This window comes from Cornus florida, unplaced genomic scaffold (genome assembly GCF_030987335.1).
Source record: "Cornus florida cultivar Cherokee Brave unplaced genomic scaffold, ASM3098733v1 CherokeeBrave_3.0.0_Hap2_Chr04, whole genome shotgun sequence".
Taxonomy (NCBI): domain Eukaryota; kingdom Viridiplantae; phylum Streptophyta; class Magnoliopsida; order Cornales; family Cornaceae; genus Cornus; species Cornus florida.
The window spans coordinates 78,542,265-78,614,353 of record NW_026775574.1 but is presented as its reverse complement, the minus strand read 5'-3'; the positions used below and the strand labels follow the sequence as shown (position 1 = coordinate 78,614,353).

At 34.5% G+C, this 72,089-nt stretch overlaps 1 protein-coding gene across 1 annotated transcript; it reads left to right on the top strand.

The window, feature by feature from the left end:
* Window positions 1-55,292: 55,292 nt before the first annotated feature.
* Window positions 55,293-55,772, top strand: LOC132302274 (monothiol glutaredoxin-S2-like). Its single transcript, XM_059799122.1, has one exon. It carries the CDS (start codon window positions 55,414-55,416, stop codon window positions 55,720-55,722), a length of 309 nt encoding a protein of 102 aa, XP_059655105.1. The 5' UTR covers window positions 55,293-55,413; the 3' UTR covers window positions 55,723-55,772.
* Window positions 55,773-72,089: the final 16,317 nt, after the last annotated feature.

Sequence of the window (72,089 nt, the reverse complement as noted above, 5' to 3'; positions counted from 1 at the left end):
CACATTTAGGCATGGTAGCATATGAGTAACGAATTTGTGAAGATTCACCATGTTGATGGTGCTTTAGGAAACACATGATAACCACTGATGGTGTGTGGCAACAGGTGATGGAGTTGTCAAGATCCGACACATTGAGGCACGTGTGAGTGCATGATGGCCACTGATGGTGCGTGGTGATGCGGTGACAGAACTGATCCAATACGTTGAGGTGCAGGATTGCAGCTGTTGCACGTGGAAGTGCATGGAAGAGTGGGATTACCATTTAAGGTGCATGGTGGCCCAGTGACGGAACTAATCTAACATGTTGAGCATCTCTGGATGAGGCATCTTATGTTGTGGTTTTGTGGAGTCTGATTAGGTGGAAGATTTTTAGGAAGATTTAATTATATGGAAACTTCAAGAGTACTGAATTTTAGGGAAAATTTAGTTTCCTAATCTGTTAGGGAAAATTCAGTTTCCTAATCTGATTTGACTTCCTTATTGGTTTAAGAAAAATTCAGTTTCCTGATCTGATTTAATTTCCTTATTGGTTTTGGATTCTACAAAAGGCAAGTTCTTGTAGGACAAGTTTGGGACTCTATAAATAGGAGAGAAAATTAGAGATAAAAGTGTGCCAAGACAAAAGAGAGCAGTTGAGAGAGATTGAGAGAGAATTCTCCTTGTAATTCTTCATCTTTTTCATAGTGAATTTGTTCAATGTGCTCCATGGATGTAGCCCTAAAATTTGGGTGAACCATATATATCTTATGTTCTTATGTGTGATTTTTTTTCTTTGTGATTGCTTGATTATTATTATTTTGCGTTTCCACCACAATAACTTGAATCACATTCGGGTTGATTGTGCAGTACAACTCTAATAACTGGTATCAGAGCCTTTGGTTGAGAACCTAGGGCACAGAAGGTGTTTGACAAAATTTCAAAAGTCTTTCGATCAGATCTATCCGTTCGAGTGGGAGTAATGGCATCAGAAGATAAGATATCCACATCCATGATTGAGAAGTTCGATGGCGCAAACTTCAATTTGTGAAGACCTCTTGTTTCAGAAAAATCTGTATCAAATTTTAAGAGAGAAGCCAAAGGGTACAAAGGATGCAGAATGGGAATTACTTGATAGGAAGGCTCTTGGCACCGTCAGATTGACGTTGTCAAAGTTAATTGCCTTCAATATGAAGAACGAGAAGATGACGAAGTCTCTCATGGCAGCCCTTTCTAGTATGTATGAACAGCTTTCTGCAACGAACAAGGTGTACTTAATTAAGAAATTATTCAACATGAAGATGGTCGAAGGTGGTAAGTTCAACGAACATATAAATGCGTTCAACAAGATAGTTGGGCAATTAGAGTCTGTTGATATCGACTTCAAAGACGAGGTTTGAGCACTGCTAATTCTAGGGCAGTTACCCGAGAGTTGGAGTGGCACAGTTACAGTGATTAGTAGCTCTGCAGGGAAGACTAAGTTGAAGTTTGATGAAGTTGTAAGCATAATTCTGACTGAAGAAATTAGAAAACAAACAACAGGGGTTTCCACCAGTGGTTCGGCATTGAATGTTGAAAGTAGAGGCAAGGGTTCAAATAAGAAGAAGGGCAACAATAATAGAAACAGAGGTAGATCCAAGTCAAGGAATGGAAGGACACAGTCTTAAAATTTCAGGAATTCTATAGATCTCAGTGACGTTGAGTGTTGGAATTATGGAAAGAAGGGACATTACCGTGTTGATTGTAGACTTCCAAAGAAGGGAACCGAAAGAAAAACTGAAGCAAACTTTGTCTCAGAAGAATCAGATGATGCATTGATATGCTCTTTGGAGAGGAAGTCAGAGTCATGAATTTTAGATTCTGGCGCATCGTTTCATGGCACCTCAAACAAAAAGCTATTTAATAGCTATGAACCGAGTAACCTTGGTAAGGTGTATCTTGGTAATGATCAGCCTTGCAGTGTCGTTGGCAAAGGTGAAGTACAAATCAAGTTGCATGCGTTAGCTTGGAAGTTGAAGGATGTGAGACACATCCCGGACTTGAGGAAGAATCTGATTTCGGTGGGACAATTGTCAGATAAAGGTTTTGTTATAACCTTCAATGGAGACTCGTGGAAAGTTTCCAGAGGCGCTATGACTATTACACGTGGTAAGAAATATGGCACTCTTTACACAACTACCAATGCTTGTGGGTCTAGAGCAGTTACAGAAAACAGAGAAGATCATAACCTTTGGCACCAGATACTAGGTCACATGAGTGAAAGGGAGCTCAAAATTATACATTCAAAGGGGAAACTACCAAGAATACGGGTAATTGATATTGACTTTTGTGAAAGTTGCGTGATGGTCAAGCAGAAGAGGGTCAGTTTCAAGAAGAGTGGCAGAGATCTTAAAAAGGAGAAACTTGAGTTAGTTCACACAGATGTTTAGAGCCAACCACTGTCTCATCCATTGGCGAAAAATCCTACTTCGTGACTTTCATTGATGATCACACGAGAAAGGTATGGGTTTATTTTTTGAAGCACAAATCTGAGGTATTTGATGTGTTCAAGAAGTGGAAGGCCATGGTGAAGAATGTGACAAGTTTGAAGATCAAGAGGTTGAGATCAGACAATAGTGGTGAGTATGAAGACACTGGGTTCAAGAAGTTTTGTTTTGATAATGGGATCTGATTAGAGAGGACTGTGCAAGGAACCCCACAGCAGAATAGGGTGGTAGAACGGATGAATTGAACATTGATAGAAAGAGCCAGAAGCATGCGTATACATAGAAGCAGTCAATACAGCATCCTACCTAATAAATCGTGGACCATCGATGCCTTTGGAGCATCAAATACCAGAAGAGGTATGGAGTGGCAAATAGGTAAATCTTTCCTGGTTGAAAGTTTTTGGTTGTATTGCATATGCGCATATTAGTGACCATGCTAGGGGAAAGCTCGATCCCATGCATCTTCGTTGGGTATGGCGAAGATGAGTTTGGTTATCGACTTTGGGATAATCAAAACAAGAAAATCATCAGAAGTAGAGATGTGATTTTCATTGAGAAGGTGATGTACAAAGATAGAGATGTAGCATAGTTAACTAGTCCTGTACAGAGTAAGCTTGAGTTTGTTGAGTTGGATGATGATCGAGAGAGCATTGATGCGGAGCAAACAGATGAGGGTTCTTGGCCGGAACTCACAGAGCATAGTTCACCACAGATTCCAACTCCTATGCCTGCACCCAAAAGGTCTACGCGACCTCATGTACTGAATAGGAAATATTTGGATTATATGTTGCTCACAGATGATGGTGAGCCTGAATGCTATGATGAAGCATGTCAAGTTGAAGATGCTAGCAAGTGGGAGCTTGCAATGGAAGATGAGATGAAGTACCTTGTCTCTAACAAAACATGGGAACTATCCAAGTTACCCATGGGGAAGAAAGCTCTTCACAACAAATGGGTGTATAGGGTGAAAGAGGAACATGATGGTTCCAAGAGATACAAGGCGAGAATAGTGGTCAAAGGCTTTCCGGAAAAGCAAGGCATTGACTACAAAGACATTTTTCCCTCGGTTGTGAAATTGAGTACCATTCCCTCAGTTCTTATCATTGTTGCAGCAGAAGGGTTGCACCTCCAGCAATTAGATGTCAAAACTGCTTTCCTCCATTGTGACCTTGAGGAGGAGATTTACATGCAACAACCGGAGGGTTTCTCAATCAAAGGGAAAGAAAAACTAGTGTGCAAGTTGAAGAAAAGCTTATATGGTTTGAAGCATGCCCCGAGGCAGTGGTACAAGAAGTTTGATGATTTTATGAAGCGACATGGCTACAACAAGTGCAATGCTGACCATTACTGTTACTTCAAGAGGTTCAAGTCAAGTTTCATTATCCTTCTACTTTATGTTGATGACATGTTAGTGGCAGGTTCTGATTTTGAAGGAATTAGCAAATTGAAGAAGCAGTTGTCTAGTGAATTCGAGATGAAGGATCTTGGTGCAGCGAAGCAGATTCTTGGGATGAGGATTAGCAAAGACAAACATAAAGGTATTTTGCAGTTGTCTCAGGTTGAGTACGTTGAACAAGTTCTGAAGAGGTTCAACATGAATAATGCTAAGGCGGTGAGTACTCCCTTAGCTAATCACTTCCGCTTTTCTCAAGATCAATGTCCGAAGACAGAAGATGAGAAAAACTCCATAGCTAAAATTCCATATGCCTCAGCCATTGGAAGTTTGATGTATGCAATAGTGTGCACAAGACCAGACATTGCATATGCAGTGGGAGCAGTAAGCAGGTTCATAAAGGATCCGGGCAAGCTACACTGGGAAGCAGTAAAGTGGATATTGAGATATCTACGGGGTACCATAGACAGATGTTTATGTTTCAGAAGGGGTGAAGTGAAGCTACATGGTTATGTAGATTCAGACTTTGCTGGTGAGGTGGACTACAGAAGAAGTACTACCGGGTATGTGTTCATGGTGGGTACAACTGCAGTTAGTTGGGTTTCGCAAATACAGAGGATTGTAGCGTTATCTACTACAGAGGCAGAGTATGTGGCGATGATAGAGGCCAGCAAAGAGATGATTTGGTTACAAGGTTTGTTAATAGAGTTGGGATTGGAACAGGTGAAGAATGTTTTGCATAGTGATAGTCAGAGTGCGATACATCTGGCAAAGAATTCAACATTTCATTCAAGGACCAAGCATATAGGACTTCGGTATCACTTTATCAGATCTTTGTTATAAGATGGGGTGTTGACACTTGAGAAAATACTTGGCACTAAGAATCCGGCTGACATGTGGACCATGATAGTGACCATGGAGAAACTGAAGTTGTGCGCAACTTCAGTTGGTCTTCTAGCTTGAAGACAGAAAGAAGTGCACCGACATGTATGGGACATGCATGAGAAGAAGATGGAATGGGTTTACAAGTGCTCTAGACTCCAAGTGGGAGATTGTTGTGGTTTTGTAAAGTCTAATTAGGTGGTAGATTTTTAGGAAGATTTAATTATATGGAAACTTTAAGAGTACTGAATTTTAGGGAAAATTCAGTTTCCTAATCTGATTTGACTTCCTTATTGGTTTAAGAAAAATTCAGTTTCCTGATCTGATTTAATTTCTTTTGTTTTGGATTCTACAAAAGAAAATTTCTTGTAGGACAAGTTTGGGACTCTATAAATAGGAGTGAAAATTAGAGATAAAAGTATGCCAATACAAGAGAGAGCAATTGAGAGAGATTGAGAGAGAATTCTCCTTGTAATTCTTTATCTTTTTCATAGTAAATTTGTTCGGTGTGCTCCATGGACGTAGCCCTAAAATTTGGATGAACCATGTATATCTTGTGTTCTTGTGTGTGATTTTTTTTCTTTGTGATTGCTTAATTATTCCTAGAACAACGTGCGTTGTTATTTTGCTTTTCTGCCATAACAACCTGAATTAAATTCGGGTTGATTGTGCAATGCAACTCTAACATCTCGTTGGGTTTCATTGAGTAAGACTTAAACAACGAGGCTTTCCTATATGGGGTATATGAAGATCTTAGCATGCGGAAGCGTGAGTTTGTCGGTTGATCGCCATTGGGGATGGGGATGATAGTTCCATCATAGGCGGTGAATATGACAAACAGATAAATTGTTTACCAGTGATCGAAAAATTCTTATACCATATTAGAAATATAAAGAAAGATAAATATTATGTATTGTGTTGAAGAATACATGAAAGTCCTATATATATAAAAGAAGATTTGGAGTAGGTGAGTGATGATAAAGTCATTTATACATGGTAATTAGGTAGGCCAGGGGTATATATGGTAACTGGGTTGGTAGGTGTAGGTGTAGATGTGTGAACCCTAATTTGTAGGTAATGAATATTATAGTAGTTTTATAATCTGACACAAATATAATAAACATGTATGCATGATCTTAAGTTGGTGAGAGTGTTACTTTGATGTGATTTGACCTTTTTACCTTTTATTAATGAAGCTAACAAATTTAACACTTTTGACGCTCAAACTTCATCACGGGTTAAATTTTCACTGAACACTCAACTTACACACCTTTCACTCACTAAGTTGAAAGTAAAATTACAGTGACTGAGTTTTTTACTACGAAATCTGCCAACAATCCTATGGAACTAACAAAATTTTTTTGTTTAGCAACTAAATTAATTTTGGACTTTGCATCTTTTAACCAAAGAAAAATTTTAATTCTGGAATATATATATTTGTTTGTTTTGAATCACTTGTAATTCAAAATGGAAACATGAATCAATAAAGAGAGAGAAAACGTCGATCGTTGCTTCATAGAGGAAATGTAAATCTCTTGATCGTCTGATATACCAAACTACCTATATATATATATCTATAGGTAGAGTTTTATTCATATGCTCTCATTATTCAATGTGAGATATAAAAATGTAATTGTCATATTTCGGTGAACAAAATGAAGTCCAAATCGAGTTGTAAATTTTCCATTTATTTGAATCTTGATTTTGGAAGCGAAAATTCAAGTGAAGCTACTCACGACAACTTCAATTCAACAATAAAAAATATATAGTCAAGGTAAATGTGTGAGGCTCACTTAGAATAGGTTTGAAGTTGGAAGAGAGCTCTAAGGATTTCTCACAAGCTGAACCAGTTGCATTTCATTTTAGAACTGGTTGCACTTTTTCTAAGAATAACTCTCAGGATTTTTCCAACCTGTTGCATTTGAAAAATGAATCGGTTTCATTTTCTGTGTGAAAACCATACTCTAGGAAAATCCAACTGGTTGCATTGTGAGGTTGAACAGATTTCATTTCCCTGAACCAAAAAGATAGTTTTGTTTTAAACAAACTTTTGTTACCTTTTTAATCTGAATAGGGAGATGTTTTACAATGAAATTTGTGGTGTTTTCTAACCCTATTAGGACTATCTAATTCTCTCTATAAACTCATATTCGCACACACTTAATCACGGCTTTTCATTGAAAGATCTTCATAACCCTAGAAATCCTTTTTGTGTGAGTTTTTGAGAGTTTATTATTTATTTATTTTATTTTTTAGAGCACTCACCTATACACAGAGTGATTTTGGGTTTAATTCACTGTTCGAATGAGATTAGTGTGATTGAAGGTTTCATATCTATCGATCATAAAACAGATTTTTGTTTCAACTTTAGAAAATCATTTTTTGAAGAAAAGAAGGAGAAGATCACACTTTGAAGGGATCAAGACACTGGTGGAGTGTTGGTTGATCTACCGGTGATCATTTTATAAAAATTTAGAGAAAGCCTGAGGTTGAGAGCTATTGAACGGGGGAGTCGCAAAGCCAAGGATTGTTAGCAATTGTTTTTTGGTATAGTGATAGAGTGTGAGCTTGAGTTAGAGTTAACTATACTTTGTTTAATAGATAGTGGATCTTTTTGCTCAGGATGACGTAAGTCCTCGAGGTTTTCCCAAAATTATTGGTCGCTTCTACTAATTAGGGTTTCCTTGCTAAAAATCCGGTGTCGCTCTAAACTCACTTTTTAATTTGGTTGCAATTTATTTTTGCTTTGTGCATGGGTGTTTAATTTAATTTTATTTAGGTTAATTTAAATTAATAAAAAATTGGATAAAAGAGCAAGTTGAACCTAAAATTTTGTGTTTTGAAAGTATTCTAAGTTTCTGAGATATTTTTGGACTACATGTGTTCTTTGAATTATTGATCATTGTTTACTCATATCTCTAGTTGTTTTTTTTCCTCAAAAATGAAAAAAACCTGAAAAATCAGGATTAATTCAAAAATATTTTGATTTTCTAGGTTTTTAGATTGTTTTAGCATAGTAGGGGTATTTTTTGTCTTTTTGGAAGTGGTTCCTAACCCATATTTGAGCTTTGGAGACATTTGAGAAATTTTTAGGTTTTTACACCCAAGGGGTGTCCTTAGCAAAAATGCAACTGGTTGTACTTGTTTGCTCCAGCACACTTAAGTCATCTTTTGCACGTGATAAAGGGTCATTTGGACACTTCTCCAACCTCGTGATAGAGCACTTCAAGACCCCATTTCACATTCCATTGCCCAAATTTGATTATTCTTCGAATATTGCAAAGTAATTTGATTTAAAACTTCATTTAGTCCTCCTTTAATCACTTTTGATCTTCAGTTCATGGGATTAAACATTGCATGAGTTACTGAAAGAGTTTGGAAACAAAATTGGGATTTTGTAGCTCGCATCCAAATTTTGTGGAGATTAGGAGCTATTGGTTTATTGTTATTGCTACATTCTTGCTATCTTTAGTGTGTGAACCTTGTTTTTTCATTTTTGGGTTTGAATCAACAAGGGGGAACTTTATTGAAATTGTTTCAAAATAGTGCATGCCAAGTGTTTATTATATTACCTCAGCGAAGTTAGGTTGAATTTGAAGCTTTTCTTTGCTTTAAATTTTTTCTTGGTTTCCAAGTGAAAGAGAACAGAGGAAAAGATGAGCAAGAAGATTCTATAAGCTTCAAATCTAGAAATGTTCTATAGTGAACAATACTACAATGCTTTCAAGAAAACTATTTGGTTTTATTTTGGGCACTATGGCTACTTGTTTGGATATCTATTTATCTTTTTAACTACATTGCTATACTTTGATATGCTTTTCTTTTCATGATATATCTATAGTCATGTGCATATGTCTTTTTATCTATTCTTCTTGATTGATTGCTTTGTCAACTTCTTACAAAAAAGGGGGAAATTGGGGGCATGATTAAGGGGGAGTAAAATATATATTGTTTTTGGCTATATTTATTAAGCTTTCACAGGTAGTGTTGTTTAAGTCTTATGCAAATTACAAGTTTGATTCTTGAAGTGATTAAAGCTACTTGTGAAGCTACTCATGAAGATTTTGGTTCCACTTTTTATTTTTGGGTAGAATTGTAATTTACTTTTCTGCTTGGGTAGATTATGATGTGTCTAAATGTTTTTTCATGAAATTTCCAAATGGGGAGATTTTGAGATATAAAAATGTAATTGACATATTTCAGTGAACAAAACGAAGTCCAAATTGAGTTGTATTTTTTCCATTTATTTGAGTCTCAATTACTGTAATGGAAAATTCATGCTACGAGTCGTACGCAGCAGAATATTTAGAAAGTTTTGTATTTTTAGAAATAGATCTGTGTCTTTCTAACTTTACTTATTTTAACAATTAAATAATTAATCTCATGCAAGATAAAATAAAGCAAAGTAAAGAGTTAGAGATGACACTAGAATTTTTAGCGAGGAAACCCCAGTTGATAAAATAAGTCAACTGTTTGCGAGGGAAAAACCTCGTGGACTGTGTAGTCTAAAGTAAACTGATGCACTATGTATGAAACCAACTAGGAAGTTTGAAACTAATTAGGACAAAGTTACCTTAAACTGTATTAGCAGTGGTGCCAGTAGCCAAATATGGAACCAATTCCCAATAAACAGAATTGTATTCTTCGAAGGACAGCTACTTGAACCAATTCCCAAAGGTGGTACCAGTTCCCACTTGACAGAATTTAATCAGAACTTGGAAAATTTTGTTTTTGGTAACTTGAAAAATATACCATGTAGGTATTGTGTCCTAAGTGGGAAACGATCTTTTAAAAGTGTTATTCTTTCCTTTTCCGATGATCTTAGTATTTCTTCTTCTGAAAAACCTTCCAATTCCGCAATCAATGTCGATATTGATATGGTAACTTGAAATTACAACTCGACTAGGACTTGTTTTGACATAGAATATTTCCAATTACAAAATTTATATCTCACACAAGTGAAGCTCCTCACAACAACTTCGGTTTGACAATGAACAACATATAATCAAGGTAAGTGAGTGAGGTTCACTGAGAATAGGTTTGAAGTTGGAAGGGTGCACTTAGGATTTCTCACAAGTTGAACGGGTTACATTTCATTTTAGAACTAGTTGCACTTTTTGCTAAGAATAGCCCTTAGGATTTTTCCAACCTGTTCCATTTGAAAAATGAATCGGTTTCATTTTCTGCGTGACAACCATACTCTGGAAAAATCCAATTGGATGCATTGTGAGGTTGAACCGGTTACATTTCCTTGAACCAGAAAGGAAAGTTTGTTTTAAACTAACTTTTGTTACCTTTTTAATCTGAATTAGAGAGATGTTTTAGCATAAAATTTGAATTGTTTTCTAACCCTATTAGGACTATCTAATTCTCTATATAAACTCATATTCACACACACACACACACACACACACACACACACACACACACACACACTTAATCATAACTTTTGCATCAAAAAAAATTCATAACCCTATAAATCCTTTTTTGTGTGAGTTTTGAGAGTTTATTATTTTTCTATTTGTGAGAGCACACACCTATACACAGAGTGATTTAGGTTGTTTGTTCATTGTTTGATTGGGATTAACGTGATTGAAGGTTTCATATCTATAGATCATAAAGCAGATTTTTGTTTCAACTTTAGAAAATTAGTTTTTGAAGAAAAGGATGAGAAGATCATACTTTGAATGGATCACCACGCTTGTGGAGTGTTGGTTGATCCACCAGCGAACCTTTTACAAAAATCAAGAGTAAGCTTGAGGTCGAGAGATGTTGGACGGGGGAGTCGCAAAGCCATAAATTGTTAAAAATTGGTTTTTGGTAGAGTGATAGGGTGTGAGCCTGAGTCAGAGTCGATTGTACTTTGCTTCATACCGAGTGGATCTTTTTCGCTCGGGCCGGTGTCAGTCCTCAAGGTTTTCCCAGAAGGATTGTTCTTTTATGCCAATCAGGGTTTCCTCGCTAAAAATACGGTGTCATTCTAAACTCACTTTTTACTTTACTTGCAACTTATATTTGCTTTGTGGGTGTTTAATTTACTTTAATTTTGGTAAATTTAGCTTAATAAAAAATCGGATAAAAGAGTATGTTGAACCTATTAACCCCCCCCCCCCCCCCCAGGTTGCTTATCCATATTATATTCCACAGCCACTCCACATTGTGCAATTCAAATTAAGCATTGATTCACCTTTAACCTACTACTCGTTTTCCAAGTTGGATTAGGAGTGGAGTCTGATAGGTTTATCCTTATCATTGACTTCAATAAGGTAGTTTAATAGCATGCTAACTCTTAACCTATTAAACTAACTGTATTAATTATTTCTAACTCCACTAAAAAGAAATAACTACACTCAAGGACACGAATAATTATAATTTAGCCCTAATAGTTACTAAATATCATAAATCAACCTCTCTACGTTAATTAGGTATTTGGATAAATATTACCATTAATCCAATATACTAATTTATCCATATTTTGGCCATCTAAGTTTAACCCCTTTGATCATGTAAATTCTTTTTAAAGAAAATAATATATTTAATAAATAAATAAATACCAAAATTATTTTTTAAATATAACTGGCCAATTTTCTGTGATCACACAAACCAAATCAAAATATTATTACCACATGGATTCTTTCTTACAAAATATGTTCCACAACATTATAATAATATTTACCCAAAATACCCCAGTATGTTCACTCGGAGGTCTTAAAGCAAATCAAAATAAATATTAATATAACTCCAATCCATATATATCTCAAGATTAAGATTCAATTTATTTTAATAATAGGTAAAGAAAATTACTCATGATAGTACAATTTGAACGCGATACATTAACAGATGAAGCTCCAAGAAATTTTGTGCCAATGTTGAAGAAAATGTGCTACAATTGTTGGGAAAAAGGGGCATATTAAGTGGTGGTGTCCAAAAGGAAATGAGAAGACATTTGTTGTTGTTGTTGTTGTGCTTGAGGCTTGGGGAAGTAATGTTAATGAAGCCTTTTCAATTATTGATAGCAAGAGAGAAGTTAAGGAGTGGATACTTGATTCTTCTTATTCCTTTCATATGTGTCCTCATAAATAGTGATTTGCTTCATATAAACTTGTAGTTCATTAGATGTTTATGGAGAACAATTCTTGTTGCGATGTTTTGGGATATGAATAGCAACAATCAAAATCTAGACAGCGAATGGATTGGTAAGGACCTTCACAAATGTACGCCATGTTCCAAGTTCAATTCAATGATGTGAGAATAGATTCCAAGTTTGATTACTTGAACTTGGAGTTTGCTAGAAATAGGTGAGTGTGATAAAACAATGACGAACGAGAAGAAGATGTTTGGTTCAAGGTGGAGGAATGTTTGTTTAAGGTGGAGCTGTGGAGGAGCGCATGAAGAATGGATTTTAGTTAAGGTGGATATTGTTGGGTTTGTATCTCAAATCTTTGAAGGATGTTGTTATGAAGAAATCCGACAGGTCGCATTATATATTTCTGACAGGTTGCACTTGTTGAAGTAGTGAAGATTGAGGTGCTTAAAATTTTGACCGGTTGCACTTGCCTAATATGTGCGGGAATAAGTTTTTTTTTTTTTTTTATTTTTTATTTTTATTTTTTTTTCTTTTTCTCAAAGTGTATAGACTTGTGGAGGAAATTGTTTCTTGGGTTGCTTTTATTTTAGAGTTGGAGTTTGTTTTAGTAACTCTTTGGTAGGTAAGTTGTGGGAATAAATATCCAACAAGGAATTTGTAATTAAAAACTCTATAAATAGATACATAGGGTATTGTTGAGAGGTATACAGACATGTAGCCCGTAAAGGTAGCCTCGTGAGAGAGTGAGTTGTGAATTGATAGGTAGAGTGTGAGTTAGGTTGGGTAGATAATTCTCTACAAATTGTAATGACGTCTCCCCATCATTATAGTGAAATCTCCTCATCCATGGACATAGCCCAAAGTTTTGGCGAATCACATATATCTTGTGTTGTTGAAGATGCAAGAAATTGCTCTCTATTTTAACAGAGTATCCTTTACACTTCAAGAATTATCCTCCCCTTCATTCCACCTTCTTCCTCTATTTATAGACTGTTACAACTGTTCTACAAGTTCCCTAACTAATTCCTTGAGCTGGGCCTGTTATCCGGGCTCCTCTAGGCATGGGCTTGATTTCTTTTAGCGGGCCTTCAGCATCATTCTTCTATCCTAGGCCTGGCTTGAGACAACTTGGTTCGGTCCAGTATCACTTACCCAGCCTATTTTTCTTTGCGTGGACTATACCCGACCCACGCCATTTCTCGCATCCTCAGTTGTGCATCCGTGTCATTGCTTGGTTTTGATCTTCATCATGGCGTTCTTGTTGGCATCGATTGCTTTTTGGCAAAAGTAGACCAATCAAACTTTTTCGGCCCGGTCCAACTTCTGTAATTTCCTGTTGGGTGCTCGATCTTGTTGTTTCGCGTCGCTTATTCCACTTTCGCTGCGCCCTAACAAGTAGAGCACAGCCTCATATCGCCTACACATTTAATTACCCAAAAATAATTTCATTTTCTCTGAGGAGTTTAATTCATTTCTTCTCTAAAATAATATTATTAGTTTTTAATGATTTTTTTTTATTAATTTTCTTTTTTTTGGGGTGCAAAATAGACTAATTATTTTACAATTAAACTTTATAAATTGAAAAAAATTACCATTGCAAATAAAGTACTAATATTAAACTTTTTTTTGATATTCAAACAAAGGATTTACCTTTTAAAAAGAAAATAGTTTTATGATCAATGTCTCATGTCTAGTCTATTATGAGTTTATGAACAATGCCAAATGTTCCTCTTCTAGAATTATCATCTGTAGATCATAGACAATAGGATTTTCGAGAGATTAAGCCAATATCTAAAGAAGTCAAAATGCATGTAAGTGTTATATATAAAATCAGCTATATTAGGGGTGATTATAATGATACTGATTTTCACATATTCATTCACACACGCCAACACGAAGAATCACACACAGATTGCAATCAATCTTAGTAAGAATTTGGCAGATCATAATGCTATATAGCTGATGATTAAAGAACAAAATCGGAGTATTAGATATATATAGACATTTTTATATGTTCCTCAGCTAGATTTTCCACGAGTTGTCCTTTTCAAGAAGGAGAGAGAGGGACAGAGTTTTCTCATTAACCCTGTACCTCAACGCCCTCGCTTTCATCTTTATCTTAAGCCCATAAAGTTGACATTCTTTTGGGACCTTATCCTCTACACCATTTATATAATCAGCTATAAGTTTTTTTTTTTTTTCAAATTTTTCGTCCCTATCCCAGAAACCAAATGCAACATGGTTATTTTGTGTTCTTGGATAGTATTTAAAATCTGTCATCACTATTGAAAAAAGAAGAAAAAGAAAGGTCCCAAGTGGATAAATTCAACTTGTTTCCCCAACTCAGCAGATTCTCCTGACCACATCTGGAGAAAGCTGAAAGTTCTTAGTGGCGAGGCGAAAATTGGACCAGTTGATGGAGCTAAAAGACAGGTCACTTTCTCCTCCGTATGCACAGATTCGTTATCTTGAAACTTTTATTCCATGGAATTTTTTTTTTTTTTTAAAAAAAAAAAAAATCTAATGAAAAACATTCTCTTTTCCCTCAATTATGACTTTTTCCTAGTGAACAAATTATGCAAAATTCCACCACCATTGCCATCCTATAAATACCCCAATGGGGCTCAATTTTCATCGTACCAAAACCAAAGTGTTGTCTCAATCATCACAACTCACATTGGTCTGTCACTCTGTCTCATTGTTTGGCATTTGAAGTTGATACTTTCTATATATATATAAATAGCCTAATTTTTTTTCACGTTAGAGCAATTAATGGAGAGAGTAAAGAGAACCGTGTCTGAAAGGCCATTGGTTATCTTCACTAAGAGCTCTGGCTGCATATCCCACGCCATCATAACCCTTTGAAGGAACTTTGGTGGCCACCCGGCCATCTACGCGCGAGCTTGATCAACTACCAAGAGGCCAACAACATCTTCAACACCACTACGACAGCCATAACTGCCACCACCACCGGCCACCACTATCTCCCTCTCTCCTCCTTATTTTTCTTTGCCAATGCTGCCACTTCTGGCCTCATTCTCTTCCTCCACCATCACCATCTCTCTGTCGACTGAGAAAATTATTTAATCTATTCACGAATTTGATGGATTCTAAGGGGGAGAAACAAACCCAGATTTGATTGGGGTCCAAATCCTTATTTTCAACCATCAAACCACCATCCCGGCAGCTCCAAGAAGTCGAGCCCAGGGCCACAACTACCACCAACATCGACCTTTAAAATTTATCATTGGGACTCCCAAGGCTACCAGATCGACGTGAGGAAGTGTATGTTCTTGTATGTGTATGTTTATAAGTGGGTTTCGGTTTCGATTCTTTGCAGTGTTTTTATTAATTTATTAATTTTTTTGTAATTTGGGTTGAATTTGATACCAATTGATGGACAAATGTGATCCCAATCGATTGGAATATGAATTTGGTGCGGACTTATTAATGAATTTCGAAGTGTTTATACGTGTATAGGTGGTCTTCGGGATTGGATTCGTTACAGTTTCTGATTGAATTTTTGGTTGATTTTGGTTACTTTGACATCAACTCATGGCAGAATATGATTCAGTTGATTTGAAATTTGGTTCAGTATGATAATGTACTTTTATCATGTATAGTTATCATGTATATGCAAGCTTGTTTCAGTTGATTATGTGTTTTTATCATGTATATGCAAACTTCATTTCAAGTTTCAGTCCTATGCAACCTTCGGAAAAAAAAAAGTTTCAGTCCTTTTTATTGAAATATGAGTTCAAATGTTAAAATGTTTCAGTTCTGTAATTGACTTTTGAATCATTGTTCATTGTGTGATTTGGGCTTGAGAGAGGATATAGAGAGAGGAAAAAACAACATGGAGAGTTTTACGTGCTGTGCTGAGAAATGAAGTAAAAGTTAGCAAAGGTTAGTTTTGGTATTTTAGTTTTGTATCTAGCCGACTTCTAACTCGTTTGCAGGTCGGTGCTAAGTTAGTATTATTTATTTATTTTTATTATTATTATTATTTTTGTTCACATCAGCAACACAGCACCAAAGCCTCACGACACCCCAAACCAAACCATAGGGGAGGTTGACCGGAGTCTCACCTAATTCAATCTGAAAGTAATAACAGGGAAACCACAGGAGGTCATAGTAATTTAGCCTGTATATAATCTGCTTGAGTTTTTGTTATTAACAATGTTCAACATAGAATGACTAAGTTCCTTGTCTCCTTGTTCACAATGTTCATCTTACAATTATTAAGTTCCTTATTTCCTTCAAAGTTGAATCTCAAAGCTAAATGTCAGAAAAATGAGGGAAAAAATCCTCTCCAGACACTCTCCCACTGGAGGGTGTCCATTACTGATATGGAGGTCTAACACGACAGGTTGGTAAAAAAAATATTTACTTTACTTATGTATATACTACTACGTACAAGAGGTTTATATAGTTGTATACAAATACGAACTTAAATTTCCCTCCAAAAAGGCAATTGTTTTTCCCTCCAAATTTCCCTCCAAAAAGGCAATTGTTTTTCCCTCCAAAATTCTCAGATGTTAGTCCCCCCAAAAGTAAAATATTTATTCTCATATTTTGCATCATTATTTGTGTCTGAAATTCTGCCCTCTCTCCCTCTCAAATTAAAGTCATGAAGAATCCGGTGACTGACCAATAATCCGGCAACTGATCAACAATCCGGCCAAAGGTGAAGCTTTTGAAATCGTCTCTCTCCGTCGGTCTATCTATCTCGTTCGTACAGGTGTTTGTCCCTCTGAAATTGAAGTCTGAAGAATTCGGCGAAAGACGCTTTGTTCACATCTCTATTCATCTGAAATTCAACTCCATCTCTGAAATTGAAGCTTCATTCAAGTCTGTCTCCCTCTGTCTCCCCAAAAGTAAAATATTTATTCACAAATTTTGTATCATTATTTGTGTTTGAAATTTTGTATCATTATGAAGAATTCGATGACTAACGACTGAAGGTGAAGCTTTTGAAATGGTCCCCCTCCCTTAGTCTGTCTATCCGGCGAATGACCAAGCTTCGTTCAGGTGTTTCTCCCTTTGAAATTGAAGTCTGAAGAATCCGGCCAATGACTAAGCTTCGTTGACGTCTCTCTTCCTCTGAAATTCAACCCTCCCTCTGAAATTGGAGCTTCCAAGCTTCGTTCAGGTGTTTCTCCATCTGAAATTAAAGTTTGAAGAATCCGGCCAAAGACCAAGCTTCGTTCACGTCTCTCTTCCTCTGAAATTCAACTCTTCCTCAGAAATTGAAGCTTCGTTCAGGTCTGTCTCCCTCTGAAATTCAAGTCTCTCTTTGGTGATCAAGAATTCGGCTAAAGACCAAGCTTCGTACACATTGTCCGGCTTCAAAGAAGCATATACATTTGTACAAGAATATGGTTTGTTTATTTCTTTGCATTTTTTTAAATTTCAGTGAAGTCTAAATTTTACTTTGTTTGTTATTCTGCATATGTATCTTAAATTTGCAGAGTCTATAGTTTTATTTACATGTTATTTATAAGTCTATTTTACATGGTATAATCACTGAATTTGTGATATATTACTAATTTTTTTTATATTTGGTTTATGAAATATAAAACCCCTGAATTATATACGATTCAATAAATGAAGACATGAGAAAACAGTGTGAGTGTGATAATATTTTTTGCATTAGACATATGTTTTTACATATAATTTATAAGTCTATTTTACATATGATTATAGTAATTGATATTATGATATATTAGGGTAATTGTTTTATATTTGGTGTTTGAAATAATCCCTGAATTAATTTTGATTCAATAAATTAAGACACAACAAAACAGTGTGAGTGTGATAATATTTTTCGCAGTGGAGATATGTGTTTACATGTAATTTATAACCTTATTTTACTTGTGATTATAGTAATTGAATTTGTGATTATAGCATTTGTGAGTATGATAATATTTTTCCCAATGGAGATATGTGTACTATTGCATTGGAATTTATTTAGTTACAATAATATTTGGATCAGAAATTGAATTGTTGACAGTTTTTGGTAAAACATTATGTTGCTGAGTTGAAGTATGGTAGGATTTCTTTTTGAATGATATGTTCATATAAGTGGTGCCACAAGTTAGAAAAGTTTATGAACGTTTGTATATGCATAATATTACTTTATAAGTAAAATTTGTGAGAATGTTAGTAAAAAGTTGTGATGGTTTATGAACAAAGATGTTTACACTTGTTTTTGAAAAATTATGTGTTTTAGTTGAAGTATGTTTGGACATATTTTGTATGACATGTTCATATTAGTGGTGCCACATGTTAGAAAAGTGTATGAATGTGTGGACATGCATTATATTACTCTATCTATTAAAATCAGGTGAAGATGTTAGGTTAAAGATGTGATGTTTTATTTATTAAACTGTTGATACCTGTTTGTAAAAGGTTATGTTGTCCACTTCAGAACATTTGCTTCCCACCTTAAATGATTTTCCTTTATAAGATTCAGTTAAAGTATGTTAGGAATAATTTTGTATGACATCTTCACATAAGTGGTGCCACATATTGGAAAAGTGTATGAATAGATGTTAGGTAAAAGATGTGATTTTTTTTATTAAACTGTTAACACCTGTTTGTAAAAGGTTATGTTATTCAATTCTAAAATTCCTTTACTTCCCACTTTAAATGCCTCTATGAGTTTCAGTTGAAGTATGTTAGGAATAATTTTGCATGACATATTCATATAAGTGGTACCACATATTGGAAAAGTGTATGAACAGATGTTAGCTAAAAGATGTGATGGTTTATTTAGTAAACTGTTGATACGTATTTGTAAAATGTTATATTGTTTAGTAAAAAAATTCATTTGCTTCCCACTTGAAATGATTTGCCTTTATGAGGTTCAGTTGAAATATGTTAGGAATAATTTTGTATGACATGTCTATAAAAGTGGTGCCACATGTTAGAAAAGTATATAAATGTGTGCACATGTATTATATTACTCAATCTGTTAAAATTAGGTCATGATATTAAGTAAAAGTTGTGATAGTTTATTCATTACATTGTTGACACCTATTTGTAAAAGGTTATGTTGTTGAGTTCAAAAGTGCATTTGCTTCCCACTTGAAATGATTTGCCTTTATGAGGTTCAATTGAAGTATGTTAGGAATAATTTTGTATGACATGTCCATATAAGTGGTGCCACATGTTAGAAAAGTGTATAAATGTGTGCACATGTATTATATTACTCAATCTGTTAAAATCAGGTCATGATATTAGGTAAAAGTTGTGATAGTTTATTCATTACACTGTTGACATCTGTTTGTAAAAGGTTATGTTGTTGAGTTCAAAAATAAATTTGCTTCCCACTTTAAATGAATTGCCTTTATCAAGTTTAGTTGAAGTATGTTAAGAATAATTTTGTATGACATGGTCATATATGTTCTGGCACATGTTGAAAAAGTGTATGAATGTGTGGACTTATATTATATTACTCTATCTGTTAAAATCAGGTGAAGATGTTAGGTTAAACATGTGATGGTGTATTTATTAAACTGTTGACACCTAATTATAAAAGGTTATGCTATCTAGTTAAAGATGTGATAGTGTATTTGTTAAACAGTTGACGCTTATTTGTAAAAGGTTATGCTGTCCAGTTAAAGATGTGATGGTGTATTTATTAAAATGTTGACACCTGTTTGGAAAAGGTTATGTTGTCCAGTTCAAAAGTTCTTTTGGTTCCCACTTTAAATGATTTTCATTTATGAGGTTAGTTGAAGTATGTTAGGAATAATTTTTTATGACATGTTCATATAAGTGGTGCCACATGTTGGAAAAGTGTATGAATATATGTTAGGTAAAAGATGTGAAGGTTTATTAAGTAAATTGTTGACACCTGTTTGTAAAAGGTTATGTTGTTTGGTTCAAAAGTTCATTTGCTTCCTACATGTTGCAAAAGTGTATGAAAGTGTGGATATGCAATATATTACTGTATCACTTAAATTCACGTCAAGATGGTAATTAAAAGATGTGATAATTTATTTATTAAAGTGTTGATATGTTGTTCAGTTCAAAATTTCATTTGATTCCCACTTTAAATGAATTATCTTTATGAGGATCTCTTGAAGTATATTAGGTTTTTTTTGTATGATAACTTCATATAAGTATTGCCACATGTTGGAAAAGTGTATGCATATGTGGATATGCATTATATTATTCTATCAGTTTGATGTGAAGATGTTAGGTAAAATATTTGATGTTATATTTATTAAACTGTTGATACATGTTAGTGTAAGGTGGTGATAGTTGAACTATGCTAACACTTACGTCTTATGTTTACATTTGTAGGTTTTATATTTAAGTTATGGCATGGAAAATGGAACTATTAATATTGAAGAAATAGATAGCGAATCAGATTGTGAGGTACATGAAGTACAATAGAAATCATGTCTTGAAATGAAGTTTGATTCTGAAGATGCAGCGTATTATTTTTACAACAATTATTGGTGGCAAAGTCGGTTTTAGTATTCGAAAGGAGTACGGAATGAAAATTCGGAAAGATGGAAAAATAACATCTAGGTTGTTTGTATGTAGCAAGGAAGGTTTAAGAGGTAAGGACAAGAAAGACGGAAAAACAAAGAAACCAAAGGCTAAAACACACAAACTGTGGTGCATGCATGTTAGTAAGGTATGATGTGGGTTTGCAAAAGTTCGCTGTAAGACAATTTGAAGAAAGTCACAACCATCCCCTCATTATGCAGCAGTGCACCCACATGATGCCATCGCAGCGAAAAATTAGCTAAGTGCAAGGTATTGATGTGGAGTTGGCTTGTGATTCTGGAATAACAGTTCGTAAAACCTTTGAATTAAGCTCCAGGCAAGTTAGAGGTAGAGAAGCAATTGGCTACATCAATGTTGATGTACAAATTATATTAGGACAAGATTACAGAATGAGCTAGAATGTGGAGCGGTGGGTTGGCTCATGAATTATTTCCAAACACAGTCATGGGAAGATCCATCATTTTTTCATGCTGTCCAACTAGACAAAGATACAATGATAACTAATATATTTTAGGCTGATTCGAAAATGATATCAGATTATGGCCATTTTGGAGATGTGGTTACATTTGATACAACGTACAAACTTGTCCAAGGTAACAGGGCTTTGGGTGTTTTTCTCGGTTTGAACCATTATCGGCAAACATGTGTGTTTCGTGCCGCTTTCATGTATGATGAGACGGCGGATTCGTTTACTTAGTTGTTTAATACATTCATGAACACAATGTCCCGTAAAGTGCGAAAAGACAATATTGACTGACCAAGACGCAGCAATGGCAAAGGCATTAGCATAAGTAATGCCTGACACAAATCACCATCTGTGTACGTGGCACCTTATACTTAATGCACAAAAGCATATCGGCAACATGTCTGTTAGTGGGAAAGGCATAAAAAGTGTGATCTCCAAATTAATGTTTGACATTGAGGATCATGATGAGCTTTTACAGGAATGATCTTTGATGGAAAGGGAATTTCGTGTGGAGAATAATACATAGTTGGCTAACTTGTTTCATTTGAAACATGTATGGGCCAAGGTATATGTAAAAAATGTATGGTCTGCTGGTATGCGTACCACACAGCTAAGTGATAGCTTCAACAGTGGCTTGAAATAGTACTTATCTAGACAATATAAACTTCCAGATTTCTTCAAGCATTTCGACACGTTGTTATATGATAAGAGGTACAAGGAGTATGAAGCTGAATATGATTTGGTCCAGAAGATGCCTAGGATGAAAGCAAGATCTCCCATATTAGATCACGTCGAACATGCGTACACTGCTAACATATTTGAACTTTTTCAGGAACAATTATTAATAGCTTGTATGTGTATGAAGTTGCGCTGTATAATGACAAGGTGATACGGCGAGTGATATGGACACGTGACGACCATTTGTCTTGTTCTTGTGGAAATTTTGAAATGGAGGGTGTCATGTACAGCCATACTCTATAAGTCCTCAAAGATAAAATGTCTGCAAGTAAAATACCGAGCCGATATGTTTTGAAAAAGTGGACAAGAGAAAGACGGTAGGTTGGAAGAATTAATTGGCACAGATGTGCTAACGGATACTAAACTTGAGATAAGATGATGGCACAGAATACTTTGTCATCAGCTCACAGAAATATCTTCCATTACATCTCTTAGCCGACGGATTCAATAATGTTTTGATGCAGCTTAGTAGTTTGAAGTAAATTACCCAAGGACCAATACCTAATCCTAGGGCTGCCACCAAAGACATTGTGTAAAGCAGTCCAATATTTAGTCCGAAGGGGATTGCAACCAAAGATACATTGAAAGGAAGAAGTAGTAGGTTCATATCTGTGTTAGAAAAAACCGCTAGAAAGAAGAAAAAGACTGACAACCGTAATTTAGAGATATATACCCTTAGCCTTATCATGTGTGTATTTAACTTTATGTGCGTGGTTTTACTCTGTTATGTTTATCGTTTTATCTCTGTTCTCATTATATAATTTTAAACAACAAACTCCTTATTTTGTGTTATATAGAATTCCAATGGTGGCGTTGTTGCCGGAGTGGTAGGTTGCAGTGGTGGTATTACCACCCCTTCATATATTTTACACAATGTAAGTGTTCTTCTAAGTTTCACATATTCGAAACTATATGTACATCATAACACTTGAATTGATGGTTTGATTGTTTGAAGGGTGCTGAAATTCCATCACACATATTCATGTCCAAAGAATTTGATAGGGCAGGACCTTCAACACAACCCCGGAATCGGATAATAGCCCTCATACAGCTTATTTTGGTGAACCCATAACTCCATTAAGTAACCTGTTTGCAAGTGAACCAGTAATAACCCCATCAGCATATGCATTGAATCTGGTAAGTGAATATTATATGCATAATGCCCAAATTTTAAATAAATTTGCTATTGAAATTATAAACACCTTATGTATTGTTTTGTGTGAATCATGATAGTAAAAGGGAGTTAATGTAGAAGCTGTACATCAATCAAAAGTTGCGCCAATGTCCCCTGTGTCAATGGCAAACATGAATCAAATATGTCACCAACAACTATGTCAAAAATGGGCAGAACAGAACATTCTCATGGACATAAAAATTTGGTGCAGTTATTTCTTTTGTTACAAATATGTTATTAAAGAATATATATGAACTTAAATCTTTTGCTTCCTATGTGATCTTAGAAAGACTTTTGATAGTTTTTTTTTTTCTATGTAGATTGCATTTATTATTGCACATTAAATAATTCGGTTTAGTGAAGTTGTTGGTAAGAACTGTAAAAAGTCTATGGTTTGTTTGGACAATTACTTTCCACCTAAACTGGAAGTTGTTTGGACAATTCATTATGGCTTGGTAAGAACATTAAAGAGGCGAGTTATGTTTACCCATTGTTGAACTTGAAGTTTTAATATTCAGGGATTCTTCATCTCCATATCATTCGTATCATATTCACATCACATATTCTGTATAAGCAATGGGTGCACGTCGGTTTTATGTTATTTTTAAGGGCCGGAATGTGGGAATATACAGGAAGTTGGCAAACACGAAGGCATAGAAACGAGGGTATCCTGATGCGAAATATTATCCTTATACTAGTCATGCAGACACTGTTGAGGCCTTTAGCAAATGGAATGCCCACTACCATGCTGAAGTGGTAAAAAGTGAAGGTGACGTACTACAAGATATTCAACCTGATGCAGTCCGTCCACCTCCACAGGTGTCTCAAGCTGAATGGCAACCGAAACAGCTTATTAAGTATGAGGAGTTAATAAATACGAGGAATGTAATTGTTGCAGAGTGTAGACGAGCAGTTCTACCCATTCTAAGACCACATTCACTTGAAATGAAGCTGGCAGGAACATCAGATATGTATTCCATCATTGCTTAGATTAACCGTGAAATTCGTCAACTTTATGTGAGATAATATAAGGTGGAGAAAGTGAATGAAGCTAAACAAACATACGAGGATCCAGCTGAACAAATTGCCTCCATTTTGAATGACCCAAATCTAAAATTAGATTTTGATATGTCGAATTTTTTTGACCCAGGAGATGATGACTTTGTAATTCCACCTCCAGATATAATAGAAAGAAGTAATGTAAGTGGATGTAAGAAATATTATTTCTAAAGTTGTACCTTTATTGTAATAGTTTTTTTCCAATTAATTTACTGGGAATAACATCAAAACAATTTCATATGTTTTGTCGTAATTAATTTATATGTACTGTAGAAATTATTTCGTAACAGAAGTGAAAACAAATTTTACCTAGTCGCTCTATGTATTCGAAAACCATCAATTATAAATTTTATTTTATAATGTACACGTGTACACTCCTAGAACATCAATGAACTATACAAATGATTGACACGTGGAAACTTCCATCTTACCCTTGTAACCGTTGTTATATTAAAGCGTTTTAACTTTAGAACTGCCCTAGGCAACATTTAAAGGTAAATTTATACCTGTATTTATATTGCCATCTTCCATCCTCTACTCCAGATCCAGTCGCTACATGTATTCAGAAACCATAGATTTTGTTATACATACTGCTATTGAAGATGTGGTTAGATGAGTTGAGGCTATAGCTTTTACAAATAGTAAGGATAAGCATATATGGTGAGTTATGTTTCAGTTTATAGTTTACAATTTACATGCATTCTCAGGTTATGGGTTTACATTACTAAAGTGAGACATATAGGTGTTCTACGTATTGAAAATGAAGGGAAATGGCGGAACTGGGCAGTGGACCATGGAGGATGGGTCTGCAGCGATACGATGCAACAATTGAATTAGTTGCACGTAATGGGCCAAATGAAAATATCTCAGTAAGACGTATGTACATGGAACAATGTTTTCAATCTCGGGATCATGTTGCAAAGTTTATTAGGGGAGTGATATGTTTACTAAGATCATGTGTACTCTTTTACGCCTTACACTTTATTTATTTGTATGGTCTAACATGCAAAAAAATTTGCACAGGTTGATTGGATTGTTCACAATGAAAAAATAGGGTTGGCTTTCCTCTATACAAATGGTTACGCGTCCCTATATCCTATGTGTGCTGCATTATTGTTTTCCAATAAAGCGGACAAAGAGGCGGGGATTAATTTATTAACATTGTTGAGGACAAATTCAATACTCAGCACTTGTATCAAGTTTGTCCGTAGAAAGATGTTAACAATTATTGAGAGGACTTCTTCCTGCAATCGGTCATTCTTTACGCATGTTCCAAAATGTTGTCCCGAAGGCAACCATATTGATTGGCATTGTTGGATCCTTAACGAGGATGTCATCAATTGTAATCATTGTTGGTGTGATTTAAATATCATGGTTTTGCAAGGTCGTCTTTCACCACATTACATAGAAGGATTATTTGGGTAGTTCTGTATTTTGAATGGGTAACACACAGTGGACTTTTGCCACATCAGAATGGACTTTCTTTATGTATTCAAGTATATGAATTATAGAATAATTCATGATAAAAGTGATGGAGCAAAATATAATATTTGTAATTATTATATATTTTTTGTATAGAGATGTTATTGAGAAAGTGACGTCATAACATTTTAATAACAAGTGGCACAAGTATATTGTATATCATATAGGTATATATTTTAAACACATGTCACAACAATTTGTCAGACGTACATAACATAACATATGTCATAACTTTATATATGTTTTAAACTTATTGCACAACTACACAACATAAGTAAAATATTACAAGAAAACCATGAAGAACCAGAAAACACTTAGAAATTATATTTCATCCATCCACCTCTAAACTTCCAGTAGTAGATGGATCAAAAGCATATAGCTAATGGATAACCTATTTCCTATGTTTCAAAGAAAACAATCATTTTTCTATAGCCATATTTCAATTCAAACATCCTCGCCATATCTGAATCGCTGTTGAGCACCATTCTATCTAGTGTGTCAAGGATAGAAGCATATACGTTCATGACAAAAGGATGTGGAATTGCATGAATGAATGGCAGTCCACACAAATCTTCTAAAAATTTCTGGTAACCATAATTTTCTGGGTCCATATTTCTGATTTCACCAATATGCGGACCATAGTGAACAAGAATGGAAACCATGCTGCCAATGCAATCTGAAAAGTAAGTACAAAAAACTAAATACTTAAGTGCTCAAACTGAAAAGTATAATTTTTATATGCACAGTTAAGATACAAATATTATACTTAACATAGGAACACTCACCAACTTCCAGATGAAGCTGTCTTCCTATTTCTCGGGTTACAAGAAGCTGCCTTGGATTTTTATGGTTGAATAATATATATTCAGTAAACTAAATAGTAATTAGTAGTTGGGGACCATTAACTTTTCATTTATACCCAACAACTTCATTAACTAAACTTGTTTTATACAAATATCTTACTTATTAATGCAATGCAGCTGCATCTCTGTTTTGTGGAATAACTAATTGAATGTAGCATTTTCACTCTATTTTACCAAACTACTAATTAAATATAGCATTTCCATTCTGTTTTGCTGAACAACTAATTGAATGCAGCTGCATCTTTCATTTTGCCACATAAACCTCTCTGATGCTTCTCTCTCTGATGCATCTCTCAATGCATTTATGTATGGTTATATATGGTAGTTAGATTTCAACCATATAAAACCTAACTTTCCACACTTTGTATAACCACAACCAAAATGAAGATGGACAGGAAAACTAACCCATCTCCTCCACCACTAGTCCCCCCACCTCAAACAACCACAGTTGAGACTGATGATGAGTTGGATATGACCCATCCTAACTTTCCGAATACCATCATGGGTAAGCTGACCCGTGTTATCAAGAAGATGCAGATGATGGAGAAAGAACTGTGCTGGGTGGAACGTCGCTTATTAGACTTGGAAAACGAGCACGACAATGCCCTCATCAACAAGTTCTTTCCCCCATCTCCCATATCCTCTCCAAATGAATGTCAGAACCCAGATGATGCGAAGAAGGGAGCCAGTAGTTCAACTCTTTTGTTATGTGATATATAGATCCATATATTTTGCAAGCCTTTTGTAGTTCCTATAAGGAACTTACTTTCATGCATATTGCATGAAATATGAAATCGCAAATATGAAATCTCAACGTTTTGGAATATGATAGCGACGAAGTCCCCGGCGGGTCCGGCAGCACCTCCTTCTAAATATGAAGGGAAGGAAGTAAGGTGTGAATGTAAGTAAATATGAAGAAGAGAAGAGCTGATGCGAATGTAACAACTATTTTCTTGTTCCCAACTCTTTTGTACCTGTTTTGTAGTTCTGGCAGTAGTTCCTGCAGCCCCATTTAATTTCACTTTAACTAAAGCCTTCTGTTTTTTCTCCTTTTTGTTCATTGACTTCTCGAAATATAAACCCACTTTGAGAACATATATTACATTGAATACAAATATTATTTTATTGTAATTAAAACTAATTATTTAAACCACTTTGAAATTGATGACTGACCCTTCAATTTGAACCGTCATAAATGAACCATTAGAGAGCCGTTATAAACACACAGACACAGGTACATATATATAAATATATGTATGCAAAGAACCGGTAACAAAGTACCACTGGAGTACGTCGAAATACATAGCCTTAAAACCTTCCAATCATCAGTCTTATTCCACTTTTCTCTAGCAAATGAGTTGTCTAAGGTGTGTCTTTGTTTAGTGCGTACTTTTACCATCTTCAATGGCGTCATCGAGCAGCACTGGAGTACATCGTAGAGTTGATGTTGACCATCCAATTTGTTTATGTGGATAAAGGACTCGTTTGCACGTTTCAAAGACCAAAGAGAATCCTAGGAGGCAATTCTTCAATTATGCAGAAAGGCGTTGTTCTTTTTTTGTGTGGATCGATCCACCATCCACGGCGGTTGAAAACGTTGTTGCTTGTGTAACAACAACTACTGCAGATGCCGATCTTCTAAATTTACATTTGTTAATCGCAAAAGCTTTGTTTATTTTTTTCCTTGCAGGCTTGATTTTTTTTGGATTGTCAATGATTTTACTCATGCAGGTGTTGTTGCGTAAATGAACTATTCGGATTAATGTTAAGAAGAATTCATATGTTATGCCCAATTATTTTGTAACACATATTAGTAAAAAAGTGTAATGGGTAATTAACAGTTACCTTCAACTTCGTAATTAAAAGTTGTGATGTGTGTTAACAAAGAATTCATATATGATATAAAATAATATTGTAACATATATTAGTAAAAAATTATGATGTGTATTTCACATTTACCTTCAACTTCATAATTAAAAGTTGTGATGCATGTTAACAAAGAATTCATATATAATATACAATAACATTGTAACACGTATTAGTAAAAAATTATGACGTGTATTTACTGATTCCTTCTACACTCCCTTCAACTTCCTTTGCTCTACATTGCTCGTAAAACCTGTGATATATGTTAAGATAAATGTTATATTATATACAAATATGTTATAACACATAGTACTCAAACATTCTGATGTCTAATAAATGAAATTTGTATAATAGTCCTATAACATTTCAGAATATTTGCCAGCCATCAATTTTAGCACATTAACACAAATTAACTGTACGAAATTAACAAAAATTAATTGTTCATTTGGGATGTAATGTCCCAGTCATTTTCCTTCCTTTTCTTTTTCTCAAATTTTCACGGATATATTTTTTTCCGTTGATCTTTTCTTTTCTGAATTCGGTTTCTCGTCACCTAGTGTTGTCTCGAGTGCTCAGGAATGGTTTCCGAGACTCTTTCCTTTAGATTAACAACTTTCTTTAAGGATCGCGTCATTTCCACTTTTTCACTTTTTGAACACTATTAACTTTTTGTCTTTTTCCCCGTTTGTCACTTTTTGGCACAACCTCACTTTTTGTGTTCGAAGTTGGTTTTTAACTTTACGTACCTTCATTCTAAGTGGTTTCCAGCTTCATCCATGGCCCAAACATACATCATCATATATCAATATATCAAAACATAAATCAACATACATAAAAATATATATATATGCAAATATAATTTGGATCCATGAATGATGATTTTGATAAAAACATGATCTCTAGTAATGAATCAAACCATGCTCTGATACCACTGTTGGGAAACATGCAAGTTTTAAAAACTTTTTAAGAGATTTTCATACATAGATCTTGATTCATCACATAGAAATAAGTTTTATGCAAAAATAAAATATGATGTATCATTCAATTAATAGATTGAATATTTACATCAAGGTTTGAGTAAACTTTAGATCTCTCCTCTAAAGTAAATGTTCTCACTTATTGTAGATCCTGTTCACCTAATGATTTTATCTAAAGGTCAATCTTATGTTTTGATGATTACAAACCATTAATGATGTTTATGTACTAATATTTTCATTGAGTGAAGTATAGTTGATCAATCATTCAATCCTCAATGATGAGCTAGAAGTTCCATTTCAAGCATTCCAAACACTCAAGCAATGGATTCAAGGAAGCATCAAAGTGCAAGAAATTAAAGAAGAATTCAGACTTCAAAGATCACACAAAACATTTCAAAGAAAGAAAGAAAGTCTTCATCAAGCCTAAACGATCATGGTCAAAGAATGAAGAAAAGGGTAGATAGGATGGTGAGAGCTTAAGATTCAATGTCAAAGTCTTTATGAATTTATTTGAAGCTCATCTCTATAGGACCATGCATATCATACATCATTTATATGCTCCTACATCATTAGCATTAGATTATGAACTTCAATACATATATATTTAACATATGAAGTCTTTGCTAAGAATGAGTTAGTTCAAGCTTGCATCAGCTTTGAAAGAACTCACAACTTAAGCTAGAAATGCTAAGACCATGCACATTAATCATAACATTTATTTTGGTCTCTAAAAAGAAAAGGAAAAGGCATTGAATTAATTTTTCATCTTTAAAGCCTTTGTTGCTAAAATTTGGTAAATGACTCTAAGACACAATGCACTTGAAATTTATCACCTTCATATGTCCCTAGACTCTTAGAAATAGGCCTTGAACAAAATTGAATCATTCATCAAAGTCCTAGGTGCTAGAAAGATGGATATCTCAAAAGAAGCAATTTTTAGCCCAGAAAAATTTCAGACCAGCTTGCACTAAAACTGCTATAACTATTTGTGTAGTTGGAATTTTTACACAATTCTAGTGGCATTGGAAAGCTGACTTCGAGCCCTTGAGTTTAGAATCAAATTTCACCTAAATTGGATTTAAAATGACTGAGATATGAGCTTCACAAAATACCTGATTCTACTCTGCGAAAATTCTGACCAGGTTGCACTTAAACAGCCATAACTTTTTCTATGGTTTGAATTTTTGAGCAAGGCCAGTGGGTTTAGATATTTGACTTCAAGAAAATAAATTTAGACTCAAATTTCACCTCATTTGGAGTTTCATGGACTAAGTTATGTCCATTTGAAGTCATACACTTTTTTCTGTCCAATCTAATTTAGCAACAGCCTTCATAAAGCAAGAGCAGCCTCTATTAGAAATAGAGCCAGCTCTCTCAAGGCCGATGGAGCAGGCTCAATGAAAAATTAGCAGAGTCTCAAAGAATAGAGAAGGCTCAATAAAAAATAAGAGAAGGCTCAAATAATAGAGAAGGCTCAATGAAAAACTAGAGAAGGCTCTACAAAATTAGAGAAGGCTCAGGAAAGTAGAGAAGTCAGAATGTGTCTCATGTCTACCTTTTGATGTGCAGAAGTGTTGGCCCTGCCTAAATATTGGCCATTATATATGGTGCTTCTTCAGCTACTCGAAAGGAATACATCCACTAAGAAGTCTCAGGATAACTTTTATGGATCATTTATGATTTTAAAAAAAAAAATCACAAATAAGAGATTACCAGTGTCCCTTAAACATGAAATGTGTTATGCCCACACCAACTCTACTCAACACCAAAATGTGCCCACACCCCCACAAAAGTGCAAATGTATGATTTTATACAAAGGAAGTGACTTATGACAACTGATACAAGGGAAAAAACAAAAAAATAGTAATAATATTGACAAGCTATAAAATGTCATTGTTGTATTTATTTTATTATTAATGACTTCTAAACAGAGCAAAAATGGATAATTATCGACTAATATCCGCCTCCACTTTAAGTTGTGACCAGGAGATACAGAAGGCCCTTCAGATATTCCACTATTTCAGATCCTCCAAGCTTTGAACTTCCGTAAACTCTTTCAACAAAAGTAATTGGAACCTAAAGGCATGGCAATTTAGAGGCTCTATAAAACTAAAGAAGGCTCCACTTTTTTTTTATTGAGCCGCCTCCATTTTAGAAAAAGAGCCTGCTCCACTTTTTTAATGGAGCCGCCTCCATTTGAAATTGAGCCGCCTCCACTTTTGCAAAGAGCCGGCTCCTTTGAGGGTTTTGAATTATAACGGCAATTTTTCTGCATTTATTTCCTCTAACCACTTCTAACAGCTATATTGAGTTATGAAATTCTATAAATACAGAGGGATTGTCTGCTGAATAAGTTGACCATTTTTTAGAGACATTATATTGCATCAAATAGAGTTTTTGGCTCTACCATTATACAGAGCTTTTGTTCTGGTTATACTTACTCATAGAGCCTCTGTTCAGACATCGATCTTTATCTCATATACAAGCTTCCATAGTTAAATCAGAGTGAACTTCAGAGAGCATTTCGTGAGCCTTTGCTGAACTTTTATTCTAGTATTTCATCAGAGCTTTTGTTCTGCATTTTCCTCATCATCTCTCATACATTTCATACTTAGAGTTTGAGCTTCACTTGATTTCATATATACTCTATTGTGAGGTTTGATTTGTATCAGTTCTTAAGAGGATTTCTTGTACTACAAATTCTATCTACAAATCTGTTGTAAGCCTAAAAGGAAGAGTTTCTCTTAGCAAAGAAATTGTAAGGGCTGGTGTGGCCTATGTAAAACAAAGAGAGGTGGTCTCTTAGCAAGGATACTATAAAGGGTTGGTGTGACCCAAAAGGAAGCCTAGGAGAAGGGTGTTCTCCTAGCAAGAAAGAGAAGCAAGGTCTTGCTTCAATTGAAGGTTTGCTCTCCACCATTAAGGAGAAGCTCTAAGGAATTTGGGAAGTCTCAAGAGGTATCTTAAGCCGAGGAGTAGGAGTTTCCGAACCTCGTAAAAATCACTGTGTTATTGTTTACAATCTCTCTTCCCTTATCTCTTTTACAATTGTGTTAAATTGATTACTTTCATATCTTGTTTATTGCATAATTGGTTATACTGTTGATTAGAAATTATATTTCCATAATTTTCAAAAATTGGCCATTAACTCTATTCACCCCCCCTCTAGAATCAATTCTTGGGTAACAGATCCCTTTTACTAGATGCGTTTTCCTTGGATCTCCATCTTCTTGGTATTGGTCTAGCCTTTAGGAAACACTCATAAGCCTCCATAAATGACCTTGGAAAACTAGACTTATGGGAGCCTCCATTAGATGAGAACACTAACCCTGAATTTCTAGAGAGAGAAAATATATTCCTTTTTCTTCCAAAAGTCTTACCTAAAATATACATGGACCATGTATATATAGGCAACATAAAGATAAGAAAAAGAAATAATAAATCCTTCTCAATCTCTAATTCATATATCTCAAATCTAATAGGATTCTAATATCAAGTTGGGCTATGAGTGAGAATCCTTTGGGCTTATTATTTTCTTGGCTACAATGAATTAATAATTGGCCCGATCTATGGACCCAATTCAATTAATTCATAAATTAATTTTTACTCCACTAAAAGAAATTAATTGAACTCCAATTAAATAATAAATAACCTTTAAGTCAATGTTGCACTTTGACCCCTCTATGCATAATTAGTTATCGGATAAATAAAGCCACCAATCTGACTACTTAATTAATATATTTATTTTGATACCTTTGATTTTTTCTGACTTGATCACAATAAAACATTTGTTTGACAAAAATAATAATTTAAATAAATAAATATATAGAAAATCATTTTGTTTAAAAACACACGAAAACCTTTAAATTTATTTTGTGATCAATCATAATCAGTACAAAATAAATACAAGTAACAATGATGCAAAAATTAAAAATATAACCCTCTAACTATTAATTACATAATTACCCAAAGTGCCGATCTAAGAATTCCAAAGATTCCGCCGAACAAATTAAAATAATTACTAATTAATAAAAGAGTTTATACTTCTCTTATGTTTAAGAGTCAAATGTCATGACGGTGATAGGGAGCAATTGCATATGACGGCTCTCGCAATATATCTCAACCTAACGCGGATCCAATTCAAGTCTTAGTTAATAATGAGTCCATCCATAATTACCGACTATGAACAATTTATGATTACTATTTATATTCATGTATTGATCGCCATCACATACATATATAAATATCTCTTATAATCAAGTGGACACTATCACTTCCGTAATGAATCGAAACAAAATACATTGAATTCACCAATTATATAAATCATAAATATTTTAGATATGTCAGGAATATATGTTACTATAATCCAAATAGGAATTTGTTATGCTAGGGCATATAAATCCCAACACCATCAGTAGAGGTGACGACGAGAATTGGCTTGCTAAAGAGGTGAACCAGCACGAGGGGACCATATTGTTGAGCTAATGCTTGGAGCGAGGGATGAGGGAGAAACCCAAGTTGGTGGACATTTCCAATGATTGGGAGCTTTAATGGAGAAGGTGGATAATTTCTTCGGGTTTTTGGATTGGACAACCATTTCAAACGGAAGACTAAGGAGAAGAATAAGGGAAGGAATGTAAAATAAAGAGTTGAATAAGAACAACAGTTGTTCTTATTCCTGCAGATTCTACAGAAAACTTACCTTAATTATGTGTGAGTGGGCTAGATGGGCATCTGCTCAAGGAGCAAGGTAGCCTAATATCTTCGACTGAATGAAATGTTGAATTATATTAAATCCTATATGAAAAAAAATTTAATGAGGAAATTATTTATGAAATTGTAGCACCCATGACTCTTAGAGATCATTCTATACCATCAACATATATATCTTCATCGTGCATCGTCATACCCAATGTCGAAGCACCTCACTATAAAATCAAATCCAGCACAATTCAAATGTTTCCATCCTATCATGGATTTGATAACGAGGACCCTTATAAGCATATTGATGAGTTCTTAGAAATCTACTCTACCATCAAAATGAAGGACTTCCCTCAAATGCTCTTCATATGTGTCTCTTCCTATTCTCCCTAAAAGATAGGGCAAAATATTGGTTGAATTCTCTTGTTACAAATTCCATTACTACATAGGCCCAATTGCAACAAGAATTTCTCAAAAAGTATTATCCAGTGGGTAAAACCAATCAAATACGTCGTTCAATTTTGAGTTTTTCCCAAATCAATGGAGAACAATTCTATGAGATGTGGGAAAGACTCCAAGACCTTCTTAGGAGCTGTCCACACCACCAAATTCCAAAATGGCAATTGGTGCAAGCCTTCTACGATGGTTTAACCGAACCACATAGACAATTAATAGATTCTTCCTATGGGGCATGTTTAGATGAAGCATGGACTTTGCTTGAGAATATGAGTGACAATTCTATTCAACATAGTTCTTGTAGAGTTCCTACTTCTAACATTGAAATACCCTAAAATCCGTGTCAAGGGAAGAATCATCTCAAGTGGATGTCATAGCATACAAAGTTTTTCAGCTAGTGGCACCACATCTCTCTTCTTCTCAAAATTCTTCATCAAGTGCTATGTGTGCATCTTATACAAGTACTTTTCATCATGAAGAAGATTGCCCCACACCGGAGTAATTTTTTGGAGGTACACAAGAGCAGGCCAATGCTATGTTCTCTCATCCTGGATATAATCCATATTCTAATACATATAATTTGGGATGGAAAGATCACCCAAATTTTCCATGGAAGCAACCAGCACCACAAAATTCAGCATTCCAAGGTCATGGGCAATCAAATCAATCTAATGCTCAACCCATGAACCGGTCATTCCAAGCTTCTATAAGCTATCGTCCTCCTCTATACAATCAAAGTTCTTCAAATCAAAATTCTTTTTCACCTAAGTCATCCCAATAAGATGAGATGTTGAACACCGACAAGCAAATCATGGCTGCTTTCAATAACTTGCAATCAACTATGTAAATGGTCAATACTCATTCGCAATCAATAGTTAATATTGAAACCCAACTGGGACAATTAGCTAATACTGTTAATCAAATTCATAAAAGTGATTTAGGTAAGCTTCTAGCTCAAACAGTGGTAAACCCAAAAGGACAATTTGTGATTAATGAACTCCCTCCTCCAAATGGATTACATCATAAAAAGTCAATGTAATCACCACATTTTGGAGTGGAAGAGTTGTAGATAATAAGGTAGGCGAAGAGACTGAAGTTCTTGCTCTCAAGGATTTGAGTCCCCCCGAAGAGACTAAAATTAGTCTAGAAATTTCAAATTCGCCAATCCCAAGTATTGAGACATCATATGAGCCCAAGGCTCCTTATCCTTAACGTCTCGAAGAGTCTACTCACTTTAGGAATAAGGGCGACAAAATTTAGTATATGTTGGAAGTCTTTAGGCAATTAAAGATCAACATTCCTCTTCTTGATGCCATAAAGCAAATCCTACCTTATGCAAAATTTGTATAGGATTTGTGTACACAGAAACGCATTTTCAGAAGCAACATTCCTAAAAATGTGAGGTTAACTGAACAAGTGAGTGCCATAATTCAGCACAATACACATCCAAAATTCAAGGATCCTGGTGCCCCAAAAATTTCGTGTGTCATTGGAGACAACGAGATTGAAAAGGCCCTCCTTGACTTAGGAGTGAGTGTAAACTTGATTCCTTATTTAGTTTACTTAAAACTTGGCTTGGGCGAATTAAAACCCACTTCAGTTCTCTTGTAAATTGCGGATAGATCCATCAAGCAACCTCGTGGTATCATTGAAGATGTGATTATCAAGTGGACAAGTTCTACTTCTCGGTAGACTTTTTGGTTCTGGATATCGAACTAGTCCACAATCCCAAGAGACACATTCATGTGGTCCTTGGTCGGCCTTTCTTAGTCACTGCTAATGCTTTAATTAATTGCCGAACCGGGGTGATGGACATGTCTTTTGGGAATATGAAGGTTAATCTTAACATCTTCAATACTTCTCAACATCCTCCAGATGATAATGATTGTTTTACTTTTGACACATCGGATGAAAAGGTCGAAGAATCTCTTCCATTCATTCTAAGACAAAATGTCCTTGAAAATAAAAAAAAAGTCATAATCAATCTGAAGAGGTTGTTATCAATAACCTAAGTTAGAAAGAAAATTCAGGAACTAAGGATAATCCAACTTTGCAGTCTTGGCGGTGGGAAACACCCAAGGAATCCTTCTCTTGGGAAAATGAATCTCCTCTCATTCCTCAATTTGAATCCCTGAATCTCAAAGCTGAACCACCAGACATATGTGAACAAGTTCCAAACCTTTTCACGAATATTCAAGGATTAAATTGTGTAGGAACCTCAAGAACAACTGGACAATTTGAATTTGAAAGCAAATAATCTAAGGTTGTAGGGTGTGCTTGAATCTTTTAGGAACAAACTTGCTTATTTCAACCCCTTGCATGGCATTGATCCAAGTTTGTAACCCTACGAGGGAAATGATCCATATGTTGGAAATGTGGATACCGTCTTCTTAACTTATCCCATTTATGAAGACTAAACGAGATTCCAATTCCATCGAGCTATCGACGTAAAACTTAGCCATCTTTAGGAAGCACCGAGCTTCCTAAAATTTCTTTATCCTTTCTTCTTCTAAAAAAATATATATATCCAAAAATATGGTTTTTACCTAAGTATGACACCAAAATTTAACGCTTTTTCGAAAGTGCTCTGATTCCAATTCTTTTGGTCACACTAGGTGTCTAAGGCGTTGAATAGGCTCTGTTGAAAAATTTGGAATTTTTTGAGTTCGTCTCAGGTTCCAAAAATAAAAAAATAGATTCTGGCCAAATTTGCGTCCGGACACTCTTTCTTGCGTCCAGATGCCCAGCTACCTGGGAGCAAAATAGTTTTAAAAATCTAAAAAGTCCGAATTTTTCAAAACATTTTCGATTTCAATTCCGATCAATCCAAGGACTGTCTCAAGGTAAGTTTATGATGTCCAAAAAGTTTCGTGAATTACAGACTCCATTACGGCCTCCAAACGGACAAAATGAAAAAATAGTCTACTGTTAAAAATGCGTCCGGACGCACCTCCTTACGTCTAGATGCCAGTTGCCATTATATAGGCCATGGCTAAGTCACGGTGTGCACCTTGCGCACCTTGACATCGTATGTCCGAACGCACCTACTTGCGTCCGGACGCAATTGCCCAAAAATTGGGGCCCATTCATTCTTTATATATTTTGCCCCCACATCATTCTTTTTTTACTCCACCCTCAATATTTTAACCCCACATCTCTTTAAACCCTACTTTCACTTACTTTACCCCACCAATACATCTCCCAATCATTCCCATCTTTAATCTATATTCTAATTCAAGGAATCAAAGGTCTCAATCATTCAATCTCAAGTTTCATATCCTTCACTAAGGTAAATCTCTTCTCCTCTCTTTTTCAATTATTTCATTCTTTCATTAATCCATGAGGAGGAAGGGAATTATCATGAGTTGGATGATTAGGTTGTGTTGGGACTAGGATATCTTTGATTGTTGTTTAAAAATTGTGGGTTTTCTAACTCAATTCCATACTCTTGCTCTAGGTTATTTTCTATTGCACACCACTTGTTTGTGCAATTTCTCCAACAACCTTTCTCACTTCAAATGGCACCTAAGGTTGGCGAAAAAAGTTTTAAATACTCCAAGGCACTAAAAGTTGGGGACAAGCGGGCTAGTTCAACCAAGGAAGCTGTTAGTCCCAATTGGAGTGAATGGCCCTTCACTTTGAAACTAGATTTGCCATTACAAATACCTTCCGAAGGTACCCCGACACAGATTGGGCAGTGAAAGATTTGCATCCTTATTTCAGCCATGTCATCATATTGTTTATCCTTATTTGGTCCGTCAATTCTACCGGAATCTGTCATACAAATGTGAGAAATAAATCAAACTTTCAACCACCATTCATGACACTGTGCTTTCATTCACACTGGATGATTTTGCTAACGCATGTGGCTGCCTCATTAACTCCCCAGTTGATGCAGGGGGACAACCCCTTTTTCAGCCCAATTCCGAATGTACTTGAATGACTTAAAGGATTAAAAGAAATCAGTTATATTGATTTTCCAAACATTGAGAGTACCTCCTCCACAAGTTCTTGTGTACCTACCCAACTTTGGTTCATAGAGATTGTGCTAGCCATGAATGTTCTTCAAATAGGTAAAACAAAATAACAAAGCGGGGAATTCCTTGAAGTTCTCTTTGTAGCTGACAATGGGTTTTGGTTTTAAGTGCCCACTCTTATAATGAACCAAATCCTAATGGTTTATAACAAATTGAATGTCCGACAAACCGAGACATCATTGACTTGGTCTTTTCCATTTCTATATCTAATCACAAAAATGATTAAGGACCAAGGATTTGTTATTCCATGCAATGAAGTACATGTAACATCAAAAACAGCTTTTAGTCTCAAAAAGTGGAAGGAGTTAATTCTTAAGCGTGCAGGTCTGGGTCCTTCCTCATCCTTTATAAGGGTTGATTAAGCATCATGTTGCTCATTTACTACTTTTAGTCATGCTATTTATTTCTGTTTATTTCTATTTTGTGTGTTTTGAATATTTTATTGTTTTGGGCCATGTTTGGCATGACACTTGTGGGTGCACTTTTAGATATGAACGAATTTTGGTTTTCTTCCCAGTTTTATAATAAAGCATGAATGGTTTTTTAGATTTCAATCTATATAAATGTCTATGCTTTACGCTTGGTACCCAGTTTCTTTTGACAGATTATCAGGTATAAGTTTTGGGGGAAGAGAAACTTGGCATCTGCTACGGGATTGGATGCATGGATTGTATAATTTAGCACTCGGTAGTGTTCTTCCTTTTACACTTCCATGCATGCTTAGCTTCTATACTAGTCTTCATACATTAAAGATAATATATCGTTTAAGTTTGGGGGCGTTGGGATGTAACCATTTATATGTATATTGTTGTATATTGTTATTGTCAAGTTGTGGTTATAAAAAAATATAAAAAATTAAAAAATAAATAAATAAAAATAAAAAATTCTGAAAATATAAAAATTCTATGTTTAGGCAAATGATTTCTGATTTGTTGGAACTAAGCTTCCGGGGGGGAGGGGAGAGGATTTATGTGACTAATACAATTTGTATGCCGATATATGATATTAAGGAATGATTGAAAGTTGCTAGCATGAATGTTTAAATGAAAAAAGTTTTTTTTTTTTTTTTTTTTTTTTTTTTCATCTCTAAGTGTCTTCACAATGCACATTGAGCACACTGAAAATTGCATATCCTTCCTTGTGGTCTTATTAAAATTGGATCCCTGAATTGATAAGTCGGATGAAAGAAATTGTCCTTGGCATTAACAAATAAAAAATAAAATTCTTAAAATATAAAAATTGTATGTTTAGGCAAATGATTTCTATTTTGTTGGAACTAAGTTTTTTTTTTTTTTTTGGGGGGGGAAGAGGGGGATTTATGTGACTAATACAATTTGTATGCGTTAAGCTACTGAAATCTCCAGCCTTTAACTTGTGACTTGGCAATGGTAACCCAAGATATTTGAAAGGGAAATGTTCAGTTTGAAATTGAAGAATAGAAGCTAATCTTCTCTTGTATCTCACTGAATTTAAAAAAAATAACAGAATTCTTCTCATGATTCACTTGTAAACCAGATACATCCTTGAATTTTCTAAAAACTTCATCAATTGATTTTGCTATTGATACCTCAACCTTAACCACCAACAACAAATCATCAGCATAGGACACATGAGAAATTTGCAGCCCAGTATTAACCACTAATTTGCACAATTTGATCCTCCCACTATCAATATACTGAGTTATAATTGTACTGGAATATTCAGAAACAAAAGCAAAAAGCAATGGAGATAAAGGGCAACCCTATCGAATCCCTCTGGCAGCAGAAAAATATCCTGCAGGCACACCATTGGACAAGACAGAAAATTTTGGAGTAAAAGTACAAGCTTGAATCCAATTAATCCATTGATCACTAAAACCATGAGCCTTCAAGTAATCAATTGATCACTGATTTCTCTTGTGATTTTCTCAACTCAACATCAAGAAATTCAATTCTAGAAACAAGAGAATCTTTTAGAGTTAGCTAGACTTACCTTGCCTTCAAGAGATTTGAATTTTCCTTTGAGATCAAAGATGAATGAATTGCTTTCAACAATTCTCAATTTACTTTCTGCAACTTATTTTTTCAGTTCATCTCTCTCTCTTTTAGCTTGTTTATGTTTTTTTGCCAATTTCTTAACAGGCAATTTTACTTCCATAGCTTCGGCAAACATTTTTTCAGTTGCGCTTCATCAATCTCATCCTTTTGAACCTCTTCATCATGGATTTCATTATCTTTATTGTCTGAAATATTATAATCAGACAAGGTAACAATATGAGGACCTTTATTGAGAAAAGCAACACAAAAAGAATCATTTCAATCATAATGAGGGGATTCATTATCACTAGGAATAGTATTATCAAAAACTGAAACTTTCATAAATTTTTGTTTATTCATATATGTTAACTCTTTCTTAGGACTAGGACAAATAATTGAGGTGTGACCCTTGCCACCACAATTCTAGTAAATAAGTTCAGTTTCTTTTGATTCTTCCCATTTCTTTTCATTAATTTTAAATGTCGAACCCTTGTCAAAAATTACGAGGATTGGCCCCATTGTCATTCCTTCTCTTTTGTTTTTGTAGAAACTGATTAAACTGTCTAGTTATGAGTGCCACTTCTTCATCAGAATTATCATCAAAAATATTTTCAACCTGAGTTGACTTTAAGGCCAGATTATTTTCTTTTTAAATTTGATAAAAAAATTTATCTCCAAGTTTTCAAGAAACCCACAACCTCATCTACCTTAGCACTAAACAAATCATAGTGTTCATTGATAGTTTCTATTATAATTTGAAATCTCTTAGGTAAAGATCTCAAGATTTTCTCATAAGTTTTCTTATCACTAACTCTTTTGTGTAAGTGACAAAGTTCAGAGATGATTTCAAGAAGACTATAATAAAAATAAGAAACAATTTCATCTTCTTTCATCACTATGTTCCCAAACTTATGAGAAATCATCTAAATTTTGGATTGCTTCACTTTTGACATTCCTTCATGAGTAACCTGTAAAATATCCCAAGCTTTTTTAACAGTTTTACAATCAGAAATTCTAACATATTCAGATGGAACAACAGAATTAATAATTGCATACAAAACTTTTCCATTAGCGTCACTACGATCAGTTAAATAGTTGTGTAAGTGAAGGTATCCTTCAAAACCTGAATAGTCTTACCATCTTATAACTTATCCTCAGTCGGAGGTGTATAACCTATCTTAACAATACCAGAGACTTTACCTCCTGAATTTTGTAAATAAGCTCTCATCTTTGCTTTTCAAAAAGAGTACTTGTCAAATTCGAATAAAGGACCACGTTGATTAGATCCACCCTCTTTCAAAACATAAGACATGATGAAAGAATTTTTTAAAACATAAAAAAAAAAAAAATTCCACTCAGATTAACTCAGTGTGTAAAGGTTGGCTCTAATACCAATTATGAGTTATGCAATGGAATAGGCTGTAGAAATTCGAGTTTTAAAAACTTTTTTAGAGAGAGATTAATTACTTATTTCTTTATCTAGTTTTTACTTTACAAAAATTACCGGTTAATTAACAATCACACAGAAATAATGAGAAAGTAAAGTTAGAGTGACACTGGATTATAGTGAGGAAACCAATTCGAAAAACTCGAGGATTTTTGCACTGTCGCGAGTGTAAAACGATCCACTATGTAAGAAACAAAGTACACCAAATTTTGACTTGGGCTCACACCCTTCATTCTTCCAAGACTCAATCCGTTGAATGCCCCTAGCTTTGCAACTTCTCGTCTAACAACTCTTAACTTCAGACTTATGCCTTATGATACTCCCTAATTTCGGAGCACGGGTTGATCAAGTCCGCGCACAAAATCAGGGGATATCAAAACAATTAAAGTATTTCAAGCAAGCACAGAGTACAAAATGAAATAAAAAAATAAATAATACGCTAAAGAAAAACTAATAAATAAAATTTCCATTAATAACTCGCCAATGGTTACAACTCGGGAATCACTTAACTCAAGGACCCATTAACCAAAATTTACTATCCATAAATCCATTAATAATTACTGAAGTAATAATATCCTACTTTGAAATAAAATAGAAAGAATAGATAAGTCCTCCCGTTGTGGATCCTCAACCTTGAGACTTGAACTTCTAATAACTTGAAAAATAAATCGTGGGTTAGACCCAACGAGCAAGCTCTTTCTACCAGGCCTCTGAAAACCAATAAGCAGATCATCTCTGATCAAAACCAAACCTAAAAAAGTTTTAAGTTTAATAAAGATACACATATGTATAAATAATTATATACAATATAACCTTCACATCCATTAATAGGTTCATTAATTAATTTTCAAAACCATTAAATCATAGTTAAAACATAATCCTACCTAAACCAATCCACAATCTCCTTCTCTTTTAAAGAGAAACCTTTTAACCTTAATTCCATTTTAAATAATTATTTAATCATTTAAATAATAAACCATAATATAAGGAATAATTCCTTTAATCCAAAACCCTAGAACCACTAATGAATGATTTTATTTATTTAAATCATAAAGCAAAGATTTATTATTTGGCAATTCATTCATGCCTTCTCCAATGTTATTTTATTAATATATGTAAAATAATACACTAACTTGTAAATATTCGACTATTCTAATTTAAGAATAACAAATCATAATCCAACCTATACATACAATAACCATAATTGAAATTTTAATCATTTAACACATAGTAATTTAATTACGCTTTGGCAAATCAACCATACAATTATAAATATATTTATTTATATATTGACAACTCAACCATGCCTCTTTAAGTATTTTTATTTATACATTGGCAATTCAACTATGCATCCACAAGTATATTTATTTATACATTGGCAAATCAATCATGCCTCCACAAGTATATTTATTTATACATTTAAATTAATCACTCATTCACGTTTTCTATGTATATATTTTAGTCATACAAAGAAGACAATATTTTTTTTAAACCTTTGGCAACTCACCCGTGCCTACAATTCATCTATGTATCAATTTTAAACTCAATGATAGCTAATTCATACATAGACATCTCATACAAATTATAAGCATATCACTAATTTAATAACCAATCCATCAAGATATATCAAATAAGAATAATAACGCAAATAATCTTAATTAACATATATATATATACATATATATACATATATATTATATAATATATATGTGTATAATCCTTCCTTAATAATCTTTAATTATTTAAAATCACATATACATATATATCAATAATTATATATATATATATATATATATATATATATATATTTATTTATATATGTGTATATATAGTTTATTTAATTTATGAGTTGTATGTATAGATGTATGTGTATGTGTATATACAACTCATAAATTAAATAAACTATATATACACATATATAAATAAATATATTTATATATATATATATATATATATCATCCTTTCATAACCAATTATTAATTTATTAAATTAATAACAAATTAAATGTTACTAAATATCGTCAAAAACGGTTTCCCATAAATACTCCATCTCGGTTTAAATAATTTTCCGACACTATCTTACTAAAACGTAAATATCTCATAGTAGGATAGGAATCTGATAATGAAATTGGTACCATTGGAAAGAGGACGAAAAATCCTTAAATTTGAGCCTAAGAATGACCCAATTTCGATTTAAGATGACTGAGTTATGACCATTTCAATTTTATGTCACAAACAGGCAAAATAATAGACTGAGCTCAAATACTACTGCGAGCGCAACCGCACCAGATTAAGGATGATGACGAGGCCACTTGTATACGCCAAAATAATGTAGTAAATGTGCGGTTCAAGAAAAGCCTTTTTCGTCAAGTTTAAATTTATAAAAACCACTACCACTACTACTACTAACGTAGCAAGAATGAGTAAGGATCGTCCCAAGGGATTATACGTGTTCGAATTTAACTTCGACTTTAGCGTATCAAATGATTGCAAAGAGAGAGATTGGTTAATTAAACTAAGGTGCAATGAATTAAAATGCAATTAAAATAAACTAGTGAAAGATAGGGATTTAAGAGATATGAAGAGAGGTCTTAGGCTGTTGGAATCACCACTAAGCTCATGTAATTAACCACCTGTTTTCCATTAATGGGGAATACATTATTGTGAACAAAATGCGACTACTAATTGCAATATTAAGTATGAACCATCAAATTCATGTATGAATTGTCTACCTAACCAACAAATAAACTAAATGTAGAACAACCCATCAAATCTAAGCAAGACCCATCACACTAGTCACAATTGTAGCACACATCAATCTAGAGAATCATGGAATTTGCAATAATAAGCCATGGAATATCAAATCAAGTATAGATTGTCTACCTACCTACAAGCATGAATTAAACTGTAGAACAACCCATCAAGCATAAGAATATTCCATCAAATTAATTGACAAACCCATTTAATGAAAACCCATGCTTAGCCATCACTAAATCCTTAATTAATCACACATAGATATGCAACTAACATAGAGAATCTAGTGTAGAGATCAATTCCCCAAATAATCACATATAAGAAAACATGTAATTAAAATAGAGAATCATAAGGAAGAATTAAATCAATAATCACAAGGCTAAGCACTAATCACAACAATATATATATATAAATCTCCAAAAATAGAAATACAACGGTTTAGATTACACAAGACTTAGGGCTCATTCAAGCCCTAAGTGTAGATCTAGCTAATCATGGAGGAGGTGGATGTGGTCATGAAACCCTCAAGGGCACGCTCCAAACATGGCTCAATCTTCTTCCTCTTCTTCTTTGATGAATTCTAGAGAGAGAGTGTGTGTAGATCTTGAGATGTGTTCTTGGAGCTTCCACTCTTCTCTTTTCTTCTAACCCTAATCTCTAACTTTTTTAGAGAGAGAATATAAAATTACAATGTAAAAGTAAAAATGATAAAGCTCCCTTACAAAATGGTTCAATTCCCTTTAAATACAAAGTCCTTTTCTTAGTCACTAAGTCAGAAATATAGCCCAAAAATATCTAATCCGGCAACTATGTGGTAGGTAGAAATCAGCGCGCTTGGGAATTAGACAGCTCACTGCCAACACATTTTCGATCAGAGTTTGTTTAATTGATCCAACTTTTGATCGATCTGGGTTCGATCGATCTAACTCTGATCGATCTCACTTTTTCTGTGATCTATCTCACTTGGCAGTTTTCAGCATCAGCCTCCTTTTTGCTCCAAATCAACCTCTTTTTGCTCCAGATTCTCTCCAAGACTTAGTTTGACTCCAAAAAGGCCTTAAGAAACCATTTTTAGCACGTTTTAACATTATTGACCTAAAAAGGGAAATAACACGAAATTAGTCTAAAACGGAAAAATAAGATAGATAAAGGTCCAAGAATACTCGAGCTTAAGGGGTTTAAAAATGCACTTTTCAGCACTCATTACACCCCCAAACTTAAATATTGCTAGTCCATAGCAATGAACTACAAGGTAAAGGAATGAAATGAACAACTATACAACTATGAATCGAGAAAGCAATAAATGGATAACGCCACTTTCGTAGGGAACACGATTGCATTTTGCATATGCAACAAGCCTTTTAAACCCCTAGGTTACCCCCAGTGGACGAGTGAAGTCTCGTGAGGGTTTCTAAAAATGATACCCACAAACATTAAGCTCATTCTCATAAAAGAGTCACCAATATTGCAAATAAGTATTGGGAGAAAACTACCTCTAGTATGCAATTTTTTAACCATTTCCAAGCAATCTCCCAAAATTTCAACATTAAGAAAGCAAGTATGGTCCTCCACATATTAAGAAAATGATCATGCAAATCAAAACAACTCTAGAATCTTTTTTGAGTGGACCGACATCAAATATGTTGCTATCTTAGCCAATTAAAGAAATGATCATATCCTTACCCTTAAATTAGCACACAAATCTAGTACCGATTATCAAGACAAAGAGTGGACCTTTTATTAAAACTTTATTTATCTAGGTGCGCTTATTGTTTTCACTCATTTTTTATTTATTTATTATTATTATTTTTTTTAATCCCAAGGATCAAAGATGGAAACATAGTTCAATTTGTTGATCTATTAAGCTTTCTAGTGATCCATGAGATCGAGCATTAGGTCAATGACTTCCAAATCAGACGGCACTAGGTGTTGAAACACCCCTAAGGATTTACAAGCTCAAATCAATTAGGCTACAAATCAAAACAACACATCTAATCATTTCCCACTTCTCAGCTTTTGGGATAAGTCTTCACTTTTTTATTACTTTTATAACTTTTTCTTTTTCTTTTCTTTTCTTTTATTTCTTTCTTCTTTTTATTTATTTATTTTTTTTAATTTTTATTTTTATTTTTTAAGTTCAATTATTAACCTAGAGTTTAGGCCTTCCACCTTTCGGCGCGAGAAATTCAGTGCTTGATGAGGTTAAAATCCCGGCTACTCAATGAAAATGGTTTGTTATCCATTTTTATCAAGAATGAAAACTTTCAATGCACTACTAGCCCAATCAAGATATAACCAATTCAATAATCAACAAAGCATGTACCCCACAAATGAATGCTAGTGTGTGCCTGTGCTAGTGTAGAATCATAGAATAAATCTCTAAACAATCACAAAATCAAGATGATGTGGACCACAAGTACAAGCATGATATCAATCTTTTGAAAAATTTACTTATAAATGGCATCCACAAAGCATACAAGGAGTATTGGACTCTCAAGTCAAACAATTTTTAAATTTTAAGCAATATAGTCCTCAAAAGAAGAAAGTCATAACTAGATTAGATCTCAAACTCAATCATGCATCTAAATCTCAAATTTAAGTAGAATACGACAAAGACACCTTACCCCCAAACTTAAACCATACATTGTCCTCAATGTGCAATGAGAACAATGGAAAAGATGGAAAGAGTATACCGTGGTGGCGAAAGTATGAAACCCGGCAATGATCCAATATGAAAATAGTTTCCCTCAAACTTGGAATCAACAACCTACTTGAATAACCACACTAACAAACTCACATCAAATATCAAATAGGATAAGAATAATCAAATCATGCATTCTAAGATAATATAGCACAATATGAAAGAGAAATATGAGATCAAACCCAATATAAATCATAAAGTATGCATAACTACACAAAAGGGCACAATAGTGAATTTTTTTATATTTTTCATTTAATGAAAGCAAGTATATACAAAATGCAAGAAAAATAAAGAATAAAATACATAAACAAAATAAAAGAAAAAGAAATAAAGAATGTAAAATGCAATGAAAGAATATGTACAATGTAAGAAATGAAAAACAAAAAGTAAGAAATGATACAAGAACAAAATAATGAAAAATAAAAATAAAAATAAAAAATCTTTTTATTATTATTATTATTTTTAGACATAACAACAATGAACACACGCACAAAAATAAAACAAATAAACATGTAAGGAATGAAAATGTAAAGAAATAAGGGATACACTTTTTTTTTTTTTGAAAGTATATACAATGAAACAAAATATAAGAAATATGCACAATGATTGCTAAGTTTAATGTCTCTAGCAAGACGGAATGCCACTTTAAATTTTTTTTTTTTTCTGTTTTTTTTTTTTTTTTTTTCTAGAGAAAATAAATATTTACACAAACAAAGATAAAAGGCAAGTAAATAAAAATGCAAGAAGTAAAAATATAAGGAAATAAAGAATACAAAAAATCTTTTTTTTTTTTTTTTTTTCAAAGAGAAAAATAACTAAACAAAATAAAAGAAAGTAACAAAAGTAAAAGAAAATGAAAAAATAAAATAAAATAAAAATAGAAAGAAGAAAAAGTCAAAAAGTCAGAGTGGCAAAACTGTGATCGATTAAAGATGTGAAAACTTGCAAACAAGCTCGATCGATACACAGAGAGATGAAAAATACAGAGCTCCAAAAAATTTTCTAAGTATGGAATGAAGATTGATTTGAGGAAAATCTCAATCGATCTTGGAACACTCAGATCGATCTGAAATGAAATTCGCTTGATACACAGAAAGCTGATTTCTGCAGAGAATTGACTACAGAGAGGTTTGATCGATCAAAGGGACACTTGTGATCGATCGAACTGGCACTAAATGCCTAATTTTGAGATGAAAGTGCAGAAAATCCTATACTAAGCCCCAATGATGGTAACAAGAATATAGATTGAAAAATGAATGAAAGAATGTACACAAGAACGACAAATAAAAAGAAATGAGGGAGGAATAGAGTTTTGAAACTCTACGAATACTAGTGTTTAGTGTCTCTAGCAAGACGTTGGGTCAACTCACTAATCAAAAGAATCAAAAACCAGATATGAAACATCCTTATTGATCCTCTTTTCACTTTTCTCATTTAATGTCTCACTTACAACAATGAAATCATCCTCCAAAAGAATGACTTGAAAAGAAATGAAAGAGATAATATTGTTCCTTTCATCCACGGTTTTGAAAACAAAATCAATCATGGTTGGTCTTGCCACTTTGTTGTGTTCTTGAAACACATTCAAAGGATCATCCACTTTGATAGTTGGTGAGGCATTGTCTTTCAAAGACTCATTTGGATTAATAAGAAACACCTTCTCTTCATCCATTTTCTCTTCCTCAAAAATAACCATCTCCTCACCTTCCAAGTTAGCTAAGGAGTCCATTAAAGAATTCACTTCATTTTTGGAGCTTTCAAGGTCAAAATCATAATTTTTATACATTTCAAAAAGGCATATCTCAAGAGGGTCTTTGGAGATAATAGAATGAAGGTCCTCTTCAACAAGTTCCTCCTCCTCCTCTCTTACCTTTATAGTGGTCAACATCTCCTCACTCTCTAAAGTAGCAATAGCCGAGATAAAATCATGATTAAAACAAGGAAAGTCCTCATTAATCATATTATGCTCTATTGGACTAACCACTAACTCATTTGCCACTTCCTCCTCTATACAAGATAGAGTGCTAGGCATTAGCTCACTTGTCTCATCCTCATCTTCACTCTCATCATCCTCATCTATATAAATTGAAGTTCTTGCTATTTTTTCATTTGTCTCTTCCTCATCCTCTTGACGAGAAAGAGTACTTGCAATTTGCTTAACTTGAGCTTCAAGCTTGGCTAAAATTTGAGAATGTGAATTAATAAGTGGAGTTTGTGAAATATGCCCATCAAGTAAAGCTAATACTTTTTCTTGAAACTCGGGTGAATAAGGTGATGGAGGTGGTTCTTCATAAAATGGTGGGGGAGGGCAATAGTCACAAGGAGGATTAAAAGAGTGATCAAGTCCATGATAAAATGATGCATGTTGAAATGAATTGGACTTAAACTCATAAGGATTAAAATATGGTGGAGGGACATAAGGTGAGGGGAAGTAATTTTCCCCCAAACTTGGATCAAATAATGGGTCCATCCGCATTCAAAATCCAAATACAACAAATAATGGCCTCCACACGGGCCGATGCTTGGATAAAAATTTAAGCAATAAAATTAGCCTCAACAAGGGCTATCACAAGCATGCAAAGAAGTGAAACAATTAAAATACGAGACTTTCAAGAAATGCTCACAAAGGTCCTTAAGCAACTTCAACTCCAATCCTTGCTAAGGTCTAATGGTTGCTTTAAGATCCAATGTTTGCCTTCCTTGTAGTCAAGTACCTAATTGAACAAATAATATCAAGATTGAGAAATGAATATACAATGGAAAATAAAATAAAGATAGAAGCAATCAAATAAACACTATTGTTTAGTCTAACTCCAACAAAATCGTTAATCCCCGGCAACGGCGCCAAAATTTGGCAAGGCCGCTTGTAAACACCAAAATAATGTAGTGAATGTACAGTTCAATAAAAGCCTTTTTGGTCAAGTTTAAATTTATAAAAATCACTACCACCACTACTACTAACATAGCAAGAGTGAGTAGGGATCGTCCCAAGGGATTATACATGTTCGAATTTAACTTCGACTTTAGCGTATCAAATGATTGCAAAGAGAGAGATTGGTTAATTAAACTAAGGTGCAATGAATTAAAATGCAATTAAAATAAACTAGTGAAAGATAGGGATTTAAGAGATATGAAGAGAGGTTTTAGGGTGTTGGAATCGCCACTAAGCTCATGTAATTAACCACTTGTTTTCCATTAATGGGGAATACATTGTTGTGAACAAAATGCGACTACCAATTGCAATATTAACCATGGATCATCAAATTCATGTATGAATTGTCTACCTAACCAACAAATAAACTAAGTGTAGAACAACCCATCAAATCTAAGCATGACCCATCAAACTAGTCATAATTGTAGCACACATCAATCTAGAGAATCATGGAATTTGCAATAATAAGCCATGGAATATCAAATCAAGTATAGATTGTCTACCAACCTATAAGCATGAATTAAATTGTAGAACAACCCATCAAGCATAAGAATATTCCATCAAATTAATTGACAAACCCATTTAATGAAAACTCATGCTTAGCCATCACTAAATCATTAATTAATCACACATAGACATGCAACCAACATAGAGAATCTAGTGTAGAGATCAATTCCTAATCACACATAAGACAACATGTAATTAAAATAGAGAATCATAAGGAAGAATTAAATCAATAATCACAAGGCTAAGCACTAATCACAACAATATATATATAAATCCCCAAAAATATAAATACAAGGGTTTAGATTATACAAGACTTAGGGCTCATCCAAGCCCTAAGTGTAGATCTAGCCAATCATGGAGGAGGTGGATGTGGTCATGAAACCCTTAAGGGCAAGCTCCAAACATGGCTCCACATTCTTCCTCTTTTTCTTTGATGAATTCTAGAGAGAGAGAGTGTGTATAGATCTTGAGATGTGTTCTTGGAGCCTCCACTCTTCTCTTTTCTTCTAACCCTAATCTCTAACTTTTCTAAAGAGAGAATATAAAAGTATAATGTAAAAGTGAAAATGATAAAGCTCCCATACAAAATGGTTCAATTCCCTTTAAATACAAGGTCCTTTTCTTAGTCACTAAGTCAGAAATATAGCCCAAAAATATCTAATCCCACAACTAGGTGGTAGGTAGAAATTGGCGCGCTCTGGAATTAGACAGCTCACTACCAGCACATTTTCGATCAATCAGACTTTTCTTCAATCGATCAGAGTTTGTTTGATCGATCTAACTTTTGATCGATCTCACTTTTCTGCGATCTATCTCACTTGGCAGTTTTCAGCATCAGCATCCTTTTTGTTCCAAATCAGCCTCCTTTTGCTCCAGATTCTCTCCAAGATTCAGTTTGACTCCAAAAAGGCCTTAAGAAACCATTTTTAGCACGTTTTAACATTATTGACCTAAAAAGGGAAATAACACGAAATTATTCTAAAACGAAAAAATAAGATAGATAAGGGTCCTAGAATACTCGAGCTTAAGGGGTTTAAAAGCGCACTTTTCAGCGTTCATCAAACGACACGTGGTGCACTATGATTCACTGCTGCATCAACTCTGATGGTTCGCGCCACACTAGATTATTTCTAAGTTAACTACACCTACTCCATGGTTTAAATTCACAAGCGCACCAGATTATCATACGCCGCGATGCATTGGATCAGTCCACTTACATCAAAGCACTTTAATAGCCCAAATCAGTGTGCGCATCATTATTCCATGCACTGTACCACATTGGATTACACCCTATTGATTCTTCAATACACCAGCGTCTTCCAGTTCATACAACAACATACATATATATATAATTCTAAAATTAGAAAATTATAGAAACATCCCAGAAAATTTTAAAAAATTCCAGAAAAATATCAAAAATTTTATAAACCCTAATTAACCCTTTTGGGTCATAGATCAAGCATACCAATTGAATTTAAATATATACAACCTATATATATAATTAAAATCCAACAATTCCAAAAAAAAATAATAATAATAAAATAAAATAATAATAAATCATGTTTTTAATACTCCGATTTAATCATAATTTAATCAAATAAAATAAACTTAATGCTTTTGATTAAATCCATTATAACCATGATTTAACTAATAAATTAAATCTAAAGCGTTGATACTCAAGGTGAAATCCTTATAAGTTCTAAGAGAAAAAATGGAGAAAACTTGCCTGAAGGTTTCAAAATGAAACCAACGCTTCAAGTTTTGATTGTCTCTTCCAATTCCGACTTCCTCTTTCTCCAATCCGGCCTCCTCTTTGTTAGCCTTCTCTTCTTCTTCTATATCTGTCTCCCTTATTTTTCTAATGTGTAAATTTTTAATTATAAAACCTTATGTGTATATTTATATTCATTAAAATTCAAATCCTATTCCTACTATAATTACCAAATAAAATAATAATCTTTAAATAATATATATATATATACATATATATTGTGTTATATATATAAATACCTTCCATAAATAATCATTTGTTAAATAAATCATATATACCTATATATATCAATATATATATTGACATATATACCACTCCATAATGATTATTAATTAATTATAATTATATACATATAATTATATATATATATATATATCTATATATATATATATATATATATATAATTATGCAAATATAATTATTTAAATATCTTCATAACCATGAGCTTTTAATAATTAATCCAACAAGACTTCCTTCAAGCCCAATACCACATCCATTGGTCTTACTTCTCTTGAGCCCAATCCAATTAAAACAAAATAATTAAATTAAATCTAATAATTACAAATAATTAACAAACAATTCACACAAGTATAAATACGCACAAATCAAATAAAAATTCAATCATAGTATTCCACAAAGTAAAATATCATATCAATTCAACAAATATAATCACAAAAGATAATCTAATTAAAATAAGACAATTAACAGCACTCAATTAAATAAAACAAATCATTTAAAAATAATATAAAAGCAATTAATTCCAATTAAATCAAACAAATCATTTAAAAATAAAATAAAAGTAATTAATCCCAATTAATAAATCTTTTAAAATATCGGCGTATTACACGCCTTGAACCTTGTAGAAGGATTACTGGTAGATAAAAACACTCCACAAGTGCCTTGATCCCTTTAAAGTGTGATTGGAAAATCTTCTTCTTTAAATCTAAATTTGTTGTAGAAAGGAAAAGATCTGCTTTCTCTAATCGTTTTAGATGCAATCTTCAAAAGCTTGAACTCGATCAAGTATTTGAACAACACCCTAATTCACTCATGTGTATGTAGTGTGTAGCTCTCAGAAAAATCTCACAGACTTGGCTTTGTAAAAATATGAATTTTGATGCTAAAAGTCGTCTCAACTAAAATGAGAAAAATCTCTTTTTATAGACTTTAGAAACCCTAATTGTATTTGGAAAACAATTTAGTTTCGTGCATGAGTTTTAAGGAAAAAGTCTATGTAAAATAGAAAGTTGAAACAAAAAAGGAAACAAAGTTTCAAAATCTGTTAAAGGACTTGAACCGGTTTAGCTACCCCTTGAACCGGTTCAAGTTGGCCAGTGTGAATTTTGAATTCCAAGTTTTAATACTTAAATCTTGAACCGGTTAAAGTTGGTCAGACGTGAATGGGGTTTACACTTAGAAAAATTCAGTATGTCAAGTTTCCAAAAATATGCAAGTGTCCTAAACTTCAAACTAACCTTCATAAAGTGTTATTCTTACTTTTTTGAAATCATTAAGCTATCAAACATGAACAACTCCATCAATCCCGCTTCCGATCTCAATCTTGAGAAGTAAACAAAAAAATTATAACTCGATTGGACTTGTTTTGTTAATAAAATTTGCCAACACAAAATATACACATCAGAAAATTATTCGGGACAAAACCCCGAACATCCTAGTTATCAAAGTAAACATTAGATATACCACTAATAAGAGTGATAGCATATAATTCGGATAAAAAAAAAACGTTCATATTTCCGACTGAGTTCACACGGGATTAAGGCAATGGAAGTTTCATTGGAAAGGTATGCAAGTTTTTTCATAAAACTCGATTTGAGTTGATTTTGTTTAAATTCCCATTAGACCCTACTCCAATCGCTAAGATTGTGATCCAAAGAATGAGCAAAAATCTAAAGAATCTAATGCACATTCACGTGCTAGGCTCAGCAAGATAAGTAGGATAATGATAATGATGGCACATACATACACACGGTACCGACGCGTGGAATCAAATAAATTGCGAAATCCTTTTAACATTTTCTATCCAATTGTAAATGATATACTTTGTTCTGATTCTTCTGAATGCGACTCTGTCCATTTGTGTCATATTTATTAAAGCTGTAAAGATGAGAACTTTATATTTTCCTTAGCTTTCAATCAACTGTCCTCTTCTAAAGCACAGAGAGAGAGAGAGAGATTGTACCCTTCGGTACCTCACCTATTGTGGGATGCTAGGAACCGCTCACGCATTCATCTTTTTCTTATGCTTAAAATTCTCTCACCACCTACACTGGTGCCTTGGGACCTTATCCTCTTTGTCCCTCTTCCTCTCTGATCTATTTCATACATGCATCTTCTTTTATTTATTTATTTTTTATTTTCCTTACTACTTTATCATGCATGCATTCCAATGTACATGCATGGTTCCATATTTGTTTTTGGGTGTCTCGGGCCTTTCACCTACTAATTCACAGGAGTTGCGCAAGGTGTCTTCCCTGCAAATTGGAAAACGCTCCGATTATGTTTGAGAGTGTGGTTCCTAAAGAATTGTTTGCAAATAAGAAAAATCGATGACGAAACTTGATGCTTCATAAGACACGTCGATGAATTCATTATTTTCCAAGTAAATTGATTTTTCATGGTCCCATATTTGCACCTGCATTTCATAGAAAAATGACAAGGCATTAAATATAATTGAGAAATTAACATAGACTTATGAGAAGTATTATAATTGAAAAGTATCATAACATGCATGCAAGGTGTATGTGCATGGCTCTATATGTATATAATTTGTCACCATGCAATACGAAGACGTACCAATATCCGTACATAGGTATTCCTTATCTTGCAACTCTTATTGCGCATCGCTACCCATTGATCCATCTCTGTCAGCTAGCCATCAGCAATATCATGAAAATTCTAGAGGGAAATATTCTCTCTTACTCAATTATGCAAAATCCACCACCGTTGTCAATTTGTCATGCTATAAATAAACCTATGGGGCTACATTATCAATTCACAGCTCACATTTCTGATCTGTATCATTGTTTGACATTTAAAACCGTCAAGCTCTACTACTAGAGTCAAAAATTGAAGTCTGTATTTCAATTTACTGGAATCAATGGAGGGGGTAACAACAATGGTGTCTCAAAGGCCTCTAGTGATCTTCACTAAGAGGTCTTGCTGCATGTCCGACTCTATCATAACCTTCTTTAGGAACAACTTTGGCGCCAACCCAGCCATTCATGACCTCGATCAAATACAGAGAGGCCGAGAAATGGAGAAGGCTCTATCGAGGCTCGGTTACGATAACGTGCCGGTAGTGTTCATTGGTGGTGAACTGGTGGGAGGAGTTAATGAGGTCACTAGCCGTCATGTCGAGGGTTCCCTAGTCCCAATGCTTAGGCGGGCAGGAGCTATATTTGTTTGATGTTGTGCTTTGTATTTCCAGCTAATTAATAAACCATGTTTTTACTTTCATACTTAGGTGCCCTCATATATATATAGAGCTAGCTTAGCCTTGGTTCTAATGACAATACAACTGAATAATACATACTATGCTGTTTTTTGTAATATGAAGTAATATATATAATCTCCTTCAAATTTTGCTAGCTAGTAACAAAGTTCAGCTTACAAATTGCACCCCTTTTTAAAACCTTCCGGAAAAGAAAAAAAAAAAAGTTCAGCATACAATGATTATATATTCCCTGTTTCCATCAAAGTACAAAAAAATAGCACTTATATTTTGTAGATATATTTATAGCATGTGTGCACATATTTTGTTAGGTGTTTTTTTTTTATTTTGGGGGGGCGGGGAGCAAAATTTATTTATTATTTTTTATTTAGAACAAAAGAGTTGGCACATTGTGCAAGCCAGTAACTGAGCCTAGGTTTTGTGTTCAAATGGCGGTTATCACTTATCGAAGCAACTGCTAAAAGCTATTTCAAACGGGCAATGTTGCTATTTCAATGGACCCGGAATTGCGTTGTTAAAATAAAATAAAGGGATTGTTACATATAAATGTTGTTAATGATTTATATTTATCATTTGATTGAGTTAAAATTTCGTAATTTCGAAAAAATGAAGTTAACCAAAATGCAGTAAATATGAAAAAATATTGTTCATTTGCTAAAAGATACCACTTTTAGATATATAGGTATTATTTTTTGTGCACACAAGTACCACATTTTGTCATCAGGTACAACTTTGGTGCTGTAAAAAAAAAATAATAAAAAGTTGATACATGTGTGCAGAAAAAATGATAGCTATGTGCTCAAAATGTGGTATCTAAGTGCATAAAAGTAATACTTTTTGGTGAATGAATAGTGTTTTTTATATCCACGTTAACATTTTGGTCAACTTCATTTTTTTAAAACTATGTGACTTTGACTACATCAAATGATAAATATGGATCATTAACACTATTTACATGTAACAATCCATAAAATAAAACTAGACCGTAAATTTTGTGATTCGAAAGCATAATGCTCGTTTTTCATTTTTTACATGAGTAGGGCAGATCCGTTTTTATTCAAATTGTCTTATTTCATTAATTCTTAGGGCCCAATAGCTATGACAAAAGTTGGACATAACATGATTTTTCAAAATTGATCTCAAACCTCCTCTTAACCTTGAAATTTATTTATTTTTTCAAAATTCAAAGAATTTTATAGATTTTGTATAAACAGTACAAAGCCCAATAAAGAAATGGCTCAGCCCGCTTTGGGCCCAAAAGAATAATAACAGTAAAGGGCTTTGAAGCCAACAAAACAAACATCAGAAAATGCACCAGTCAACCGGCTATTTGTAATCAGGAGCTCACTCCATTTCTATATCCATCTACCACAATGGCACCGGTTTACCTATCCCATTATGAGAGCGACAAATGTGAAGTATAACTTTTGTAATTAGCATATTTTATTCTCTCCGATCAAGTTGCAATCTTTTGGTCACCTTTGAGTTTCGACATTGAAATCAGAACTACTATGTACGTAAGCTTAGGATCAATCAGAATATCATTTATGCAAGTATGGAAGTGAGGGTACACATTATGCGTATATATTTTGATCGGAATGAGAGAATATTGATATATATAAAGAGAGAGTGGGGAAGATCGGAAGAAGAAGAGGGTGGTTGCCAACTCTACTAGCGACACACCACCACAACCACCACTACCATGGTTGTGCCCCTTGATTTTTAATTTTTTTTAAATAAATATCAGACTCACCCTCATTTTCTTCCCCAAGCGCCCCATCTCTGCCATTCGCCCCTAATCTATGACAACCCAAACCCACCATTCAACAGCAATCGCACCACCACCCGCCGCCCACCTCTTCTTTCTTTCTTTCTCCACTCACCACCGCAACCTCGACGCCACAACCACCACCACTGTCGTAAAAAGCAAAACCACCCCATCAGCATCTGCACCAAGCAAAAATCCCTAACCCATCTCACCAAATCTAATCCAATAATCGTAAGACCCAATAGCAAAACCCCCTCGTCGCCACAAAGTGTTTGTCTGCCGCAACGCCACCCCACCACCATCACTACCACCCACTCAAACCCACAAACAATCCCAATTGAACCCACGAAGAACCCAATCGAACCCATGAAAATCTCAAATCATAGCCATCGGTCACTCTTTAAATTGAAAATCAGAAAGGAAAAAGATCTACGAGTGTTTTGTTTTGAAGGTCGTTTGGAATTTCCACCGTTGGGATGACCCGTTGATTAGCTTTTCTTAAATTTCCCCAGTGACTTCGCCGCCGTCGGTGTCCTGATGCAGTACGTTCCCGACGGTGGGTCTGTGATTTTCTTCTAGATCTTTTCTCTCTATATCTTTTATCCTATTCCCTCTGTGTATGCTGTAGTATGTGTGGATGATGCAGTAAAAACAGATGTGGTTAATAATGGCGTTGCGGCCGGTGATGGTGGTGATGGAGGAGGTTGCAGTGACAATGGTGGGATGGTTGAGATGGCAATGGTGGGGGCAAGGAAATTATGAATTTATGTTCTTCTGTAAGGGTGATTTTGTCATATATGATATTGTAGTTTAAAGATTAATATTTTATTTAAGGGCAATATCATCTTTTCTCACCTTTTAAGGGCCTGTTTGGTTCAAAATTCTAACATGGGGTTTGAGTGTTAAAAAATAAGCCAACTTTCATCTGGTTGTCAATAAGGGAGGTGTGAGTGTAATTAACCCCTAATTTTACCTAGGCTTGCAAATGAGCCGAGCCGAGCTGGGCTTTGGGTTGCTCGGGCTCGGCTCGTCAATCCCAGAGAGGTGCTCGGGCTCGGCTCGGGATCGGGCGAGCTTGGCTAAGCAAAGCTCGGGATCGGCTCGATAGATTTTCCAGAAGCTCGGGCTCGGCTCGGGCTCGATTACATGCACCTCTAATTGTTGTTTCCTAACTCTGCATAACAGGAACTAAACAACACAAGCTTTTCTTTCACGATATCAAATCTCAATCTCCAAGAATAAGAAAAAAAGAAAAAAATACAGAAGAAAAAAGGAAAAAAAACAAATAAAGAAGTTAAAATTCCAAAGTTGTAGAATTAATTCCCGATTCAAGAAAAGAACTAAACAAGCTCTCTTTCACGGGATCAGATCTCAATCTCCAAGAAGAAGAAAAAAGAAAAATTACAGTAGAAAAAAAACAAATAAAGAAGTTAAAATTTCAAAGTTGTAAAATTAATTCCCGATTCAAGAAAAGAACAAAACAAGCTCTCTTTCATGAGATCAGATCTTAAACTCCAAGAAGAAGAAAAAAGAAAAAATAAAGAAGAAAAAAAAACACAAATAAAGAGTTAAAATTAGATCTTATAAGGTTTTTGCCTTCCTCTGATGACAGCAGTGAGTGGAGTGATGAGTGACTTAGGGAGGGATGCCAGCGTAGGAGTTTATCGGAGCTCTGTTGCTTGTGAGGGATTCCGGCGCGTTTATGTGGTAAAGCTATGAAGATGGATATGTGGTGAAACTGCCTTCTTTAGGGTTTATTCTATCACTTAAAAAGTACCAAAATCAACTGCTAAGATGCAACCTTAATTGATGATGGGCCAATGGTCCTTGGGCCTTATTAATGAAAGGATGTAAATTGGGCCAAACTAATGTATTATATGGGCTAACACTTTGAATATAGAATAGGGTTTGTTTGTTAACATAAATGGGTTGGGTCTTTAAAATGAATATGGGCCATTTTTTTTTAGGCTTTGTTATTTAGATTATAGTAATGGTTTTCAAATGGGTTTATCATGTATAATTGTAATGGTCTCATAAATATGGGTTGGATCAAGAACTTATAATTGGCTAATAAACGAGCCTTATACGAGCTTTGTTCAAGAGCCTAAACGAGCCTTATACGAACCTTATTCACGAGCTCATACGAGTCGAGCCTAACGTTGTTCAGGCTCGGCTCGTTTACTAAACGAGCCTAGAAATTGGGCTCGAGCTCGGCTCATTTACTTAACGAACGAGCCGGAGCCGGAGCCCTTAGCGAGCCGAGCCCAAGCTGTTTATGAACAGCTCGGTTCATTTGCAACCCTAATTTTACCATGACTATACCCACAACCATGTTTATGATCGTGAAATGAACAGATTTCACTTTAAAAATTGTTTGATCTAATGGGACTGGTAATATTATAGTAAAAACTCATAATTTTACTCTGCCATAATCCGACCTGATATCAGCTGTACATAAATCCACGCATTCAGCGTGAACAGTGGAGTATCTTTTTGTCAATATATGACCTTCAATAATATTTTCTCCACATCAAATATTTCATAAATCTACGCCCTCAGCATGATAAGTGATATTCTTTTTAACATGTACTTATGAGTAATTATTTTTCCACATCATCTCAATCTAGTTGATTATAAATAAGGCCGAATTATATTCGTCCATAATTTCATAATTCTGTAACCATAATTGCATCCATTCATGCTGAGCTTTTTAGAAGAATCACGATACTATGTGAATTATTTTATTTTATTTTTTTTACCATAAAATAAGTGGGTCTTTCACCATGATATATTCAATTTTTAAGTTATCATAAACTGAATGCAGTCCAAAGATGTTTAATTTAATTTCAATATTCATAAAATGGATCTCATAAAAAATAATTGTGCACAGGCAACATAATCAAGCCTTTATCATGTGTGACATGTATCAAGATATAAAACATAATATTAAGAATGAAGTACCATGATCACTATGGTGTATATAACAATTTAATTAAAAGACTAGGTCTAATAAAATTCCAAAGGTAATCATACAATAATTTTGTACCTTATTTGATTACCTGTAAAAATTGTTCAAGATTTGGACTAGTGCCTAGGTAAACTCTATTTCCTTGCTGATGAGCTTGAAACTAATCTATGCGTAGTATGATTATTATAACTAATAACAAGTGACTCAGTGGTTAATAATTACATTTAAGTGCATAGTTTGATTCTTAAAGTAAACATTCTTATTAATAATCATTGTTTATGTTCCACCCATTTCAAACTGAATCATAAAGTTAAATCCACAATCAGATAGCAAAGAGAGATAAATAAAGATGAGACTGGTAACAAAAGAGATGATGGAAATATATTAGTAAAAGTGTAATCAAAGTAAAAACTGAATGATATGGCACATGTATATATTTTAGTTGCTAGTAATAGCTTCATAGACATTATAAATAATTTCACCCTTATCCCAACAATTGATTTGAATATAGATACTTAGAGATTAGGGGTGGTAAATGGGCGAGTTTGGTTGGGTTTGGGATGGGTTAAAAATGGGAGGGTCAAACATGAGGTAAGACCCATATTTAACCCATTTAGAACGGGTTGAAAATGGGTGGGTCAAAAATATATAAGATAAATCCGTTATTACCCGTAAACCTATTAATAATTATTATTTTATTTTTAATTAATTTTTTTCAAAGGTTCTAAAATTTTATTTAATAACAAATAAAAAAAACAATCTTAAACTCAGTAATATTTATCGACTCGTTTTAGAAAGAGAAATGAAGGAAAGAGAATAAATTTCTAGAGAGAGAAACTTAGAGATAGGGGATTGATGAATGATAAATTTAGAGAGATGATCGTGAGTAAGGGTGCAACTTGGGTGGGCTAATCCAGCCTAGAAATTTTGAAGTTTGGGCTAAAAATTTTGACCTGTGAAATTCGCCCGACCCTCCCAAAATATTAATGTTTTAAAAATAAAATTTTCTTAAAAATTTTAATATTTACAAACATGGAAAAGGAAAACTTAATTTGAATATTTGTATAAAAAAAAAAAAAAAAAAAAAGACCGGTGAAAACCCGTCTGACCCGCCCAAAATATTGATGTTTTAAAAATAAATTTTTCTTAAAAATTTTGATGTTTACAAACATGGAAAAGGAAAAATGTAATTTGAATATTTGAAAAAAAAAAAATTTTGACCCGTGAATCCTGACCGACGTGCTCAAAATACTGATGCTTAAAAAATAAAATTTTCTTAAAAATTTTGATGTTTACAAACTTGGAAAATGAAAATGTAATTTGTATATTTGTAAAAAAATAATAGCAATAATAAATAAATTAACTTGTGAAACCCGACTGACCCGCCCAAAATATTGATGTTTTAAAAATAAAATTTTCTTAAAAATTTTGACCCGCTCGATCCGCTCAAAATATTCGGACTGGGTTATAGACATAACTCATTTTTGAGTGAGATAATTTTAGAGAGAGAAATGAGTTACGTGCTATATAGAATAGATGTGTGTTGTGTATCTATTATGTAATGGGTGAAATATAGGTTGAATATGGATAAACATATTCAACCCATCTTGACCCTCAAATTAAGTGGTTAAAAATTATTCAACTCATTTTTGACACATCTTAAATATGTTTCACCCAAAATCATTAAAAAACAGACAAATATGAACGGGATTAATGGATTGTTACCCATTTTGCCACCCCTATTAGAGATATATAATAAGCGTGATGGACAACCAAAAACTCTGAACATGGTAATATATAAAAAAGTAAACCAATATGATACATGCCAAGTAACCAAGAGATTATCCACCGAGGACCATTACCAGTGGTCCCCAAAATCTTATTTATTCAAGACAAATTTAAATATATATGTGCGCACCATATCAAGTAAATATTGGGACCAGTGTTTTTGGTCGAAATGTTAAGTGCTATGTCTTACAACCAATCGGTTCAGTGGTCAAATTCCATCCAAATTGGGGGAATGTTGAGGGCTTCATATATTGGAATTGCGAGAAAACAAATTCACTGATAGTATACCAAAGGAATCCGGGAACCTTACATCCCTCAAAATTCTAGCTCTCTATGATTACAACTTGACAGGTAACTCCAGGACTTTATTACCTTTTATTAATTTATATTAGTAAATGTATCTCTTGCACATGATATTTCATCTAGATCAACTTTCGAAGCACCCATACTACCCATCATAAAATAAACTAGTAACTTGCAATGTCAACAAAGTCACATATTAAAAGTAACCATTGTATGTGGTTCCTGGGGTGGGGCTGACAAGGAAATTCACTTGGGGATATCTAATAATACGAAAACAGAAATTAAAATATAATAAATTTCTCTTTAAAATAGATTTCTTTATATAAACAAAATCCAAGATAAGATTATCTATAAATGAAAATTACTTGATATTTGTCATATATATGTATATACATATGCTCAATAGAAATATACTTTGGCTATTTTTTTCTTTTCTATTGTGTTTAACAAAGTAAACAAACTCAACCGTCTATCAAAATTAATGTCACAAGTAAGATATATCAGTTGAGATAGAGAGAGGGAGTGAGAGCTTTTCGTTCAAGTCTCAGTTGGTTAGAGATTTGTGTTAATAATGTATTGTGAATCTAAAAGAAAATATAGAACATAAAATTATATCTACAATATAGAGAGAAAAATATATATAGTGGAGCTAGAAAGATCTTATTCTTTTCTCTTAAATCCAAGTACATACATATAGCAATGAACAATCCGTATTTATAGTTAAACTTCGCATTAGTCAATATCCTTAATGCACCATTAACAAGTGCAGTTACCACTTACATAACGCACACACATCACATCCCAATTTACTACTTACATAATGCGCGCACATTCACATCCCAATTCATATGTCCCCCATGATAAGTATATAACACTAGTGAATTATCGAAGTTATAAATAATGATTTTTGAGCCTGAGTTTTCAAATCAAGACTTCTAGTGCCCTTTTCTGCATTCTATTCAGTCTTAGCCCATGGGACACTTTTAGCTAGTGCCCTTTTCTTCATTCTATTCCGTGTGGAAAATGTGATTCTTTGACATTGTGCACTGAACCATTGGCTCTAGTGTAGTATAATCAATACCACTTCCAGCCGTCCATTAAAATTAAAGGAATAATTTAGACCTTTCATTTTTTCTTATCCCATCTCTGTCAAAGTGCAAGACTCAGACCTTACCATTTTTTTTCAGTACAGCTAAAATTTATGACATATATATATCATTGTGCTATGTTTTGCATGCCCACCATTTTTGTATTAATCCAAATTAGTCACATACACTCATGGAGAGAACTTGCTTTGCTCTTTTGCATGTAGGTATCATTAAGGATGTTTTGATAAAGATTGACAAATTCTTCTTCCCCGTTGATTTCGTTGTCATTGACACGGAATCGATCCTCAATCCTAAGAGCCAAATTCCCGTTATCCTTGGCCGTCCTTTCTTGGCAACCGCAAATGCCAACATTAATTGTAGGACGGGGATAACGAAAATCTCTTTTGGCCACATGAAGGTGAAGTTAAATATCTTCAATCCCACACCTAACTCATTTGACAAGTATGAAGGAGAGGTTAATGTTGTAGAGAAATGTCTTGACCAACCATGTCAAGGAAGTGAGCTTTTGTGTAAGACCAAAACTTCAAAGGGATCATCTTCAACCTCGCATTCTCGAAGTGTTGTTTCAAATTCTTGCTTTGAAAGGGCATGGAAGCCCAAAGATTGTGATTGCATAGACAAGGGATTAAAAACATCTTTTGAGCTAAATCCAATAAGTTCCTTAAAGAACCATTTGTTGGGTGGAGTTCAAAACATTTATCACCCCACTGAGGAGGGGATGTACTATAATATTTGATCCAGGCTAAAAGAGTCCAACGTCTTGCTAGAGACGTTAAAAACTAGCAAGGCATTATGTAGGGTGTCAAAACCATATTCCTCCCTCATTTCTATCTTTAATTTCATTTCTTGCAAAGTCTAGATATTGGTTTTAGGTTCATATGCATTGCTAGGAACTGTGATTAGGATTGCATGAGCATTCATGTTGGATTTGAGCATTTTGCATAAGTTCGATCGATCGATCTCCAAGGAATGTTCGATCGATCGAACTACTACCTGCATCCAACACTTAGAAAAATTTTCGACTTGCATCCACCTGCATCCAAATCACCTCTCTGTCCCATCGTTCGAACTTGTTCTCAGATCAATCAGAAGACCTTCGATCGATCCAAATATCACCTTTGATCGATCTTGAGTTCCAACACTTAGACAAATTTTGAGCTTGTACCAACCTGCATATTTCAGCTCTCTGTCTCATCGATCGAAGACATTCCTAGATCGATCTTAAATTCTTCGATCGATCTAACTTCATCTTGGATAGATCTGCAATGTCCAAACACTTAGAAAATTTTTGAACCCAAAAACCTGCATACTTTTGCTCTCTGTCAGATCAATCGAACATTTGTTCGGATCGATCTCAATTCTAAAATTTGATATTTTTAACTTTGTTTTGATTTTCAATATTTTAAAAAATCCAAAAATATTTTTAATTTTTAGATTTCAATCTTTAATTTTTATTATTATAAAAAAATATATATAAAAAAAAACAATTAAACAAACAAACTTTTCAAAAAATACTTTGAGGAGAGATCGATGTCAGTTCGATCGATCTGAGGATTCAGTTCAATCGATCGAACTGGCAAAGGAAGGTTTTAAAAAAAAATGAACCGAGGGTTTCAAGATCGATTTCAAAGATCGATCCAACCCTTTCTCAAACTCTACCCCTTTCATCGCCGCTGCACCCATCCACTCTTCCATCTCCGGCAAGCATCTAGAGCGTCGCTTCTCTCTCTCTCCTCTTGGATTTCGCATCTCACCCTTTTCGATTCTCCACTTCTTCTTTCGGTTTTTAGGTGAGATCCGAATCCCCTTTTGTGATTTAAGCATCCATTTGATACATATATGCTTTAAATGTTAGATCCATGCTCTTTTAATGATGAAAATCACCATTGATGAAGCTTGAAGCTTTTTGTGTATATATGTATATATGGTTGTATATATTTTTGGTTTTGATTTGATTTTGGGAGTATGGGCCTCGTTAAGTGACTAGGATTGATGCTATGTTGTGTTGATGGGCCCACGACCATATTCGTGAGGACCCCGTGCCATCCATGTCACAAATCTATGACTGTCACGATTTCACTCAGTTCGATCGATCAAACTTTTTCTTCGATCGATCTGGTGAGATAGATCTCACTCATTTTCGATCGATCGAAGTTTCTTTTGTCAGATCAATCTCATATGTTTTTGTGATCGATCGAACTTCATAGATTTGTTGCATACACTTCATATGTCATCTATTGTGTGCCATGCTACCTTATATGTGCCAATGCCTGTGTTTTCCATATTAGATGCATCTCATACTTATCCTGCCTAGCATGTTTCACATCATCATTAGTCACTTCCATAGATTCATGTCATTTATATGCTTTGTCCATCTTATTTGACATACATGATTCTATACTGTGCTTTAAATTCTTTACTCCGGCACTGACTTCTTTTTGAATTTTATTTTTCAGGCCATGGCTAGGGTCAAAACTGTAGCCCGCAGACACTATTACGCCGGAGACAAACGCAGACCAGGCGACGAGGCAGGTCCATCTCAGAGGAGAGTCCGACAGCGGACAGAGGCGCTAGTAGTGCCCTCACATGAGCCCACTCCACCTCAGTCTCCCATATCTGACAGCAGATTACATTCTTCTCCAGAGGCAGCTCATTACCCTCAAGCTGATGCTGAGACTGCATTCACTCCATCTCTATCGCCATCTCCACTAGCTCAGCCAGCTCTCGAACTAGACCAGCCATTGCGCAGATACTCACTCCTTCAAGTGGCACATGAGTCAATCTTCGACACATACTTTTTCTCCCAGTCGGTGCTTACCCGATCGGCATATGATGATATCTTCCGCAAGGGCATCTAAGCTATTCTAGCCCCTGTCACTTACCCGGTATACCCGAGACTCATCCGGGTGTTCTACTAGAACCTCCAGCCTATCTCGCGTAACCCGGAGGCGATGCGGACCACCATAGACGGCTATCCGATTAGCATCATGATGGACACATTATCCAGATCTTGCCAGTGTCCCCATCTCTGCCCACCAGATCTTCAGGAGGCCTATCCTACTCTCTACAGGCCTACCTATGCAGACATGGCATTCTTTCTTATAGGCCACCATGCCGCTGGCGAGACTTTCGCCACCCGGACCTATCTTCCAAACGATTTGTGGTTCTTTGATTCGGTGCTATACCGAAACGTCTTCATGGCGGGCCACAAGATTCAGCACCGAAGCGACTATTTGACAGTCCTCTATGCTTTCTATTCAATTCCTTCTCTCATCTGGTGTGTGATAAGGAAACTGTATGATGACTATATTAGCAGGGAACGGCCCAAGCGGCCCAAGTTCCTCCCATTTGGCCACCTCATCACCCAGATTTTACGCGATCAGCGCTATCCCTTCCAGCCACGGGAGCACACTGAGAGAGAATCCTGTTCCTTCAAGAAGAAGGACTGGGATAAGAGCTACAATGTTATTATTGGCATACTACAAGATCACGTGGTGATAGCCGCAGAGGAGCTAAAGGCTAAGGAGGCGGCAGCAGCAGCAGCAGCGGACAATATACCAGTCGGTCCGGCTGCCGTGCACATTGATATCAATTTGGAGCAGCCTCCCGAGGACCCAGAGCAGCACTCTCCAGTTGGGTCACCTATTCACGATGAGGAGCAGACTCAGGATCATTACTCTCCAGATCCATCACCTGAGGCTCCAGACCACATCCCCAGCTTTGGAGAGCATCTACAGACTCTGGAGGACTCAGTGGCATTTCTCCAATCAGAGGCTGTCTCCATCAGAGCTGACATTGCTTCCCTTCGCACAGATGTCATGGCCGCATTCCGAGACCTATCCAGAGACATCCGTGGAGCGCGCCCTGCCCATCCTACATCTTCCTCCTAATCTCTTTATCCTTTTCCTCTTGTCATCTTATATATTTTTGATACTGTTATATTATTTTTGCAGCCGTGTCTGTCGGCTCTGATACCGGATGTACTATACTTTATTTTTCTTTATATATATTTTCTTCATGGATGTCATATTTTCATATTCTTATTACTATCTGTTTGACTCCATCAGGTGCATCCCAGTGACTTTAGTGAGAGAGAGTACTGTCCAAAATTTTCAGGACCACCCTTACACCTCTCTCTATTTTCAGTTGTTATCCCATTTACACTTGCATGTCCACTGTACACTGTGATTATCCCTTTTGTTTTTTGATGAATTTTATCCAAGTACCAAAATTTCAGGACCATAGTTAATCCCAAGTTTGAGGGAGCTATGCCACCTACTTTGGATAGTTCTATTCCGGCTATTCTTTGCTATAGTTGCATTAGTATACTCTTTCATTTTGTTCTCTTTGCACATTGAGGACACTGTGCCATTTAAGTTTGGAGGTAATGGTGCTTTGCAGTGTTTGTTTTTAAATTTAAAATTTTGAGCATGACTTGTGTATTTGAGGGATTTTCTATGATTGGTCCATGATTAGATATGATTTTGATCTTTTAAGGACTATATTGCCTAAAATTTAAAAATTGCTTGACTTGAGAGTCCAATACTCCTTGTATGCCTTGTGAATACTATTTAGGAGAAAAAAAAATTAAAAAAATTGATATCTTGCTTGCACTTGTGGTCCACATCATCCTGATTTTGTGATTGTTTTGAGATTCACTCTAAGATTCTACACTAGCACAGGCGCACACTAGCATTCATTTGTGGGGTACATGCTTTGTTGATTATTGAATTGGTTATATCCCAATTCGGCTAGTAGTGTATTGAAAGCTTTCATTCTTGATAAAGGTGGATAACAAACCCTTTTTCACTAAGTAGCCAGGATTCTAGCCTCATCAAGCATTGAATTTCTTGCGCCGAAAGGTGGAGGGCCCAAACTCTAGGTTAATAATTGATTCAAAAAAAAAAAAAAAAAAAAAAAGTTACAAAAATAATTAAAAAAAAAAAAAAGTGAGGACTTCTCCCAAAAGGTGAGAAGTGGGAAATGATTAGATGGCGATTGTTTTGATTTGTAGCCTAGTTGATTTGAGTTTGTAAGTCCGTAGGGGTGTTTGAACGCCTAATGCCCTAATGCCGTCTGGTTTGGGAGTCATTGACCTAACGCTCAACCTTATGAATCACTAGAAAGCTTAATAGATCACTACATTGCACAATACTTCCATCTTTGATCCTATTCAAAAATAATAATAATAAAAAATAATAATAATAATAATAATCGAGTGAAAAGAATAAGCGCACATAGTTCAATAAAGCTTTAATAAAAGGTCCACTCTTTGTTTTGATGATTGTGACTAGATTTGTATGCTAGTTTGAGGGTAAGGATGCGCTCATTTCTTTAGTTGGCTTAGATAGCAACGCACTTGATGCCGGTCCATTTAAAAAAGGTTTTAGTGTTGTTTTGATTTGCATGATCATTTTCTTGATGTGTGGAGGACCATACTTGTTTGCTTGATGTTGAAATTTTGGGAGATTGCTTAGAAATGGTTAAAAAATTGCATACTTGAGGTAATTTTCTCCCAATGCTTATTTGCAATATTGGTGCCTCTTTTAAAAGAATGAGCTTAATGTTTGTGGGTATCATTTCTGGAAACCCTCACGAGATTTCACTCGTCCACTAGGGGTAACCTAAGGGTTTAAAAGGCTTGTTGCATATGCTAAATGCAATTGTGTTACCTACGAAAGTAGCGTTATCCTTTTATTGTTTTCTAGATTCATAGTTGTATAGTTGTTCATTTCATTCATTTATTTCGTAGTTCATTGCTAGGGACAAGCAATATTTAAGTTTGGGGGTGTGATGAGCGCTGAAAAGTGCGTATTTAAACCCCTTAAGCTTAGGTATTATAGGACCTTTATCTATCTTATTTTCCCGCCTTAGATTGATTTCGTGTTATTTCCATTTTCAGGTACTTATCCCCAAAATAAACTAACTTAGCCAAATAAGAGTATAAATGAAGCAATTCTGGGATGAATCAAAGAAAGGAGCAAAAGGAAGCAAAGGTGGAATTTTAGCATCTTCGATCGATCTCACCTCAAGCTCGATCGATTGAACTCCCATCGATCTAAGCACTTCAAGATAGATCCAAGCCATGATGTCATTTTCAAAGATCCCAAAAGTTCGATCAATCCAACGTCATTCTTCGATCGATCGAACCTTCTTGTCCTTATCCAGATGCCAAATCTTATCCAGATGTACCACCCTACCAACCGCTTTTGTCCTTTTCCCAAAAATATCTTCAAAATATCTCAAATTTGTTTTTATCCAAAAAGGCGCGCCATTGAGGATCGATCCAACTTCAGTTCGATAGATCTCAGCCATGTTCGATCGATCCAAGTCCAAGGTTCGATTGATCGAACTTCCTCTAGTGCGAAAAAGTTAAATTTTCAGCTCACAAGAAGTTGTCATTTATCCAATCATTGGGGAATATTTGTTGTACGACCCCAGCTCATTTTGGGTGTCATTTGACCTACCTATATAAGGATAAGGATTACTTTTTGCATCAGAGAATATCATATTATATCATACCATACCTTAGAGAACTCTTAGTGAGGAAGCAAACAAGAATAGGAGGCTAGAGACACCATTGGAGACTCTTCATCAACCAAGGAGCAAATCTCTACCATGGAGTTAGCCCTTGAGGGTTGGAGGACACCATCCATGAGTGGCTAGACATCCTCTTGGGGCTAGAGTTAAACCTAAGTATGCTTTCTACATCTTGATTTGTGTATTCTTGAGGGGATTTGTATTGTGATACTTGTTTTGACATATTTATATATATATATATATATATATCTTATTTATTCAATGATTTGTATGGTTTAATGCTTCCAATTGATCATTTCATTATATCCATATGTCTATGTATGCTAGAATAGATGTTTATGTGTTTGCCTCTATTTCTTGTGTTGTTAATGCATGTTTATGTATATTAATGCTATAGATCTAGAGATTGTCAAGATATAGTGCTTAATGGAATGTCCTTGTGGTTTATTTGATGGTTCATACTTATTTCTTGATGGATTGTGCCTCTCCCTTAGTTTAATTAGTTTAATTTCATGTCATTAGCTTAGTTGTAGTGTAGTGGTAGCTAGATGTTAAATGGGAGGACAATCTATGCTTGTTGTTTGATGTTCCATACTTATAAATGCAAGTGACATGTTTCTCTAATTGTGTGTTGTGTTTGGGTTGTGAGCTTAAAGAGGAACTAATGGCTTAATTTGATATATTGTGCTATTCATTGAGTTGTCTAGACAATATATGCTTAAATGGTCATCCATGCTTGTTGAAACAACCACACACACGCACCATTATTACAGTACATGCCTTTCCCCTCATTAATCACTCATTAAGGGTGTAGAAGAGTTATGCTTAGTGGTGATCTCTAAACCCCAAGATCTCTCTCTCTTATTTTACCTCTATTTCATTATTGTTTACTTTAGTTTAATTGCATCTTAGCCTAATTCAACCACCAACCAATCCTTTGATCACTCGACCTATTAACCCTAATCTTGATTCCACAACCTTTTACGACCCTCACAATCCTTTGGGACGATCCCTTCTCACTCATACTATATAGTATAGGTGTTAAGCGGTTTATAAATTTAAATTATGGTGCCCACTTGACATTAATTTCCAAACTCAAAGTGTTGTGCATTGTTTTGTGCAAACGCCCTCTAAGCCATCATTGGTAACGGATATTAGAACCCCAGAATGTGCGTCATGAAAAACTGTGTTTTTGGCTAAATTTGAAAAATTAATTTTTGAAATAATGATTATTTCAAAATAATTTTTCCCGATAATAACTCTTTATACTTCAACTAGCCTAAACTGATTTTATCAGAATTTTTGACCAAGTCTACATTAGTCTACATAAGAATTCATTTTTTCTAAAATTGTCAAAAATCTAAATTTGTACTAAAACTAAATTTCTACATTTTGATTTAGTTGAATTTCAATTTTCTAGTATTTTTTATTGAATCCAAATGGAGGTACTTCCTTATTTACATTGTAAACTTAAAGTAAATAGATATATAAATACTGTAAAGACATTTACTTAAATGTTTTCAATGGAAATAAGGTATGTGCAGATGTCCTGTAGAAAAACTATCTCATCTGTTAACTTAGAACAAAATTTCTGAAGCAGCAGTTTCATTTCGGCAAACCGAAATGTATAAGCAAATCATTCTGGACGATCGGTTTGGGCAGTAACTATGCAACAAGGCCTCAGGCTATTTCGAACGACCAAAATAAAAAGCCTATTCATTTCGGCTGACCGAAATAAAATGGTCCAAAGGCATCCTGTCATCTCGGACGACCGAAACAAAGTGTTGATTCATTTCGGTCGACTGACTTAGTGCAGATTCAAACTTGAACTACTATTTTGCCTTAA

Coding starts and splice junctions, on each gene's coding strand:
- LOC132302274 (XM_059799122.1), top strand. CDS start 55,414: ATGGAGGGGGTAACAACAATGGTGTCTCAAAGGCCTCTAGTGATCTTC.